The sequence below is a fragment of the Ctenopharyngodon idella genome, chromosome 12, assembly GCF_019924925.1.
Source record: "Ctenopharyngodon idella isolate HZGC_01 chromosome 12, HZGC01, whole genome shotgun sequence".
Classification (NCBI taxonomy): Eukaryota; Metazoa; Chordata; class Actinopteri; order Cypriniformes; family Xenocyprididae; genus Ctenopharyngodon; species Ctenopharyngodon idella.
Window position 1 is genome coordinate 28,622,747 of NC_067231.1, and position 71,149 is coordinate 28,693,895.

At 40.9% G+C, this 71,149-nt stretch overlaps 2 protein-coding genes across 2 annotated transcripts in view; both read right to left on the minus strand.

The window, feature by feature from the left end:
* Nucleotides 1-7,195: 7,195 nt before the first annotated feature.
* Nucleotides 7,196-41,400, minus strand: LOC127523248 (mucin-17-like). The gene is made up of 13 exons (XM_051913746.1): nt 41,268-41,400; nt 40,599-40,668; nt 40,435-40,461; nt 39,197-39,565; nt 39,056-39,100; nt 37,762-38,142; nt 37,593-37,679; nt 37,227-37,322; nt 19,776-37,019; nt 14,082-17,540; nt 8,923-13,091; nt 7,741-7,785; nt 7,196-7,615 (listed from the first exon to the last, which is right to left on the minus strand). The coding sequence occupies exons 2-11, from the start codon at nt 40,642-40,644 to the stop codon at nt 9,634-9,636; spliced, it is 25,212 nt and encodes an 8,403-aa protein (XP_051769706.1). The 5' UTR covers nt 40,645-40,668; nt 41,268-41,400; the 3' UTR covers nt 7,196-7,615; nt 7,741-7,785; nt 8,923-9,633.
* Nucleotides 41,401-60,621: 19,221 nt separating this feature from the next.
* LOC127523249 (alpha-tectorin-like) overlaps nt 60,622-71,149 on the minus strand; it is a 124,152-nt gene continuing 113,624 nt past the window's right edge. The window contains exon 16 of the mRNA XM_051913753.1: nt 60,622-61,149. Within this exon, the coding sequence (XP_051769713.1) occupies nt 60,731-61,149 (419 nt within the window). The 3' untranslated portion in view covers nt 60,622-60,730. The remainder of the gene's footprint in view (nt 61,150-71,149) is intronic.

Sequence of the window (71,149 nt, forward strand, 5' to 3'; positions counted from 1 at the left end):
TGGTTGATTGTTCAGTTATCACTATGCATGTCTAGAGAGAAGTGTTCGATTGGTTAAGTCTGTCTCTGTTAGTCAAGTCAGTGGCTGAATCCCAAATGGCACCCTAGACAAAGAACTTATACTGACAAGAAGTGAAACTCAACAGAGCGTTCCATTGCAACACCAGCGCCAAGGCAGCAGCCCTATGCTTCTGCCATTTTGGGGTGAAAGCAGTTCGGCAGTCCACTAGTTTCTATGGCAATATCAGCTCAGTCCAACCTGACTGATGACAACACAGAATAAAATACTATCGCTAGTGATCATTAAATCCTTTTAACAGTTTATTTTACAGACTTTGTGTTTAAGTCTTCCACTTTTTTCACAAAAATCTTTGCTCTCTAGAAACCCAGTCAGTTTGGGTTAAAATTCTTTGAAGTTCAAGTATTAGCATTATAAACACTGCTGGTTTTTCCTTTGTCTTGTTTAGATGATCATCCAGTGGTCCTGCTGTTCAGGAGACCAAGGGTACGTTTACACAACAAAGATATGCTTAAAACGGAGAAGTTTTTCCTTTGAGTTTTCTGCATACAGACGACACCATTGTCAAAACGATCCTCATTCACACGAATCCATGAAAACGACTAAAAATGCTGTATTCTGCTGCCAGCTATTAGATGGCGATGAAACACTACAGACTGAACATGTAATGCACATGTGCATGACGTCATCATTTTCACAGATTCACGTTTTTTGAGACCATTTTCAAAAACTTGCACTTTGAAACCCGTTTTTAAAATTTTGCGTTTATAGGCCACCAAAACACCGTTGTCGTGTAAATGAACGGCCAAAACGCATAAAAAGTTTTCCGTTTTTAGTTGAAAATGGTGTCGTGTAAACGAGGGCTCATGCTCACTCCTGAAACATCAAAGTACAGATACTGACGCCAACAAGAAATAAGATCTGATGAGAAAATATTATTTGTTTCATCTATTACTTTAACAAACATTACAGTTCATTTTATTGAATGAAAATGGCCAAATCATCAAGTGTCAGATGAAACTAAGATAAGATCGTGTCACACACATTCATGACCAATGAGTCACTCACTGATTCCTCTGAATCTTAGCTTGTTTTTTCTGACTTATTTAGTAATTGAGAGATTGTGAAACTGGAATGCACTCAATGATTGCAGATGTAAATACTGTAGAAAGTTGTCTGTGATGGGATGGGTTAGTGGACAGAACAGTAATTAAAGCATGAGATCATGTTTTGAAAAAAGGACTAGCTGTATTACAAGTATGATCAGTTTGGAGTGTTATATGAATTATAAGAGATGTAAAAATATTAGCACTTGTGAAAAAAAAAGTATAACAAAGCCAATAAGGGAAGCTAGAATTTCATTGTCATTTTTAGAAATTGCAGAGCAGTTCTATAGAATCGATATCTGTAGAATTTTATAGATGTACCAAACGATTTATTGATTAACCATTAAGATCAGCTAGACAAAAAAAAAAAAAAAAGACATGTATTAAACTGAACCAGAACAGATGCAAATGAAGGGTCAGTAATACAGATTATGAAGAGCAGTTAAATAAACATTTATATAGATGAAACAGTCATTATGTGTAGTGAAAAAGATACTTTGTGATTTTGTATACTGTACAAACATAATTTAAAATATGCTAAATGTCTGTAAACCGTGCATTTTTGATGACCAGAAATTACTACTAAAAATTTTGAAAAGTTTACACTGTTCGAATATGAATAGCAAGTACAAAATGTGTAGATACTAAGTCATGAAGTTATCCTTTTTCCAGGAAAAAAAATGTTTCAACATATTAGTTTTCATTTCATAATGAATGACATCTGTGTGGATTGCTTCTTTTTTTGAAGTGAAAATTTAAACCATCCAAGTTAGTGCACAAACATAGGAGCAAAGGAGCAGCGTAGTAAGTAGTGAACACACACACACACACACACACACACACTGCAAATTATGCTGTGGCATCCAGGAAGCGATTCCTGCAAACTACTGTGAAGTTTCATCAGAAACTAGATGAGTCAAGTTTGTTAGGACAAACTTGATGTTGCCTTGATAAAGCTGGATGAAAGTTTAAACGTTTGTTTCGTGTTGAGCTAACTGGAATCCAAAAAACGGCAACTAAACAATGATTTTGGGTCATCTGTTGGCTCACAACCAGACCAGGTGAACTTGGTTTAGGAAGTGCCTGTCGTGGTGCCCCATCATCCTTTGTAGAGGAAGACACCACTGGGGTTTGGGTCAGGCATAACATTATAATCACCTTCTTAATATTGTATTGGTCCCCCTTTTGCTGCCAAAACAGCCCTGACCCATTGAGGCATGAACTCCACTAGACCCCTGAAGGTGTGCTGTGGTATCTGCACCAAGATGTTAGCAGCAGATCCTTTAAGTCAAGTTGCGAGGTGGATCGGACTTGTTTGAGATCTGAGGAATAAGCTAGTTTCACAGTTTTTTTTTTTTTTTTTTTTGTCTCAATCTTCAAACAGATCATTAAAACAGATAATAAAAAAAATATTAATTTACTAACAACACCTATAGAAATAACTTATGTTAAATAACTTTTACAATACAATGCACATTTTTTTTAAAATAATATTTGTATTAACTTGAACACATTACAAAACAAAAACAATCAAACATAGCTCGACATAGTAAAGGGAGAAAAATTAATAATAACAGCATCAAGTATGACAACACAAAATAATATAGATATAAATAAATAAATGAAAAATACATTTGAACCAACAGAAAATGTGTAGGATAAACATTTTCTATAACAGAAAAAAAAAAAGAAAAAGAAAAAAGAAGTAAATATGCTATGTCATTTCATATGTCACAGTAAGATGTCTTAATATTATGGGGTCCAAATGTGATTAAAATCCAAAGATGAACTTAAAATATAATATAATAGTAGGGCTGGAGACAATATTAAACTAGTAGTTTACTGAGAGTATACTTCAAAGAGTAATTTCGTAAACTAAAAAATGTTAAAGTATTTAACTAGTAAACTATCATAAGTATACAACCTGAACTCATTGGTAATACGGAGGTATTAATACTTAACATCACAGGTTCAATTAAAGCGCACTGCAGTTCCGTTTTTCACCACAGATTTATATTGGAAAATTGTGGGGCGCTGTAGAGCTGGGGAGGACTCGGGCACCCGCTAGCTTCTCCGCTTAGTTTCATAATAGCCTATGCTAAATTTGAATATATCCTGCTCACTTTACGACTTAAAATAGTCTAGAAAATCCGAACGTATTTGTTACAGAATGGTGAACACATTTACAATTTATTATTGATTCAGTTTATATAGAGGTCTATGTTTTGGACGATTATTATTTTGGTGGGTCGCTGCCCCACCTGCCCTTACATGTTAACAAAATCTGGGTTTTATCTGCATCACTGCTAATTTTTTAGAAAAATATTGTTTTACTGACAGCTGAAGTCTGTTGTAGCCTGTGTTATGATGTATAGTTTTGAGGAGAAGAGGAGCAGAGACTTCGTAAAGTAGAGCACAGCATTAAGTGTTTCTATAACCTTTTTTTTTTTATACCTTATAACCGTGACTGGGGCAGGTTGTCACAAATGCTTCTTCTTCTTCACTCTTAAAACAGATGTGTTAAAAACAACACAGCGTGTGTTATATCTTAACACACCTGTGTGTCTAGGTAAGGACAACACATTTTGTGTTACTTTTAACTCAACCATGTGTTATTCCTGCTCATTTTCTACACACTGAGTTATATTTACACAATTTGTGTCAATTATGTAAACAAATTGACAAAACGTGTCACAAAAAATAACACAAAAAATGTGTTATTAATTAACACATTCTTTTTCTTCTTCTTTAAACCCTCCCTCACACACATATTTTTATTATCTTATAATGACAAAATAATAAAATAATTTGCAAGTTGTACACTGTAAAAAAAAAAGAAGTTATATATAAAACATTATTGGAGTAGCCTATACATTCAAAACGTAATTGTAATTAATTGTGAAATTTACTAACAAATTCTGAGTGAAAATTGTTTACACCGTTTTTTTTTTTTGTTTTTTTTTCCCAGGGTATACTGAGGTTTTTTTAAGATAATGACTTTTTTTTTGCATTTATACAAATTCACCTGGGTATACATGACAAGACTAAGTGAGAGAAACTAAGACAAAAGTGAACACAAGTGGGCAGCATTGTTTTTTTTTTTAATCTTTGTTTAGTGATGTAGAAACTGAACTGAAATTTGTTCTCGTACTGTAATGGTTCTCAACTGATGGGTCACAGATCTGTTCTGAATCTTTAATTTTCTAATGTTGACATGCATTCTCTAAAGCTGCTTTGAAACGATATGCATCATGAAAAGCGCTATACAAATAAATGTGAATTGAATGAATTGAATTGAATTTTCCAATGAAGGTTTGGGAATTTACTGAATACAGTAGCAGCTAATGTTATGAGACTGTACAAATATCCCAAACTTCATGGTATTCCACACAAATCAAGTCTGTTGGAAAATATAAAAGGTCATAGCACCCTCTAGTGTCGAACTGAAAAACTGCACATACATAAATATATAAAATACATACTTTATATCCTCTCTGGCTTCCTTGTGTCACTATTAGAAGAGCAAAATTTTACAGTAAAACTTTACAATAAGGTTTCAACAAGGTTAATAAATGCTGTAAAATGTAGTTAGTTCATGTAAACTAATGCATTAACTAAAGTTAACAAATGAGAACTTATTTTAAAGTGTTAAGCATTTTTTGCTGATTTTTTTGATAACTTCTCGAGAATTTGAAGTATTATTATCCCGTAGCAATTTCTTATCATAAACCCACAGAAGTCTTTTCACAAAAAAAAAAAAAAAAAAACAGCTGCTGCTCCAAACTTTACAATCCAACAACTCAACTAAGCTTTGGGTGTGACAGTTCTGGAACATCATGAGCAGTAGTGTAATTCTCTGATCTTTGATGCAGAACCCTGAGCGAGGTGAGATGGGATCAGTCCACTAGGTGTGGATGCTGTCAACGATGGCCGTGTCCCACTGTTCTGTGACAGAGACAGAGTGCCTGTTCTGGAGCCGTTCAGCCTCACAGGGTGTGTGACGATTCACAGACACTCTGGAGGACCATCTGAATTTCACATCCAGAAAGAAGCAGCCCCTCATTAAAAAACTCTTATTTCTGTGTCAGGTATACTTACAGGTAATCAATCACCTTGTCGCAGCTGATTTTTCCCTATTATTTTGTCTCAATTTGAACCTTTCAGGGTGAATTCTTTCTAATTAAAGACAATTTCTAACTGTTAATGAGTTGAAGAGAAAGGAAAATGTCTCTGCTTATGGTTAAGCTATATTTTGTTTCTCCCCCTCTGGTACTTTTCGCTTCATATTTCTGGATCAGATTGCACCTGAACACCACACCTGTATGTGCTTATTGAACATTTCAACACCATAGGCATAATGGGAGGATATCCACACACTAGAGAAGTTAAGCATTTAAAAAGTGCTTTTCTCATAAAATAAGGTGAACAAGTACATTTCTATAACATTTTAGTGTACCCTCTCATTGTTTGTTACTTCAGTATATAGTACAAGGTGCAAAGTCTCAACATAAGACATTTAGTTTCCTCACTTTAACTTTACTACCTGTTTAATTTGTAAGAGTTTTAATTCACCTTTTTTTCTATAGCACTTTATACAATATAGATTGTTTCAAAGCAGCTTCAGAAATGATGCAAACTTCATCAAATATGAGGCTCTACAGAAGGCAATAGTGTGATTAGTTAAGTTTAGACTTTAGTTTAATTTCTCTTTGTAACAGCATTATTAAGGAAACAAGGATAAAATTGTGCCATGCTTGACGATCTATGAGATCTGGCACAGAATAGTATCAGATCCAATAAAACCCTGCTTATCCCACACTCATGAATATGAGAACTCAGGGAATTAAAATGTGGAGGATGCATAACATCAGCTGCTATGGACTTTTATGGGTGATGAATTTCACCAAACACAATGTAACACAAACATAAACCTTTAACTCATATGTGGTGGCATGAAGATTAAAACATTTAAGATAATAAAATAATTAGATCTCAACTCAGTACTTTATGTTCATGTATTGATTTATATGTTAAACATCTGTGCTATTAAACTGCTGCAACTCAATTAACGAGTCTTTGAGTTAAACCCTGAAGCGGTTGTTTTCTGAAACTATAACTTATATAGGCTAATAAACCTGCTCTGTCACTCCTACTGTATGTCTTAGATGGACTATTCCAGCATGGCAAGTAAAGAGTTACTATTAATTGAAATGCTTGTCTTTTTTTATTATTATTTTGATAGTTGCTTTTAAAATTCTGTAGGCAAGAAAGCACAAACACATTTGAAACACTTAAAATCTCTTATTAGTTCCACAATATTTTATCAACTGAAATTGCTACAGCATAAATTATGCATTTATCAATGGGTTACCCACAGCATTATTCATGCAACCAATCATGTGAGAGCATAGGGGGGATTTTCGTTTTAATTTGTTGGAACTCAGTGAAATGATCTATTGATGAGTCTATGAATACTGGAGGAGGAAGATCAATGGAGCGGAAATGGCGCAGGGAATCCCAGGCTGCCCCAGTCTGGAATGATTGACAGCTCACAGCTAACCTGCCTCTTATTGACTTCACAGTACCTCAGTTTAATCAATTCTTGTATTATAAATGAAGGTATGTATCTGTTCACATCTGTACACAAACAAATTTGTGTTGCACGATTGGCAAAATTTAAAATTTGAAGTTCAAAGTTCACTGATGAACTGAAATGCAGATTGTTTTTGTGAATTATATAAGCAAGAATATAGGCACATTTTCAATACTACTTTAACTTTTAATGTTGAGCAGATGATATATGTGTGCTGCTATCATTCTGGATCAAAGAAGCTTTCATTTTATTATCACTGTATTTATTAATTTTTATTAATTTAACTCTTTTTCTACAACATATATAACAAACGAGTGGATTTGTTCTAGGGATAATTACTTTTACTTGGCATTAGATATTACTTTAATTAAATAATTTTCAGACCTCAGGTCAAATCTCAAAAAGTCCTATTTCTACAGCCCCCATTTTGCCACCCAATTAAAAAAAAAAAAAAAAAAAATGTGATCAATGCAAGGAATAACATTTCTGTGAAAATAATTTATTACCCATTAACAGTAGTAATTTTACAAAAATACAGCAAATTTGTACAATCAATTTTTAAATAAGTCTGAAACAATAATCAAACTCAGTATTATGTCACCATACCGGTGAGAAGACTAAGACGATAAACAAAAGACATTATTATAGGTACAGCAAATAAAAGTTCCTTTACACATAGACAATTTATAAGTTACATTTCTTTTTTTTCTTTTTTTTTTTTTCAAATATGAGAGTAGTATGGACAATAAATATGACAAAAAAATCTAAACATTTAAAACTAGAGGTAATTGTTTGTGGAAACAGAAGATGGTGTAGGCTCTCAGGAGTGAAATAAGCAACATTATCAAGAAACAACGCAAACCTGGGGCAATGGACTTTACTTGGATCTTTACTTTTTCTGTAAGTAGAAGAAAGAATATGGGTCAGTGAATGGTATACACAAAATTAATATGTCTATAAACTATACATAATCTGTTATAAGTGAAAAATAAATAAGCATACAGGTTATTAAAGAGTGTTTACCTGAGCTTCCTTTGGACCCATGGATATGGAAGTGCTGTTATTAACCTGCAGATTAAAAGTGGATAATCAGAATGAATAATGAAAGTGTGATCACTTATAATATGACACATACTTACTAATAAGTCTTCTCTTATTTGAATTACATAAATTCAAATTACCATTTTTTATGTATGTAACAATGTTTTGTTTTATTTATTAGGGCTGTCAAGCGATTACAATTTTTAATATAAATAATTACACTATGTGGCGATTAATTAATCAATTTAATCAAATTATCACACATCAAATTTTATTATTAATACATTTTATACATTATTGTGTTATATCAAATAGACATTTTTTGATTCAACAGAGAATTTATTACACAAACTTTTAAGCTTCAATGGCCATGAGGGTGAGAAACTAAAACTGCCAGTAGGTGGTGGTAAATGTCTAAATGAGTAAGCCTGCGTCTCAATGTGCATACTATCCATCCTAAATAGTATGTGACATTATGACATTAATAATATTCAATACTACTTAGGGCGGATAGGATGAATAGGATGCACATTGGGATGTAGGGTAAGTCATTGCCTGCGTCTCTATGTGCATACTATCCATTCTAAATAGTATGCGACATCAGTAATTTTAAAATACCATTTACAGCTGATAGGGTGCATAGTATGCACAGGGATTTAGACATTCATTCATTCGATTGATCCTGGCTTAGGCTAAGCCCTGGCTGTGAAACTGGGTCATTTGTGTCTAAGATATAACACAACATTAACTTCTTATTTATTGAAATTTTGTAGGCCTATAAAATCAGTATCACATTTACATTTGTGCTTTTCGGGATAAAAATAGCACTTGTTTGATATTGCTTAACCATATCATATGATATAAATATGAGACAAAAACTCATACAGGAGCATTTTTTGCCCTGATATCTTGAATTTTAGGGACATTCTAACTTCATCCTATAGACAACATCACGCAGTGAGTTGTTGCCCTGCTTCATCACCAATCACCAAGGTCTGGGGCGGGGCTGAGGGGTTAAATGCATTAATAATTTAAACACGTAATCCTTTACCCATAAATAATTAATTAAATTAATGAGTTAAATTGATAGCCTTATTTTTTTATTTATATTTTATGTAAAATATTTGCTCTTTACTCATTTGGAATTTTTAATTTCTGTCGTACTTTCAGTCGTTTGTGGAGCTTTCTGTTGTTAATCTTCATGTGTTGGTGTGGTCTCAGTTGTGGTACTATCTGGAGTTGTTGTATCAGCGGTCGTTCTTTCTACTGTTGTGGTCTCGGTTGTGGTATTTCCTGTTGTTGTGGTGCTTTCTGTTGTCAGACTTTCTGTTGTGGTGCCTGGTGCTGTGGCCTCACTTGTGGTACTTTCTGTTGTTGCACTTTCTGTTGTTGGGGTACCCATAGCTGTGGTCTCAGTTGTGGTACTTTCTGGAGTTGTTGTGACTGTGGTCATACTTTCTGTTGTTGTGGTGATTTCTTTTGTTGTGGTGTCTGGTGTTGTGGTACTTTCTGGAGTTGTTGTGCCCGTTGTTGTACTTTCTGTTGTTGTGGTGCCCGGTGTTGTGGTCTCGCTTGTGGTACTTTCTGTTTCTGTTGTGCTTTCTGTTGTGGTCTCAGTTGTAGTACTTTCTGGAGTTGTGGTACTTTCGGTTGTTGTGATGCCCACTGTTGTTGTCTCAAATGTGGTACTTTCCGGATTTGTTGTGCCTGTGGTCTCAGGTGTGGTGCTTTCTGCTGTTGAGATTTCGCTTGTGGTACTTTCTGGAGTTGTGACTGTGATCATACTTTTTGTTGCTGTGGTAATTTCGGTTGTTGTGGTGCTTTCTGTTGTTGTCGTCCCAGTTGTGGTACTTTCTGGAATTGTTGTGCCTGTGGTCATACTTTCGTTGATGTGGTGCTTTCTGTTGTTGTACTTTCAGGATTTGTGGTGCCTGGTGTTGTGGTCTCACTTGTGGTACTTTCTGTTGCTGTGGTGCTTAGTGTTGTTGTCATCTCAGTTGTGGTACTTTCTGGAGTTGTTGTGGCTGTGGTTGTACTTTCAGTTGTTGTAGTGCCTGGTGTTGTGGTCTCAGTAGTGGTACTTTCTGCTGTTGTGGTCCCAGCTGTGGTGCTTTCTGTTGTTGTGATCTCGCTTGTGGTACTTTCTGGATTTGTGGTGCTTTCTGCTGTTGTGGTCTCGGTTGTGGTACTTTCTGTTGTTGTGGTTCCCACAGATGTGGTGCTTTCTGTGGTTGTGGTCTCGGCTGTTGTACTTTCTGGAGTTGTTGTGGTTGTGGTTTCAGTTGTTGTAGTGCCTGGTGTTGTGGTCCCAGTTGTAGTGGTTTCTGCTGTTGTGGTCTCAGTTGTAGTGGTTTCTGCTGTTGTGGTCTCGCTTGTAGTACTTTCTGTTGCTGTGGTGCTTTCTGTTGTTGTAGAACCCACAGTTGTGGTCTCAGTTGTGCTTTCTGCTGTTGTGGTCTCGGTTGTGGTACTTTCTGGAGTTGTTGTGGCTGTGGTTGTACTTTCAGTTGTTGTAGTGCCTGGTGTTGTGGTCTCAGCTGTGGTACTTTCTGTTGCTGTGGTTCTTTCTGTTGTTGTAGAACCCACAGTTGTGGTCTCTGCTGTTGTGGTCTCGGTTGTGGTACTTTCTGGAGTTGTTGTGGCTGTGGTTGTACTTTCAGTTGTTGTAGTGCCTGGTGTTGTGGTCTCAGTTGTAGTGGTATCTGCTGTTGTGGTCTCGCTTGTAGTACTTTCTGTTGCTGTGGTGCTTTTTGTTGTTGTAGAACCCATAGTTGTGGTCTCAGTTGTGCTTTCTGCTGTTGTGGTCTCGGTTGTGGTACTTTCTGGAGTTGTTGTGGCTGTGGTTGTACTTTCAGTTGTTGTAGTGCCTGGTGTTGTGGTCTCAGTTGTGGTACTTTCTGTTGTTGTGGTCTCACTTGTGGTAATTTCTGTTGCTGTGGTGCTTTCTGTTGTTGTAGAACCCACAGTTGTGGTCTCAGTCGTGCTTTCTGCTGTTGTGGTCTCGGTTGTGGTACTTTCTGGAGTTGTTGTGGCTGTGGTTGTACTTTCAGTTGTTGTAGTGCCTGGTGTTGTGGTCTCAGTTGTGGTACTTTCTGCTGTTGTGGTCTCAGCTGTGGTGCTTTCTGTTGTTGTGCTCTCGCTTGTGGTACTTTCTGTTGCCGTGGTGCTTTCTGTTGTTGTAGAACCCACAGTTGTGGTCTCAGTCGTGCTTTCTGCTGTTGTGGTCTCGGTTGTGGTACTTTCTGGAGTTGTTGTGGCTGTGGTTGTACTTTCAGTTGTTGTAGTGCCTGGTGTTGTGGTCTCAGTTGTGGTACTTTCTGCTGTTGTGGTCTCAGCTGTGGTGCTTTCTGTTGTTGTGCTCTCGCTTGTGGTACTTTCTGTTGCCGTGGTGCTTTCTGTTGTTGTAGAACCCACAGTTGTGGTCTCAGTTGTGCTTTCTGCTGTTGTCATCTCAGTTGTGGTACTTTCTGGAGTTGTTGTGGCTGTGGTTGTACTTTCAGTTGTTGTAGTGCCTGGTGTTGTGGTCTCAGTTGTGGTACTTTCTGCTGTTGTGGTCCCAGCTGTGGTGCTTTCTGTTGTTGTGATCTCGCTTGTGGTACTTTCTGGATTTGTGGTGCTTTCTGCTGTTGTGGTCTCGGTTGTGGTACTTTCTGTTGTTGTGGTTCCCACAGATGTGGTGCTTTCTGTGGTTGTGGTCTCGGCTGTTGTACTTTCTGGAGTTGTTGTGGTTGTGGTTTCAGTTGTTGTAGTGCCTGGTGTTGTGGTCTCAGTTGTAGTGGTTTCTGCTGTTGTGGTCTCGCTTGTAGTACTTTCTGTTGCTGTGGTGCTTTCTGTTGTTGTAGAACCCACAGTTGTGGTCTCAGTTGTGCTTTCTGCTGTTGTGGTCTCGGTTGTGGTACTTTCTGGAGTTGTTGTGGCTGTGCTTGTACTTTCAGTTGTTGTAGTGCCTGGTGTTGTGGTCTCAGCTGTGGTACTTTCTGTTGCTGTGGTTCTTTCTGTTGTTGTAGAACCCACAGTTGTGGTCTCTGCTGTTGTGGTCTCGGTTGTGGTACTTTCTGGAGTTGTTGTGGCTGTGGTTGTACTTTCAGTTGTTGTAGTGCCTGGTGTTGTGGTCTCAGTTGTAGTGGTATCTGCTGTTGTGGTCTCGCTTGTAGTACTTTCTGTTGCTGTGGTGCTTTTTGTTGTTGTAGAACCCATAGTTGTGGTCTCAGTTGTGCTTTCTGCTGTTGTGGTCTCGGTTGTGGTACTTTCTGGAGTTGTTGTGGCTGTGGTTGTACTTTCAGTTGTTGTAGTGCCTGGTGTTGTGGTCTCAGTTGTGGTACTTTCTGTTGTTGTGGTCTCACTTGTGGTAATTTCTGTTGCTGTGGTGCTTTCTGTTGTTGTAGAACCCACAGTTGTGGTCTCAGTCGTGCTTTCTGCTGTTGTGGTCTCGGTTGTGGTACTTTCTGGAGTTGTTGTGGCTGTGGTTGTACTTTCAGTTGTTGTAGTGCCTGGTGTTGTGGTCTCAGTTGTGGTACTTTCTGCTGTTGTGGTCTCAGCTGTGGTGCTTTCTGTTGTTGTGCTCTCGCTTGTGGTACTTTCTGTTGCCGTGGTGCTTTCTGTTGTTGTAGAACCCACAGTTGTGGTCTCAGTTGTGCTTTCTGCTGTTGTGGTCTCAGTTGTGGTACTTTCTGGAGTTGTTGTGGCTGTGGTTGTACTTTCAGTTGTTGTAGTGCCTGGTGTTGTGGTCTCAGTTGTAGTACTTTCTGCTGTTGTGGTCCCAGCTGTGGTGCTTTCTGTTGTTCTGATCTCGCTTATGGTACTTTCTGGATTTGTGGTGCTTTCTGCTGTTGTGGTCTCGGTTGTGGTACTTTCTGTTGTTGTGGTTCCCACAGATGTGGTGCTTTCTGTGGTTGTGGTCTCGGCTGTTGTACTTTCTGGAGTTGTTGTGGTTGTGGTTTCAGTTGTTGTAGTGCCTGGTGTTGTGGTCTCAGTTGTAGTGGTTTCTGCTGTTGTGGTCTCGCTTGTAGTACTTTCTGTTGCTGTGGTGCTTTCTGTTGTTGTAGAACCCACAGTTGTGGTGTCAGTTGTGCTTTCTGCTGTTGTGGTCTCGGTTGTGGTACTTTCTGGAGTTGTTGTGGCTGTGGTTGTACTTTCAGTTGTTGTAGTGCCTGGTGTTGTGGTCTCAGTTGTGGTACTTTCTGCTGTTGTGGTCTCAGCTGTGGTACTTTCTGTTGCTGTGGTTCTTTCTGTTGTTGTAGAACCCACAGTTGTGGTCTCTGCTGTTGTGGTCTCGGTTGTGGTACTTTCTGGAGTTGTTGTGGCTGTGGTTGTACTTTCAGTTGTTGTAGTGCCTGGTGTTGTGGTCTCAGTTGTAGTGGTATCTGCTGTTGTGGTCTCGCTTGTAGTACTTTCTGTTGCTGTGGTGCTTTTTGTTGTTGTAGAACCCATAGTTGTGGTCTCAGTTGTGCTTTCTGCTGTTGTGGTCTCGGTTGTGGTACTTTCTGGAGTTGTTGTGGCTGTGGTTGTACTTTCAGTTGTTGTAGTGCCAGGTGTTGTGGTCTCAGTTGTGGTACTTTCTGTTGTTGTGGTCTCACTTGTGGTAATTTCTGTTGCTGTGGTGCTTTCTGTTGTTGTAGAACCCACAGTTGTGGTCTCAGTCGTGCTTTCTGCTGTTGTGGTCTCGGTTGTGGTACTTTCTGGAGTTGTTGTGGCTGTGGTTGTACTTTCAGTTGTTGTAGTGCCTGGTGTTGTGGTCTCAGTTGTGGTACTTTCTGCTGTTGTGGTCTCAGCTGTGGTGCTTTCTGTTGTTGTGCTCTCGCTTGTGGTACTTTCTGTTGCCGTGGTGCTTTCTGTTGTTGTAGAACCCACAGTTGTGGTGTCAGTTGTGCTTTCTGCTGTTGTGGTCTCGGTTGTGGTACTTTCTGGAGTTGTTGTGGCTGTGGTTGTACTTTCAGTTGTTGTAGTGCCTGGTGTTGTGGTCTCAGTTGTGGTACTTTCTGCTGTTGTGGTCTCAGCTGTGGTACTTTCTGTTGCTGTGGTTCTTTCTGTTGTTGTAGAACCCACAGTTGTGGTCTCAGTTGTGCTTTCTGCTGTTGTGGTCTCGGTTGTGGTACTTTCTGGAGTTGTTGTGGCTGTGGTTGTACTTTCAGTTGTTGTAGTGCCTGGTGTTGTGATCTCGCTTGTGGTACTTTCTGGATTTGTGGTGCTTTCTGCTGTTGTGGTCTCGGTTGTGGTACTTTCTGTTGTTGTGGTTCCAACAGATGTCGTGCTTTCTGTGGTTGTGGTCTCGGCTGTTGTACTTTCTGGAGTTGTTGTGGTTGTGGTTTCAGTTGTTGTAGTACCTGGTGTTGTGGTCTCAGTTGTAGTGGTTTCTGCTGTTGTGGTCTCGCTTGTAGTACTTTCTGTTGCTGTGGTGCTTTCTGTTGTTGTAGAACCCACAGTTGTGGTCTCAGTTGTGCTTTCTGCTGTTGTGGTCTCGGTTGTGGTACTTTCTGGAGTTGTTGTGGCTGTGGTTGTACTTTCAGTTGTTGTAGTGCCTGGTGTTGTGGTCTCAGCTGTGGTACTTTCTGTTGCTGTGGTTCTTTCTGTTGTTGTAGAACCCACAGTTGTGGTCTCTGCTGTTGTGGTCTCGGTTGTGGTACTTTCTGGAGTCGTTGTGGCTGTGGTTGTACTTTCAGTTGTTGTAGTGCCTGGTGTTGTGGTCTCAGTTGTAGTGGTATCTGCTGTTGTGGTCTCGCTTGTAGTACTTTCTGTTGCTGTGGTGCTTTTTGTTGTTGTAGAACCCATAGTTGTGGTCTCAGTTGTGCTTTCTGCTGTTGTGGTCTCGGTTGTGGTACTTTCTGGAGTTGTTGTGGCTGTGGTTGTACTTTCAGTTGTTGTAGTGCCTGGTGTTGTGGTCTCAGTTGTGGTACTTTCTGTTGTTGTGGTCTCACTTGTGGTAATTTCTGTTGCTGTGGTGCTTTCTGTTGTTGTAGAACCCACAGTTGTGGTCTCAGTCGTGCTTTCTGCTGTTGTGGTCTCGGTTGTGGTACTTTCTGGAGTTGTTGTGGCTGTGGTTGTACTTTCAGTTGTTGTAGTGCCTGGTGTTGTGGTCTCAGTTGTGGTACTTTCTGATGTTGTGGTCTCAGCTGTGGTGCTTTCTGTTGTTGTGCTCTCGCTTGTGGTACTTTCTGTTGCCGTGGTGCTTTCTGTTGTTGTAGAACCCACAGTTGTGGTCTCAGTCGTGCTTTCTGCTGTTGTGGTCTCGGTTGTGGTACTTTCTGGAGTTGTTGTGGCTGTGGTTGTACTTTCAGTTGTTGTAGTGCCTGGTGTTGTGGTCTCAGTTGTGGTGCTTTCTGCTGTTGTGGTCTCAGCTGTGGTGCTTTCTGTTGTTGTGCTCTCGCTTGTGGTACTTTCTGTTGCCGTGGTGCTTTCTGTTGTTGTAGAACCCACAGTTGTGGTCTCAGTTGTGCTTTCTGCTGTTGTCATCTCAGTTGTGGTACTTTCTGGAGTTGTTGTGGCTGTGGTTGTACTTTCAGTTGTTGTAGTGCCTGGTGTTGTGGTCTCAGTTGTGGTACTTTCTGCTGTTGTGGTCCCAGCTGTGGTGCTTTCTGTTGTTGTGATCTCGCTTGTGGTACTTTCTGGATTTGTGGTGCTTTCTGCTGTTGTGGTCTCGGTTGTGGTACTTTCTGTTGTTGTGGTTCCCACAGATGTGGTGCTTTCTGTGGTTGTGGTCTCGGCTGTTGTACTTTCTGGAGTTGTTGTGGTTGTGGTTTCAGTTGTTGTAGTGCCTGGTGTTGTGGTCTCAGTTGTAGTGGTTTCTGCTGTTGTGGTCTCAGTTGTAGTGGTTTCTGCTGTTGTGGTCTCGCTTGTAGTACTTTCTGTTGCTGTGGTGCTTTCTGTTGTTGTAGAACCCACAGTTGTGGTCTCAGTTGTGCTTTCTGCTGTTGTGATCTCGGTTGTGGTACTTTCTGGAGTTGTTGTGGCTGTGGTTGTACTTTCAGTTGTTGTAGTGCCTGGTGTTGTGGTCTCAGCTGTGGTACTTTCTGTTGCTGTGGTTCTTTCTGTTGTTGTAGAACCCACAGTTGTGGTCTCTGCTGTTGTGGTCTCGGTTGTGGTACTTTCTGGAGTTGTTGTGGCTGTGGTTGTACTTTCAGTTGTTGTAGTGCCTGGTGTTGTGGTCTCAGTTGTAGTGGTATCTGCTGTTGTGGTCTCGCTTGTAGTACTTTCTGTTGCTGTGGTGCTTTTTGTTGTTGTAGAACCCATAGTTGTGGTCTCAGTTGTGCTTTCTGCTGTTGTGGTCTCGGTTGTGGTACTTTCTGGAGTTGTTGTGGCTGTGGTTGTACTTTCAGTTGTTGTAGTGCCTGGTGTTGTGGTCTCAGTTGTGGTACTTTCTGTTGTTGTGGTCTCACTTGTGGTAATTTCTGTTGCTGTGGTGCTTTCTGTTGTTGTAGAACCCACAGTTGTGGTCTCAGTCGTGCTTTCTGCTGTTGTGGTCTCGGTTGTGGTACTTTCTGGAGTTGTTGTGGCTGTGGTTGTACTTTCAGTTGTTGTAGTGCCTGGTGTTGTGGTCTCAGTTGTGGTACTTTCTGCTGTTGTGGTCTCAGCTGTGGTGCTTTCTGTTGTTGTGCTCTCGCTTGTGGTACTTTCTGTTGCCGTGGTGCTTTCTGTTGTTGTAGAACCCACAGTTGTGGTCTCAGTTGTGCTTTCTGCTGTTGTGGTCTCAGTTGTGGTACTTTCTGGAGTTGTTGTGGCTGTGGTTGTACTTTCAGTTGTTGTAGTGCCTGGTGTTGTGGTCTCAGTTGTGGTACTTTCTGCTGTTGTGGTCCCAGCTGTGGTGCTTTCTGTTGTTCTGATCTCGCTTATGGTACTTTCTGGATTTGTGGTGCTTTCTGCTGTTGTGGTCTCGGTTGTGGTACTTTCTGTTGTTGTGGTTCCCACAGATGTGGTGCTTTCTGTGGTTGTGGTCTCGGCTGTTGTACTTTCTGGAGTTGTTGTGGTTGTGGTTTCAGTTGTTGTAGTGCCTGGTGTTGTGGTCTCAGTTGTAGTGGTTTCTGCTGTTGTGGTCTCAGTTGTAGTGGTTTCTGCTGTTGTGGTCTCGCTTGTAGTACTTTCTGTTGCTGTGGTGCTTTCTGTTGTTGTAGAACCCACAGTTGTGGTCTCAGTTGTGCTTTCTGCTGTTGTGGTCTCGGTTGTGGTACTTTCTGGAGTTGTTGTGGCTGTGCTTGTACTTTCAGTTGTTGTAGTGCCTGGTGTTGTGGTCTCAGTTGTGGTACTTTCTGCTGTTGTGGTCTCAGCTGTGGTACTTTCTGTTGCTGTGGTTCTTTCTGTTGTTGTAGAACCCACAGTTGTGGTCTCAGTTGTGCTTTCTGCTGTTGTGGTCTCGGTTGTGGTACTTTCTGGAGTTGTTGTGGCTGTGGTTGTACTTTCAGTTGTTGTAGTGCCTGGTGTTGTGGTCTCAGTTGTAGTGGTATCTGCTGTTGTGGTCTCGCTTGTAGTACTTTCTGTTGCTGTGGTGCTTTCTGTTGTTGTAGAACCCATAGTTGTGGTCTCAGCTGTGGTGCTTTCTGCTGTTGTGGTCTCGGTTGTGGTACTTTCTGGAGTTGTTGTGGCTGTGGTTGTACTTTCAGTTGTTGTAGTGCCTGGTGTTGTGGTCTCAGCTGTGGTGCTTTCTGTTGTTGTGATCTCGCTTGTGGTACTTTCGGGATTTGTGGTACTTTCTGTTGTTGTGGTTCCCACAGATGTGGTGCTTTCTGTAGTTGTTGTCTCGGCTGTTGTACTTTCTGGAGTTGTTGTGGTTGTGGTTTCAGTTGTTGTAGTGCCTGGTGGTGTGGTCTCAGTTGTAGTGGATTCTGCTGTTGTGGTCTCAGTTGTAGTGGTTTCTGCAGTTGTGGTCTCAGTTGTAGTGGTATCTGCTGTTGTGGTCTCGCTTGTAGTACTTTCTGTTGCTGTGGTGCTTTCTGTTGTTGTAGTACCCATAGTTGTGGTCTCAGTTATACTTTCTGCTGTTGCGGTCTTGGTTGTGGTACTTTCTGGAGTTGTGGTACTTTCTTCTGTCGTCGTCACGGTTGTGGTACTTTCTGGAGTTGCTGTGCCTGAGGTTGTACTTCCTGTTGTTGTGGTTCCCGGTGTGGTCTCAGTTGTGGTACTTGCTACTGTTGTGGTCTCAGCTGTGGTGCTTTCTGTTGTTGTGATCTCGCTTGTGGTACTTTCTGGATTTGTGGTACTTTCTGTTGTTGTGGTTCCCACAGATGTGGTGTTTTCTGTGGTTGTGGTCTCGGCTGTTGTACTTTCTGGAGTTGTTGTGGTCTCGGCTGTTGTACTTTCTGGAGTTGTTGTGGTTGTGGTTTCAGTTGTTGTAGTGCCTGGTGTTGTGGTCTCAGTTGTAGTGGTTTCTGCAGTTGTGGTCTCAGTTGTTCTTTCTGTTGTTGTAGAACCCATAGTTGTGGTCTCAGTTGTGCTTTCTGCTGTTGTGGTCTCGGTTGTGGTACTTTCTGGAGTTGTTGTGGCTGTGGTTGTACTTTCAGTTGTTGTAGTGCCTGGTGTTGTGGTCTCAGTTGTGGTACTTTCTGTTGTTGTGGTCTCACTTGTGGTAATTTCTGTTGCTGTGGTGCTTTCTGTTGTTGTAGAACCCACAGTTGTGGTCTCAGTCGTGCTTTCTGCTGTTGTGGTCTCGGTTGTGGTACTTTCTGGAGTTGTTGTGGCTGTGGTTGTACTTTCAGTTGTTGTAGAGCCTGGTGTTGTGGTCTCAGTTGTGGTACTTTCTGCTGTTGTGGTCTCAGCTGTGGTGCTTTCTGTTGTTGTGCTCTCGCTTGTGGTACTTTCTGTTGCCGTGGTGCTTTCTGTTGTTGTAGAACCCACAGTTGTGGTCTCAGTTGTGCTTTCTGCTGTTGTGGTCTCAGTTGTGGTACTTTCTGGAGTTGTTGTGGCTGTGGTTGTACTTTCAGTTGTTGTAGTGCCTGGTGTTGTGGTCTCAGTTGTGGTACTTTCTGCTGTTGTGGTCCCAGCTGTGGTGCTTTCTGTTGTTGTGAACTCGCTTGTGGTACTTTCTGGATTTGTGGTGCTTTCTGCTGTTGTGGTCTCGGTTGTGGTACTTTCTGTTGTTGTGGTTCCCACAGATGTGGTGCTTTCTGTGGTTGTGGTCTCGGCTGTTGTACTTTCTGGAGTTGTTGTGGTTGTGGTTTCAGTTGTTGTAGTGCCTGGTGTTGTGGTCTCAGTTGTAGTGGTTTCTGCTGTTGTGGTCTCAGTTGTAGTGGTTTCTGCTGTTGTGGTCTCGCTTGTAGTACTTTCTGTTGCTGTGGTGCTTTCTGTTGTTGTAGAACCCACAGTTGTGGTGTCAGTTGTGCTTTCTGCTGTTGTGGTCTCGGTTGTGGTACTTTCTGGAGTTGTTGTGGCTGTGCTTGTACTTTCAGTTGTTGTAGTGCCTGGTGTTGTGGTCTCAGTTGTGGTACTTTCTGCTGTTGTGGTCTCAGCTGTGGTACTTTCTGTTGCTGTGGTTCTTTCTGTTGTTGTAGAACCCACAGTTGTGGTCTCAGTTGTGCTTTCTGCTGTTGTGGTCTCGGTTGTGGTACTTTCTGGAGTTGTTGTGGCTGTGGTTGTACTTTCAGTTGTTGTAGTGCCTGGTGTTGTGGTCTCAGTTGTAGTGGTATCTGCTGTTGTGGTCTCGCTTGTAGTACTTTCTGTTGCTGTGGTGCTTTCTGTTGTTGTAGAACCCATAGTTGTGGTCTCAGCTGTGGTGCTTTCTGCTGTTGTGGTCTCGGTTGTGGTACTTTCTGGAGTTGTTGTGGCTGTGGTTGTACTTTCAGTTGTTGTAGTGCCTGGTGTTGTGGTCTCAGTTGTGGTACTTTCTGCTGTTGTGGTCCCAGCTGTGGTGCTTTCTGTTGTTGTGATCTCGCTTGTGGTACTTTCTGGATTTGTGGTGCTTTCTGCTGTTGTGGTCTCGGTTGTGGTACTTTCTGTTGTTGTGGTTCCAACAGATGTGGTGCTTTCTGTGGTTGTGGTCTCGGCTGTTGTACTTTCTGGAGTTGTTGTGGTTGTGGTTTCAGTTGTTGTAGTACCTGGTGTTGTGGTCTCAGTTGTAGTGGTTTCTGCTGTTGTGGTCTCAGTTGTAGTGGTTTCTGCTGTTGTGGTCTCGCTTGTAGTACTTTCTGTTGCTGTGGTGCTTTCTGTTGTTGTAGAACCCACAGTTGTGGTCTCAGTTGTGCTTTCTGCTGTTGTGGTCTCGGTTGTGGTACTTTCTGGAGTTGTTGTGGCTGTGGTTGTACTTTCAGTTGTTGTTGTGCCTGGTGTTGTGGTCTCAGCTGTGGTACTTTCTGTTGCTGTGGTTCTTTCTGTTGTTGTAGAACCCACAGTTGTGGTCTCTGCTGTTGTGGTCTCGGTTGTGGTACTTTCTGGAGTTGTTGTGGCTGTGGTTGTACTTTCAGTTGTTGTAGTGCCTGGTGTTGTGGTCTCAGTTGTAGTGGTATCTGCTGTTGTGGTCTCGCTTGTAGTACTTTCTGTTGCTGTGGTGCTTTTTGTTGTTGTAGAACCCATAGTTGTGGTCTCAGTTGTGCTTTCTGCTGTTGTGGTCTCGGTTGTGGTACTTTCTGGAGTTGTTGTGGCTGTGGTTGTACTTTCAGTTGTTGTAGTGCCTGGTGTTGTGGTCTCAGTTGTGGTACTTTCTGTTGTTGTGGTCTCACTTGTGGTAATTTCTGTTGCTGTGGTGCTTTCTGTTGTTGTAGAACCCACAGTTGTGGTCTCAGTCGTGCTTTCTGCTGTTGTGGTCTCGGTTGTGGTACTTTCTGGAGTTGTTGTGGCTGTGGTTGTACTTTCAGTTGTTGTAGTGCCTGGTGTTGTGGTCTCAGTTGTGGTACTTTCTGCTGTTGTGGTCTCAGCTGTGGTGCTTTCTGTTGTTGTGCTCTCGCTTGTGGTACTTTCTGTTGCCGTGGTGCTTTCTGTTGTTGTAGAACCCACAGTTGTGGTCTCAGTCGTGCTTTCTGCTGTTGTGGTCTCGGTTGTGGTACTTTCTGGAGTTGTTGTGGCTGTGGTTGTACTTTCAGTTGTTGTAGTGCCTGGTGTTGTGGTCTCAGTTGTGGTACTTTCTGCTGTTGTGGTCTCAGCTGTGGTGCTTTCTGTTGTTGTGCTCTCGCTTGTGGTACTTTCTGTTGCCGTGGTGCTTTCTGTTGTTGTAGAACCCACAGTTGTGGTCTCAGTTGTGCTTTCTGCTGTTGTCATCTCAGTTGTGGTACTTTCTGGAGTTGTTGTGGCTGTGGTTGTACTTTCAGTTGTTGTAGTGCCTGGTGTTGTGGTCTCAGTTGTGGTACTTTCTGCTGTTGTGGTCCCAGCTGTGGTGCTTTCTGTTGTTGTGATCTCGCTTGTGGTACTTTCTGGATTTGTGGTGCTTTCTGCTGTTGTGGTCTCGGTTGTGGTACTTTCTGTTGTTGTGGTTCCCACAGATGTGGTGCTTTCTGTGGTTGTGGTCTCGGCTGTTGTACTTTCTGGAGTTGTTGTGGTTGTGGTTTCAGTTGTTGTAGTGCCTGGTGTTGTGGTCTCAGTTGTAGTGGTTTCTGCTGTTGTGGTCTCAGTTGTAGTGGTTTCTGCTGTTGTGGTCTCGCTTGTAGTACTTTCTGTTGCTGTGGTGCTTTCTGTTGTTGTAGAACCCACAGTTGTGGTCTCAGTTGTGCTTTCTGCTGTTGTGGTCTCGGTTGTGGTACTTTCTGGAGTTGTTGTGGCTGTGGTTGTACTTTCAGTTGTTGTAGTGCCTGGTGTTGTGGTCTCAGCTGTGGTACTTTCTGTTGCTGTGGTTCTTTCTGTTGTTGTAGAACCCACAGTTGTGGTCTCTGCTGTTGTGGTCTCGGTTGTGGTACTTTCTGGAGTTGTTGTGGCTGTGGTTGTACTTTCAGTTGTTGTAGTGCCTGGTGTTGTGGTCTCAGTTGTAGTGGTATCTGCTGTTGTGGTCTCGCTTGTAGTACTTTCTGTTGCTGTGGTGCTTTTTGTTGTTGTAGAACCCATAGTTGTGGTCTCAGTTGTGCTTTCTGCTGTTGTGGTCTCGGTTGTGGTACTTTCTGGAGTTGTTGTGGCTGTGGTTGTACTTTCAGTTGTTGTAGTGCCTGGTGTTGTGGTCTCAGTTGTGGTACTTTCTGTTGTTGTGGTCTCACTTGTGGTAATTTCTGTTGCTGTGGTGCTTTCTGTTGTTGTAGAACCCACAGTTGTGGTCTCAGTCGTGCTTTCTGCTGTTGTGGTCTCGGTTGTGGTACTTTCTGGAGTTGTTGTGGCTGTGGTTGTACTTTCAGTTGTTGTAGTGCCTGGTGTTGTGGTCTCAGTTGTGGTACTTTCTGCTGTTGTGGTCTCAGCTGTGGTGCTTTCTGTTGTTGTGCTCTCGCTTGTGGTACTTTCTGTTGCCGTGGTGCTTTCTGTTGTTTTAGAACCCACAGTTGTGGTCTCAGTTGTGCTTTCTGCTGTTGTGGTCTCAGTTGTGGTACTTTCTGGAGTTGTTGTGGCTGTGGTTGTACTTTCAGTTGTTGTAGTGCCTGGTGTTGTGGTCTCAGTTGTGGTACTTTCTGCTGTTGTGGTCCCAGCTGTGGTGCTTTCTGTTGTTCTGATCTCGCTTATGGTACTTTCTGGATTTGTGGTGCTTTCTGCTGTTGTGGTCTCGGTTGTGGTACTTTCTGTTGTTGTGCTTCCCACAGATGTGGTGCTTTCTGTGGTTGTGGTCTCGGCTGTTGTACTTTCTGGAGTTGTTGTGGTTGTGGTTTCAGTTGTTGTAGTGCCTGGTGTTGTGGTCTCAGTTGTAGTGGTTTCTGCTGTTGTGATCTCAGTTGTAGTGGTTTCTGCTGTTGTGGTCTCGCTTGTAGTACTTTCTGTTGCTGTGGTGCTTTCTGTTGTTGTAGAACCCACAGTTGTGGTGTCAGTTGTGCTTTCTGCTGTTGTGGTCTCGGTTGTGGTACTTTCTGGAGTTGTTGTGGCTGTGGTTGTACTTTCAGTTGTTGTAGTGCCTGGTGTTGTGGTCCCAGTTGTAGTAGTTTCTGCTGTTGTGGTCTCGCTTGTAGTACTTTCTGTTGCTGTGGTGCTTTCTGTTGTTGTAGTACCCATAGTTGTGGTCTCAGTTATACTTTCTGCTGTTGCGGTCTGGGTTGTGGTACTTTCTGGAGTTATGGTACTTTCTTCTGTCGTCGTCACGGTTGTGGTACTTTCTGGAGTTGCTGTGCCTGAGGTTGTACTTCCTGTTGTTGTGGTTCCCGGTGTGGTCTCAGTTGTGGTACTTGCTGCTGATGTGGTCTCAGCTGTGGTGCTTTCTGTTGTTGTGATCTCGTTTGTGGTACTTTCTGGATTTGTGGTACTTTCTGTTGTTGTGGTTCCCACAGATGTGGTGCTTTCTGTGGTTGTGGTCTCGGCTGTTGTACTTTCTGGAGTTGTTGTGGTTGTGGTTTCAGTTGTTGTAGTGCCTGGTGTTGTGGTCTCAGTTGTAGTGGTTTCTGCAGTTGTGGTCTCAGTTGTAGTGGTATCTGCTGTTGTGGTCTCGCTTGTAGTACTTTCTGTTGCTGTGGTGCTTTCTGTTGTTGTAGAACCCATAGTTGTGGTCTCAGTTGTGCTTTCTGCTGTTGTGGTCTCGGTTGTGGTACTTTCTGGAGTTGTTGTGGCTGTGGTTGTACTTTCAGTTGTTGTAGTGCCTGGTGTTGTGGTCTCAGTTGTGGTACTTTCTGTTGTTGTGGTCTCACTTGTGGTAACTTCTGTTGCTGTGGTGCTTTCTGTTGTTGTAGAACCCACAGTTGTGGTCTCAGTCGTGCTTTCTGCTGTTGTGGTCTCGGTTGTGGTACTTTCTGGAGTTGTTGTGGCTGTGGTTGTACTTTCAGTTGTTGTAGTGCCTGGTGTTGTGGTCTCAGTTGTGGTACTTTCTGCTGTTGTGGTCTCAGCTGTGGTGCTTTCTGTTGTTGTGCTCTCGCTTGTGGTACTTTCTGTTGCCGTGGTGCTTTCTGTTGTTGTAGAACCCACAGTTGTGGTCTCAGTTGTGCTTTCTGCTGTTGTGGTCTCAGTTGTGGTACTTTCTGGAGTTGTTGTGGCTGTGGTTGTACTTTCAGTTGTTGTAGTGCCTGGTGTTGTGGTCTCAGTTGTGGTACTTTCTGCTGTTGTGGTCCCAGCTGTGGTGCTTTCTGTTGTTGTGAACTCGCTTGTGGTACTTTCTGGATTTGTGGTGCTTTCTGCTGTTGTGGTTTTGGTTGTGGTACTTTCTGTTGTTGTGGTTCCCACAGATGTGGTGTTTTCTGTGGTTGTGGTCTCGGCTGTTGTACTTTCTGGAGTTGTTGTGGTTGTGGTTTCAGTTGTTGTAGTGCCTGGTGTTGTGGTCTCAGTTGTAGTGGTTTCTGCTGTTGTGGTCTCAGTTGTAGTGGTTTCTGCTGTTGTGGTCTCGCTTGTAGTACTTTCTGTTGCTGTGGTGCTTTCTGTTGTTGTAGAACCCACAGTTGTGGTCTCAGTTGTTCTTTCTGCTGTTGTGGTCTCGGTTTTGGTACTTTCTGGAGTTGTTGTGGCTGTGGTTGTACTTTCAGTTGTTGTAGTGCCTGGTGTTGTGGTCTCAGTTGTGGTACTTTCTGCTGTTGTGGTCTCAGCTGTGGTACTTTCTGTTGCTGTGGTTCTTTCTGTTGTTGTAGAACCCACAGTTGTGGTCTCAGTTGTGCTTTCTGCTGTTGTGGTCTCAGTTGTGGTACTTTCTGGAGTTGTTGTGGCTGTGGTTGTACTTTCAGTTGTTGTAGTGCCTGGTGTTGTGGTCTCAGTTGTAGTGGTATCTGCTGTTGTGGTCTCGCTTGTAGTACTTTCTGTTGCTGTGGTGCTTTCTGTTGTTGTAGAACCCATAGTTGTGGTCTCAGCTGTGGTGCTTTCTGCTGTTGTGGTCTCAGTTGTGGTACTTTCTGGAGTTGTTGTGGCTGTGGTTGTACTTTCAGTTGTTGTAGTGCCTAGTGTTATGGTCTCAGCCGTGGTACTTTCTGCTGTTGTGGTCTCAGCTGTGGTGCTTTCTGTTGTTGTGCTCTCGCTTGTGGTACTTTCTGTTGCCATGGTGCTTTCTGTTGTTGTAGAACCCACAGTTGTGGTCTCAGTTGTGGTACTTTCTGGAGTTGTTGTGGTTGTGGTTGAACTTTCAGTTGTTGTAGTGCCTGGTGTTGTGGTCTCAGTTGTGGTACTTTCTGGATTTGTGGTACTTTCTGTTGTTGTGGTTCCCACAGATGTGGTGCTTTCTGTGGTTGTGGTCTCGGCTGTTGTACTTTCTGGAGTTGTTGTGGTTGTGGTTTCAGTTGTTGTAGTGCCTGGTGTTGTGGTCTCAGTTGTAGTGGTTTCTGCTGTTGTGGTCTCAGTTGTAGTGGTTTCTGCTGTTGTGCTCTCGCTTGTAGTACTTTCTATTGCTGTGGTGCTTTCTGTTGTTGTAGAACCCACAGTTGTGGTCTCAGTTGTGCTTTCTGCTGTTGTGGTCTCGGTTGTGGTACTTTCTGGAGTTGTTGTGGCTGTGGTTGTACTTTCAGTTGTTGTAGTGCCTGGTGTTGTGGTCTCAGTTGTGGTACTTTCTGCTGTTGTGGTCCCAGCTGTGGTGCTTTCTGTTGTTGTGATCTCGCTTGTGGTACTTTCTGGATTTGTGGTGCTTTCTGCTGTTGTGGTCTCGGTTGTGGTACTTTCTGTTGTTGTGGTTCCCACAGATCTGGTGCTTTCTGTGGTTGTGGTCTCGGCTGTTGTACTTTCTGGAGTTGTTGTGGTTGTGGTTTCAGTTGTTGTAGTGCCTGGTGTTGTGGTCTCAGTTGTAGTGGTTTCTGCTGTTGTGGTCTCGCTTGTAGTACTTTCTGTTGCTCTGGTGCTTTCTGTTGTTGTGCTCTCAGTTGTGGTGCTTTCTGTTGTTGTGGTCTTACTTGTGGTACTTTCTGTTGCTGTGGTGTTTTCTGTTGTTGTAGAACCCACAGTTGTGGTCTCAGTTGTGCTTTCTGCTGTTGTGGTCTCGGTTGTGGTACTATCTGGAGTTGTTGTGGTTGTGGTTGAACTTTCAGTTGTTGTAGTGCCTGGTGTTGTGGTCTCAGTTGTGGTACTTTCTGGATTTGTGGTACTTTCTGTTGTTGTGGTTCCCACAGATGTGGTGCTTTCTGTGGTTGTGGTCTCGGCTGTTGTACTTTCTGGAGTTGTTGTGGTTGTGATTTCAGTTGTTGTAGTGCCTGGTGTTGTGGTCTCAGTTGAAGTAGTTTCTGCTGTTGTGGTCTCGCTTGTAGTACTTTCTGTTGCTGTGGTGCTTTCTGTTGTTGTAGTACCAATAGTTGTGGTCTCAGTTATACTTTCTGCTGTTGCGGTCTGGGTTGTGGTACTTTCTGGAGTTGTGGTACTTTCTTCTGTCGTCGTCTCGGTTGTGGTACTTTCTGGATTTGCTGTGCCTGAGGTTGTACTTCCTGTTGTTGTGGTTCCCGGTGTGGTCTCAGTTGTGGTACTTTCTGCTGTTGTGGTCTCAGCTGTGGTGCTTTCTGTTGTTGTGATCTCGCTTGTGGTACTTTCTGGATTTGTGGTGCTTTCTGGATTTGTGGTGCTTTCTGCTGTTGTGGTCTCGGTTGTGGTTCTCACAGATGTGGTGCTTTCTGTGGTTGTGGTCTCGGCTGTTGTACTTTCTGGAGTTGTTGTGGTTGTGGTTTCAGTTGTTGTAGTGCCTGGTGTTGTGGTCTCAGTTGTAGTGTTTTCTGCAGTTGTGGCCTCAGTTGTAGTGGTTTCTGCTGTTGTGGTCTCGCTTGTAGTACTTTCTGTTGCGGTGGTGCTTTCTGTTGTTGTAGAACCCATAGTTGTGGTCTCAGTTGTGCTTTCTGCTGTTGTGCTCTCAGTTGTGGTACTTTCTGGAGTTGTTGTGGCTGTGGTTGTACTTTCAGTTGTTGTAGTGCCTGGTGTTGTGGTCTCAGTTGTGGTACTTTCTGCTGTTGTGGTCCCAGCTGTGGTGCTTTCTGTTGTTGTGATCTCGCTTGTGGTACTTTCTGGATTTGTGGTGCTTTCTGCTGTTGTGGTCTCGGTTGTGGTACTTTCTGTTGTTGTGGTTCCCACAGATGTGGTGCTTTCTGCGGTTGTGGTCTCGGCTGTTGTACTTTCTGGAGTTGTTGTGGTTTCAGTTGTTGTAGTGCCTGGTGTTGTTGTCTCAGTTGTAGTGGTTTCTGCTGTTGTGCTCTCAGTTGTGGTGCTTTCTGTTGTTGTGGTCTCACTTGTAGTACTTTCTGTTGCTGTGGTGCTTTCTGTTGTTGTAGAACCCACAGTTGTGGTCTCAGTTGTGCTTTCTGCTGTTTTGGTCTCGGTTGTGGTACTTTCTGGAGTTGTTGTGGCTGTGGTTGTACTTTCAGTTGTTGTAGTGCCTGGTGTTGTGGTCTCAGTTGTGGTACTTTCTGCTGTTGTGGTCTCAGCTGTGGTGCTTTCTGTTGTTGTGATCTCGCTTGTGGTACTTTCTGGATTTGTGGTACTTTCTGATGTTGTGGTTCCCACAGATGTGGTGCTTTCTGTGGTTGTGGTCTCGGCTGTTGTACTTTCTGGAGTTGTTGTGGTTGTGGTTTCAGTTGTTGTAGTGCCTGGTGTTGTGGTCTCAATTGTAGTAGTTTCTGCTGTTGTGGTCTCGCTTGTAGTACTTTCTGTTGCTGTGGTGCTTTCTGTTGTTGTAGTACCCATAGTTGTGGTCTCAATGATGCTTTCTGCTGTTGCGGTCTGGGTTGTGGTACTTTCTGGAGTTGCTGTGCCTGAAGTTGTACTTCCTGTTGTTGTGGTTCCCAGTGTGGTCTCAGTTGTGGTACTTTCTGCTGTTGTGGTCTCAGCTGTGGTGCTTTCTGTTGTTGTGATCTGGCTTGTGGTACTTTCTGGATTTGTTGTGCTTTCTGGATTTGTGGTGCTTTCTGCTGTTGTGGTCTCGGTTGTGGTTCCCACAGATGTGGTGCTTTCTGTGGTTGTGGTCTCGGCTGTTGTACTTTCTGGAGTTGTTGTGGTTGTGGTTTCAGTTGTTGTAGTGCCTGGTGTTGTGGTCTCAGTTGTAGTGGTTTCTGCTGTTGTGGTCTCAGTTGTAGTGGTTTCTGCTGTTGTGGTCTCGCTTGTAATACTTTCTGTTGCTGTGGTGCTTTCTGTTGTTGTAGAACCCATAGTTGTGGTCTCAGTTGTGCTTTCTGCTGTTGTGGTCTCGGTTGTGGTACTTTCTGGAGTTGTTGTGGCTGTGGTTGTACTTTCAGTTGTTGTAGTGCCTAGTGTTGTGGTCTCAGTTGTGGTACTTTCTGCTGTTGTGGTCTCAGCTGTGGTGCTTTCTGTTGTTGTGATCTCGCTTGTGGTACTTTCTGGATTTGTGGTGCTTTCTGCTGTTGTGGTCTCGGTTGTGGTACTTTCTGTTGTTGTGGTTCCCACAGATGTGGTGCTTTCTTTTGCTGTCGTCTCACTTGTGGTACTTTCTGTTGCTGTGGTGCTTTCTGTTGTTGTAGAACCCACAGTTGTGGTCTCAGTTGTACTTTCTGCTGTTGTGGTCTCAGTTGTGGTAATTTCTGGAGCTGTGGTACTTTCTGCTTTTGTGGTCTCGTTTGTGGTACTTTCTGTTGTTGTGGTTCCAACAGATGTGGTGCTTTCTGTTGTTGTGGTCTCGGCTGTTGTACTTTCTGGAGTTGTTGTGGTTGTGGTTTCAGTTGTTGTGGTGCCTGGTGTTGTGGTCTCAGTTGTAGTAGATTCTGCTGTTGTGGTCTCGCTTGTAGTACTTTCTGTTGCTGTGGTGCTTTCTGTTGTTGTGCTCTCAGTTGTGGTACTTTCTGTTGTTGTGGTCTTACTTGTGGTACTTTCTGTTGCTGTGGTGCTTTCTGTTGTTGTAGAACCCACAGTTGTGGTCTCAGTTGTGCTTTCTGCTGTTGTGGTCTCGGTTGTGGTACTTTCTGGAGTTGTTGTGGTTGTGGTTGAACTTTCAGTTGTTGTAGTGCCTGGTGTTGTGGTCTCAGTTGTGGTACTTTCTGGATTTGTGGTACTTTCTGTTGTTGTGGTTCCCACAGATGTGGTGCTTTCTGTGGTTGTGGTCTCGGCTGTTGTACTTTCTGGAGTTGTTGTGGTTGTGATTTCAGTTGTTGTAGTGCCTGGTGTTGTGGTCTCGCTTGTAGTACTTTCTGTTGCTGTGGTGCTTTCTGTTGTTGTAGTACCAATAGTTGTGGTCTCAGTTATACTTTCTGCTGTTGCGGTCTGGGTTGTGGTACTTTCTGGAGTTGTGGTACTTTCTTCTGTCGTCGTCTCGGTTGTGGTACTTTCTGGATTTGCTGTGCCTGAGGTTGTACTTCCTGTTGTTGTGGTTCCCGGTGTGGTCTCAGTTGTGGTACTTTCTGCTGTTGTGGTCTCAGCTGTGGTGCTTTCTGTTGTTGTGATCTCGCTTGTGGTACTTTCTGGATTTGTGGTGCTTTCTGGATTTGTGGTGCTTTCTGCTGTTGTGGTCTCGGTTGTGGTTCTCACAGATGTGGTGCTTTCTGTGGTTGTGGTCTCGGCTGTTGTACTTTCTGGAGTTGTTGTGGTTGTGGTTTCAGTTGTTGTAGTGCCTGGTGTTGTGGTCTCAGTTGTAGTGTTTTCTGCAGTTGTGGTCTCAGTTGTAGTGGTTTCTGCTGTTGTGGTCTCGCTTGTAGTACTTTCTGTTGCGGTGGTGCTTTCTGTTGTTGTAGAACCCATAGTTGTGGTCTCAGTTGTGCTTTCTGCTGTTGTGCTCTCAGTTGTGGTACTTTCTGGAGTTGTTGTGGCTGTGGTTGTACTTTCAGTTGTTGTAGTGCCTGGTGTTGTGGTCTCAGTTGTGGTACTTTCTGCTGTTGTGGTCCCAGCTGTGGTGCTTTCTGTTGTTGTGATCTCGCTTGTGGTACTTTCTGGATTTGTGGTGCTTTCTGCTGTTGTGGTCTCGGTTGTGGTACTTTCTGTTGTTGTGGTTCCCACAGATGTGGTGCTTTCTGCGGTTGTGGTCTCGGCTGTTGTACTTTCTGGAGTTGTTGTGGTTTCAGTTGTTGTAGTGCCTGGTGTTGTTGTCTCAGTTGTAGTGGTTTCTGCTGTTGTGCTCTCAGTTGTGGTGCTTTCTGTTGTTGTGGTCTCACTTGTAGTACTTTCTGTTGCTGTGGTGCTTTCTGTTGTTGTAGAACCCATAGTTGTGGTCTCAGTTGTGCTTTCTGCTGTTTTGGTCTCGGTTGTGGTACTTTCTGGAGTTGTTGTGGCTGTGGTTGTACTTTCAGTTGTTGTAGTGCCTGGTGTTGTGGTCTCAGTTGTGGTACTTTCTGCTGTTGTGGTCTCAGCTGTTGTACTTTCTGTTGCTGTGGTTCTTTCTGTTGTTGTAGAACCCACAGTTGTGGTCTCAGTTGTGCTTTCTGCTGTTGTGGTCCCGGTTGTGGTACTTTCTGGAGTTGTTTTGGCTGTGGTTGTACTTTCAGTTGTTGTAGTGCCTGGTGTTGTTGTCTCAGTTGTGGTACTTTCTGCTGTTGTGGTCTCAGCTGTGGTGCTTTCTGTTGTTGTGATCTCGCTTGTGGTACTTTCTGGATTTGTGGTGCTTTCTGGATTTGTGGTGCTTTCTGCTGTTGTGGTCTCGGTTGTGGTTCTCACAGATGTGGTGCTTTCTGTGGTTGTGGTCTCGGCTGTTGTACTTTCTGGAGTTGTTGTGGTTGTGGTTTCAGTTGTTGTAGTGCCTGGTGTTGTGGTCTCAATTGTAGTAGTTTCTGCTGTTGTGGTCTCGCTTGTAGTACTTTCTGTTGCTTTGGTGCTTTCTGTTGTTGTAGTACCCATAGTTGTGGTCTCAATGATGCTTTCTGCTGTTGCGGTCTGGGTTGTGGTACTTTCTGGAGTTGCTGTGCCTGAAGTTGTACTTCCTGTTGTTGTGGTTCCCAGTGTGGTCTCAGTTGTGGTACTTTCTGCTGTTGTGGTCTCAGCTGTGGTGCTTTCTGTTGTTGTGATCTGGCTTGTGGTACTTTCTGGATTTGTTGTGCTTTCTGGATTTGTGGTGCTTTCTGCTGTTGTGGTCTCGGTTGTGGTTCCCACAGATGTGGTGCTTTCTGTGGTTGTGGTCTCGGCTGTTGTACTTTCTGGAGTTGTTGTGGTTGTGGTTTCAGTTGTTGTAGTGCCTGGTGTTGTGGTCTCAGTTGTAGTGGTTTCTGCTGTTGTGGTCTCAGTTGTAGTGGTTTCTGCTGTTGTGGTCTCGCTTGTAATACTTTCTGTTGCTGTGGTGCTTTCTGTTGTTGTAGAACCCATAGTTGTGGTCTCAGTTGTGCTTTCTGCTGTTGTGGTCTCGGTTGTGGTACTTTCTGGAGTTGTTGTGGCTGTGGTTGTACTTTCAGTTGTTGTAGTGCCTAGTGTTGTGGTCTCAGTTGTGGTACTTTCTGCTGTTGTGGTCTCAGCTGTGGTGCTTTCTGTTGTTGTGATCTCGCTTGTGGTACTTTCTGGATTTGTGGTGCTTTCTGCTGTTGTGGTCTCGGTTGTGGTACTTTCTGTTGTTGTGGTTCCCACAGATGTGGTGCTTTCTTTTGCTGTCGTCTCACTTGTGGTACTTTCTATTGCTGTGGTGCTTTCTGTTGTTGTAGAACCCACAGTTGTGGTCTCAGTTGTACTTTCTGCTGTTGTGGTCTCAGTTGTGGTAATTTCTGGAGCTGTGGTACTTTCTGCTTTTGTGGTCTCGTTTGTGGTACTTTCTGTTGTTGTGGTTCCAACAGATGTGGTGCTTTCTGTTGTTGTGGTCTCGGCTGTTGTACTTTCTGGAGTTGTTGTGGTTGTGGTTTCAGTTGTTGTGGTGCCTGGTGTTGTGGTCTCAGTTGTAGTAGATTCTGCTGTTGTGGTCTCGCTTGTAGTACTTTCTGTTGCTGTGGTGCTTTCTGTTGTTGTGCTCTCAGTTGTGGTACTTTCTGTTGTTGTGGTCTTACTTGTGGTACTTTCTGTTGCTGTGGTGCTTTCTGTTGTTGTAGAACCCACAGTTGTGGTCTCAGTTGTGCTTTCTGCTGTTGTGGTCTCGGTTGTGGTACTTTCTGGAGTTGTTGTGGTTGTGGTTGAACTTTCAGTTGTTGTAGTGCCTGGTGTTGTGGTCTCAGTTGTGGTACTTTCTGGATTTGTGGTACTTTCTGTTGTTGTGGTTCCCACAGATGTGGTGCTTTCTGTGGTTGTGGTCTCGGCTGTTGTACTTTCTGGAGTTGTTGTGGTTGTGATTTCAGTTGTTGTAGTGCCTGGTGTTGTGGTCTCGCTTGTAGTACTTTCTGTTGCTGTGGTGCTTTCTGTTGTTGTAGTACCAATAGTTGTGGTCTCAGTTATACTTTCTGCTGTTGCGGTCTGGGTTGTGGTACTTTCTGGAGTTGTGGTACTTTCTTCTGTCGTCGTCTCGGTTGTGGTACTTTCTGGATTTGCTGTGCCTGAGGTTGTACTTCCTGTTGTTGTGGTTCCCGGTGTGGTCTCAGTTGTGGTACTTTCTGCTGTTGTGGTCTCAGCTGTGGTGCTTTCTGTTGTTGTGATCTCGCTTGTGGTACTTTCTGGATTTGTGGTGCTTTCTGGATTTGTGGTGCTTTCTGCTGTTGTGGTCTCGGTTGTGGTTCTCACAGATGTGGTGCTTTCTGTGGTTGTGGTCTCGGCTGTTGTACTTTCTGGAGTTGTTGTGGTTGTGGTTTCAGTTGTTGTAGTGCCTGGTGTTGTGGTCTCAGTTGTAGTAGATTCTGCTGTTGTGGTCTCGCTTGTAGTACTTTCTGTTGCTGTGGTGCTTTCTGTTGTTGTAGTACCCATAGTTGTGGTCTCAGTTATACTTTCTGCTGTTGCGGTCTGGGTTGTGGTACTTTCTAGAGTTGTGGTACTTTCTTCTGTCGTCATCTCGGTTGTGGTACTTTCTGGAGTTGCTGTGCTTGAGGTTGTACTTCCTGTTGTTGTGGTTCCCAGTGTTGTCTCAGTTGTGGTACTTTCTGTTGTTGGGGTCTCAGCTGTGGTGCTTTCTGTTGTTGTGATCTGGATTGTGGTACTTTCTGGATTTGTGGTGCTTTCTGGATTTGTGGTGCTTTCTGCTGTTGTGGTCTCGGTTGTGGTTCCCACAGATGTGGAGCTTTCTGTGGTTGTGGTCTCGGCTGTTGTACTTTCTGGAGTTGTTGTGGTTTCAGTTGTTGTAGTGCCTGGTGTTGTGGTCTCAGTTGTAGTAGTTTCTGCTGTTGTGGTCTCAGTTGTAGTGGTTTCTGCTGTTGTGGTCTCGCTTGTAGTACTTTCTGTTGCTGTGGTGCTTTCTGTTGTTGTAGAACCCATAGTTGTGGTCTCAGTTGTGCTTTCTGCTGTTGTGGTCTCGGTTGTGGTACTTTCTGGAGTTGTTGTGGCTGTGGTTGTACTTTCAGTTGTTGTAGTGCCTGGTATTGTGGTCTCAGTTGTGGTACTTTCTGCTGTTGTGGTCCCAGCTGTGGTGCTTTCTATTGTTGTGATCTCGCTTGTGGTACTTTCTGGATTTGTGGTGCTTTCTGCTGTTGTGGTCTCGGTTGTGGTACTTTCTGTTGTTGTGGTTCCCACATATGTGGTGCTTTCTGTGGTTGTGGTCTCGGCTGTTGTACTTTCTGGAGTTGTTGTGGTTGTGGTTTCAGTTGTTGTAGTGCCTGGTGTTGTTGTCTCAGTTGTAGTGGTTTCTGCTGTTGTGGTCTCAGTTGTAGTGGTTTCGGCTGTTGTGGTCTCGCTTGTAGTACTTTCTGTTGCTGTGGTGCTTTCTGTTGTTGTGCTCTCAGTTGTGGTGCTTTCTGTTGTTGTGGTCTCACTTGTGGTACTTTCTGTTGCTGTGGTGTTTTCTGTTGTTGTAGAACCCACATTTGTCGTCTCAGTTGTGCTTTCTGCTGTTGTGGTCTCGGTTGTGGTACTTTCTGGAGTTGTTGTGGCTGTGGTTGTACTTTCAGTTGTTGTAGTGCCTGGTGTTGTGGTCTCAGTTGTGGTACTTTCTGCTGTTGTGGTCTCGGTTGTGGTACTTTCTGTTGTTGTGGTTCCCACATATGTGGTGCTTTCTGTGGTTGTGGTCTCGGCTGTTGTACTTTCTGGAGTTGTTGTGGTTGTGGTTTCAGTTGTTGTAGTGCCTGGTGTTGTTGTCTCAGTTGTAGTGGTTTCTGCTGTTGTGGTCTCAGTTGTAGTGGTTTCGGCTGTTGTGGTCTCGCTTGTAGTACTTTCTGTTGCTGTGGTGCTTTCTGTTGTTGTGCTCTCAGTTGTGGTGCTTTCTGTTGTTGTGGTCTCACTTGTGGTACTTTCTGTTGCTGTGGTGTTTTCTGTTGTTGTAGAACCCACATTTGTCGTCTCAGTTGTGCTTTCTGCTGTTGTGGTCTCGGTTGTGGTACTTTCTGGAGTTGTTGTGGCTGTGGTTGTACTTTCAGTTGTTGTAGTGCCTGGTGTTGTGGTCTCAGTTGTGGTACTTTCTGCTGTTGTGGTCTCGGTTGTGGTACTTTCTGTTGTTGTGGTTCCCACATATGTGGTGCTTTCTGTGGTTGTGGTCTCGGCTGTTGTACTTTCTGGAGTTGTTGTGGTTGTGGTTTCAGTTGTTGTAGTGCCTGGTGTTGTTGTCTCAGTTGTAGTGGTTTCTGCTGTTGTGGTCTCAGTTGTAGTGGTTTCGGCTGTTGTGGTCTCGCTTGTAGTACTTTCTGTCGCTGTGGTGCTTTCTGTTGTTGTGGTCTCACTTGTGGTACTTTCTGTTGCTGTGGTGCTTTCTTTTGTTGTAGAACCCACAGTTGTTGTCTCAGTTGTGCTTTCTGCTGTTTTGGTCTCGGTTGTGGTACTTTCTGGAGTTGTTGTGGCTGTGGTTGTACTTTCAGTTGTTGTAGTGCCTGGTGTTGTGGTCTCAGTTGTGGTACTTTCTGCTGTTGTGGTCTCAGCTGTGGTGCTTTCTGTTGTTGTGATCTCGTTTGTGGTACTTTCTGGATTTGTGGTACTTTCTGATGTTGTGGTTCCCACAGATGTGGTGCTTTCTCTGGTTGTGGTCTCGGCTGTTGTACTTTCTGGAGTTGTTGTGGTTGTGGTTTCAGTTGTTGTAGTGCCTGGTGTTGTGGTCTCAGTTGTAGTAGTTTCTGCTGTTGTGGCCTCGCTTGTACTACTTTCTGTTGCTGTGGTGCTTTCTGTTGTTGAAGAACCCACAGTTGTGGTCGCAGTTGTGCTTTCTGCTGTTGTGGTCTTGGTTGTGGTACTTTCTTGAGTTGTAGTACTTTCTTCTGTTGTCGTCTCGGTTGTGGTACTTTCTGGAGTTGTTGTGGCTGTGGTTTTACTTTCAGTTGTTGTAGTGCCTGGTGTTGTCGTCTCAGTTTTGGTACTTTCTTCTGTTGTGGACTTAGCTGTGGTGCTTTCTGTTGTTGTGATCTCGCTTGTGGTACTTTCTGTTGCTGTTGTGCTTTCTATTGTTGTAGAACCCACAGTTGTGGTCTCAGCTGTGATGCTTTCTGTTGTTGTGATCTCGCTTGTGGTACTTTCTGGATTTTTGGTGCTTTCTGCTGTTGTGGTCTCGGTTGTGGTACTTTCTGGTGTTGTGGTTCCCACAGATGTGGTGCTTTCTGTTGTTGTGGTCTCGGCTGTTGTACTTTCTGGAGTTGTTGTGGTTGTGGTTTCAGTTGTTGTAGTGCCTGGTGTTGTGGTCTTAGTTGTAGTGGTTTCTGCTGTTGTGGTCTCGCTTGTAGTACTTTCTGTTGCTGTGGTGCTTTCTGTTGTTGTAGTACCCATAGTTGTGGTCTCAGTTATACTTTCTGCTGTTGCGGTCTGGGTTGTGGTACTTTCTGGAGTTGTTGTGCCTGAGGTTGTACTTCCTGTTGTTGTGGTTCCCGGTGTGGTCTCAGTTGTGGTACTTTCTGCTGTTGTGGTCTCAGCTGTGTTGCTTTCTGTTGTTGTGATCTGGCTTGTGGTACTTTCTGGATTTGTGGTGCTTTCTGCTGTTGTGGTTCCCACAGATGTGGTGCTTTCTGTGGTTGTGGTCTCGGCTGTTGTACTTTCTGGAGTTGTTGTGGTTGTACTTTCAGTCGTTGTAGTTCCTGGAGTTGTAGTCTCAGTTGTACTTTCTGCTGTTGTGGTCTCGGTTGTGGTACTTTCTGGAGTTGTTGTGGCTGTGGTTGTACTTTCAGTTGTTGTAGTGGCTGGTGTTGTGGTCTCGCTTGTAGTACTTTCTGTTGCTGTGGTGCTTTCTGTTGTTGAAGAACCCACAGTTGTAGTCGCAGTTGTGCTTTCTGCTGTCGTGGTCTCAGTTTTGGTACTTTCTAGAGTTATGGTACTTTCTGGAGGTGTGGTCTCAGTTGTGGTGCTTTCTGTTGTTGTGATTTTGCTTGTGGTACTTTCTGGAGTTGTGGTGCTTTCTGTTGTGGTACTTTCTGTTGTTGTGGTCTCGGTTGTGGTACTTTCTGTTGCTGTGGTTCCCACAGATGTGGTGCTTTCTGCGGTTGTGGTTTCAGCTGTTGTACTTTCTGGAGTTGTTGTGGCTGTGGTTGTAGTTTCAGTTGTTGTAGTGTCTGGTGTTGTGGTCTCAGTTGTAGTGCTTTCTGCTGTTGTGGTCTCGCTAGTGGTACTTTCTCTTGCTGTGGTGCTTTCTGTTGTTGAATAACCAACAGTTGTGGTCGCAATTGTGCTTTCTGCTGTTGTGGTCTCGGTTGTGGTACTTTCTGGAGTTGTGGTCTTAGTTGTGGTACTTTCTGTTGTTGTGATTTCGCTTGTGGTTTTTTCTGGAGTTGTGGTGCTTTCTTTTGTGGTGCTTTCTGTGGTCTCAATTCTTGTGGTTTCTGCTGTTGTGTTCTCACTTGTGGTACCTTCTGTTTTTGTGATGCTTTCTGTTTTTGGGGTGCTTTCTGTTGTGGTCCCAGTTGTGGTGATTTCTGCTGTTGTGGTACCCACTGTTGTGGCCTTGATTGTGGTACTTTCTGAAGTTGTTGTGCTTGTGGTCGTACTTTCTGTTGTTGTTACACTTTCTGTTGCGCTCTCACTTGTAGTGCTTTCTGCTGCTGTGGTGCTTTCTGTCATGATATCAACAGTTGTGGTCTCAGTTGTAGTGTTGGTCTCGGTTGTGGTACTTTCTGGAGTTGTTGTGTCCACGGTTGTACTTCCTATTGTTGTGGTTTCATTTGATGTACTATTTGGAGTTGCTGTGCCTGTGGTTGTACTTTCTGTTGTTGTGGTGCCTTTTTTTGTGGTCTCAGTTTTGGTACTTTCTGCTGTGGTGGTCTCGGATGTGGTCATTTCTGGAGTTGTTGTTCCAGTGTTTATATGTTCTGTCATTGTGGTGATTTCTGTTTTTGTGATTTCTGTTGTTGTGGTGCCTGCTGTTGTGATCTCGGTTGTGGTACTTTCTGGAGATGTGATTCCAGTGTTTATACTTTCTGTTTTTGTGGTTTCCATTGTCGTTGTTGCATCCACTTTGTCTGTAAGGAGCAGTGAATGTATATACATATTTTAACTTAAAAAATATTTTTATATAATTTCATTTATATATAATTTGATCTATTATTTCAAAATAGGTAATTCCATGTTTCACAAACTGTTTAACTTATATACATGTAACTCATAACATAGATCTGATCTGCTCATTCAAAACAAAAACATAATTTTCACATAGCACATTAAATTACCAGTGTCCATTGTTGTAGTATCTATAAATGTAGTTTTTATGGCTGAACTTGTCTCCATCATGATGGTAGAATAGAAAGTGGTATTGTGCCCGATATCTGAAAAAAAAAAAAAAAAAAAATCATTACAAATTTGATAAATACTCTCTCTCTCTCTCTCACACACACACACACACACACACACTAGTTCAGAAGCACTCTGAACTATTTGCTTACTAACAGCAAATCTGAATCATAAACAGAAGAGACTTCTGACTGCACATTTCACACTGTTTTATTTTTAACTTCTTTATTTGCAGTCACAATTTCTTAAGATGGATCTAGTCATGTGAAAAATCCTACAGATTGCAAATCAGCACATTACATTACCGGTTGTAATGTCCATGGTTGTAGTTTCCGTGGTTAACATTGTCTCTGGAGTGACAGTGGTATAGGTAGTGTTTGTGTTCCTTACATCTGAAAAACAGTGATGCATTGTAAATCAACAAAGCTACACTTATGACTTATGTAAACAAAGGGAAAGTGTAAAAGTGTTTACCTGCACAGTACGCCAAAGAGCAGAAATCTGGTTTCACAAACTCATAAACATAATAATTGCCAGGGCAGGCTTTGACTTTAATAGGATTTGATGGGAAATAGCAGCAATTATTGTCCCAGTGACCACAGACATCTCGAGTGACCACTCCATCCTCAACTGTTGGATGTACTCCGTTCAGCCACAGTGGGGCGTGAGTGCCACAACTATGCTGATCAACACATGTGTCTGGCATCTGAACGCTCTGACCCTGAATGAAGAGACGGTACCAGCCGTCCCAGCTGACCTCACAGTCACACATTATTTCAGAGGAATATTGATTGTTGGTGGCTCTCCATGGATCATCCAGCATTTTGTAGTTGTTGCAGGGGTCAACAGGGGGCACTATTATGGAAAGAAATGTTTCTGAGTAAGTCAATTTCTAATTGTTATAGGCCAATACTTTTTTACTATTGGATTAGCTATAAAAGCTTAAAACAGTTTTTGAGTCTCTCATTTAACATCATTTAGCATTGTCAAAAGCAGATGAGCTTTTAAAAAACCTTAAAGTCCCTATGAAAACAAAATTGAAGTTTTTTTGGCTTTTAGTATGAAAATGTTCATCAATGATTTTGATGACATCACGTTGCACTTCAGCTTCATCAGATTTTATGTCCAATCAAATGCTCTCTAGAATCTAAAGCGTCCTGCCCCCTACATTATAAATAGATGCTGAAGCTACGGCTAAAATCGGTCAATTATTCACACATATACTATTTTCTACTTGGTAGATGGCACATAGTGCACTATATAGGGGACGGGGAATGATTCAGACAGTGTAATTATGCTTTCCATTGGGGTGAATTAAGTCTGGTTTCACGTTAGTGTCATGCAAACCGCCGCAGAGCGCACACAGTCTGCTCCAGTCCAGAGACACGAGAGCACAGAGTGGATCATATACGCGAGTCAGCGCATTCCAGAAAACGTATTTGAATTTTGCACAGAATGCTATATTTTAAAGCGATATAGAGGAGATTAGGAGGAGAAATGGATAGAGATTATGCGGAAACTGTGGCTTTAGCCAGCTCAAAGGCTCTGGCTGAGCTGTAATATAAACTAAATGCTGCTGGCTATTTTAAAAAGGGGAGGAGCTGTTCGATATTCCCCTTCCTGTCTTCCTGATTCATTGGAAATGACGTCAACACATAATGCTGTGCATTTCAAGGCATTTCAGTGGGCAAACCTATTGTACTTGAGTGCACTAGGTTTACTAATCCGAACAAAAATTCTTCAAAAGACTTTTAAAACATTACATTACCAGTCGAAATGGCTGAGGTTGAGAAGGTGCTGATGTTCCTTACATCTGAAAAAAAAAATTACAAATAAGATCAAAATTATATCAACAAAGATGAAATTATGACTTAATGCTATAAACAAAAGAAAAATGTAATATATTTACCTGCACAGTATGCCAAATAGCAGAAAGATGGTTTCACAAACTCATAGACATAATAATCTGTACAGGCTTTGACTTTAATGGGATTGGACTGAAAAGCACAGCAGTCATTGTCATAGTGACCGCAGACATTTCGAGTGACCACTCCATCCTCAACTGTTGGATGTCCTCCGTTCAGCCACAGTGGAGCATGAGTGCCACAGCTGTCCTGATCAACACATGTGTCTGGCATCTGAACACTCTGACCATCAAACATTAGACGGTACCAGCCGTTCCAGCTGACTTCACAGTCACACATTATTTCAGAGGAATATTGATTGTTGGTGGCTCTTCGAGGGTCATCCAGCACATTGTAGCTGTTGCAGGGGTCATCTGTTTTGTAAACATTAAAATAGTGTTTGTAAATGTTTGTAAATTCATATTTCAATGTTACCATTACATATTTAAAATTAGATTACGGCTTGTTTCACTTGTGTTTAAAGTTAGTGAAACCTAAAGACTAAGCATCTCTTTTCTTTTAGCTGTGACAAATGGGATATAAACAGCCTAATATTTCCTACCATAAGCACTGGCAAGTATTGTAATGTTTTGGTAGCTTAATGTTTTAAAGTATTAAAATGTGGAATGTGTATCTCATGATGTCACCTGTGATGGAATGATTGACAGTTTGAGTGACGGTTTGATGCACACACCTACACTATGTGGTTTTTAAGATGCAATTCTATGACGCACTATTACATCCCATTAGATGCGTACACTATTGCAACATGCTCAAAAATATTTTCTTTCTTATGATAACAACTACACAATTTTGGTGCATCTTTTTAGGGCAAATTGCAACACAGCACACATTTTTCACAACGCATATATTTATCTGAGAATGATTGCACTTTTCAATAAACTAAGTATTGGGGTACTTTTGATTTATAGTTCTTTATCTCAATCTATTTTAGATTTCTCCACACTAAGGTCCTTGCTTTCAAAACTAATACAGTGATCCAAACATACTCTTACATTTTCGATGCTTAATGAAGTACTGCATACTTTTCAGCAAACAGTTAATGAAAGCTGTTATTAAAGCGTCTCTATACTATTAAAATAACATGTTTATCATAAAGTTCTACAATAAAGATCCCCCCCCCCCCCACACACACACACACATGCTTTGTTTGTCTAAAAAAGCAAGAGATTGAAAGGGGGAACAGTATTGTAAGTGTTCTAAGATGAATGGAAATAATTACCTGATAGTAGTCCACTTATTATTTTACCTTTAAAACAAAAGAATATAAGGGCAGTGGTTTAATTTTGAAGGATGATACAGTCAGTTCACTTATTTGAATATACTGTAGCATCATTCTGATGATTTGTGGCCACATGTATGTATTCAGACTTCAAAAGGACTCACCAAAAAGCAGCAGTATTAAAACACACAATGAGAATAGAAACCTCATCGTGATAAACGGCACCTCTTACACCTGCACACACAAACATAAACATGTGAAATGTTTTTCTATATTTATTGTATTAAATTTAGGGTTGCACTTTATTTTACAGTACGTGCACTTTCACTGTACTTACAGTGTACTACGATAGTACTGAATATTATAAGGTAACTACATGGTTTAAGATTAGGTTTAGGTTCAGGACTAGTACCTAGTTATTACTCAGTTATTGTAATTACTACAATAAGTATATAGTATGTACATGCGAAACAGGACTATATAATAAAGTGCTTGTCAACACTTGGAAAAACAACTTAATAAAAAGCCTTCATGTGTTTACTACATTAGTTAACATGAAGTAATAAAGAACGATACTTATACAGTATTTCTTAATCTTTGTTGATGTTAACATCAACATTTACAAGCAAATTTTTAAATATTACAATGCTGTAAAATATATATTGTTCATTGTTACTTCATGTTAGTTAATGCATTGAATGATTTTAACATATTTAGCCATATTGTAAAACGTTACTAAAATTTATATTACAAAATAATTTAGATTTATCAAAAGCAGATTACTGAAAGAGTAATTAGAGCTCAAAGGGATAAAATGAACTAAGTAACATTACCTGATACAAAATGTTTCTTCACAAACTCCAAAAACACAGTGATGCTTTAATCCAGTTAATGAATACAATGAAGAATGAACTAAAGTCCTCACAGCCTTATCACAGCCTTATCTGTGACTGTATTACGTGTGGGTGAACCTTTTCAAGATGAGTTGACAACTCTAACAACACCCTACCTCCAACAATAACATTTTCTTCTACGCTACATGACGCCAGTGTTTCATTGTACACCTGCCATTCAGAAACACATTTTTTAGTCTTGAATAGATGAACGTAGATAACAACTACAAAACAATCAAATGAATCTGAATTATGAGGATACGCCTGTTTTACACTTTGCTTTTACACATTTACTCAAACTAAGGTAAATGTTCTCAAAACAGTTAACAGAGCCATCTCAAGAGATTGTAATTTTCCTAAACATATTGTAAATATTTCATGATTTAATACAAATTACATACATTAAAAAATAATAATAATAAAAAAAACTAACTTTACACAAATTCCTCCTATCCAAGTTTCAATTGTTAACCAACCCGTTACAGTTAAGCCATATTTCCACAAAGTACATTTTACTAAACTGTTCACAAAACAGTTATGATTTCGCTTTATATAAATAAGTTACCAGAAGAAGAAATGCAGTTGGCAGAGCAAGAGGGGAATAGATAGGACAGTGGAAGAGGTAGAAAGAGATGATGGGAGAAAAATAGGAGAAGACGTATATAAAAAGAAGAGGAAGAAAAGAGAATAACATTGGAGGGCATTGAAAGAGAAAGATGTGTTGTAAGAAGAGGAGAGAAGAGATTGAGAGAATACAGAAGGGTCCTCTAATACACCATAATACACAAGACCTAATTTTATTCAATAAACGACTCATCCTCTTTTGTTTTATTAAATGTGCTATTTAAAAGAATGCTATACTTACATTACTACATTATGCAGTGAACCTGAACCTTTTGCTGTATATTTTTATTATCATTGTTTTTGTATAAAATCAGTTGAGAAACACTAACTTTTTTGATGTTATAAAGCTAGAATGACAAATTGCACACGTCTGTAAATTTAAATCACGCTGTTCAGTGTTAGGGCAATAGTGGTTTGTGAGTTCACTGAGTTGGATGTTATTTACCCTATACAATTAATCAAATTCACAGATTCAATCTCCCTGTGATTTTTGTTCCAGAGACCCAGACTTGGAATGAATTAAACACAGAATCAACCACTAGAATCCAAACCAACACTTTTCCCACTGTGATACTGTTGTGTTTCGTTATTACTTCTTTTGTGTGAGTTTCTTATTAATTTATTAATATATATATATATGTTATCAGTCTTATTTCTTTAATTTCATATTGTTTTCTAATTTTTATAATAGCAAAATAATATGGAATTATGAATCAGTGCCGTTTCTCTTTTGTGGCCTCGCCTGTGATATAGATAGCAGCAACATCATGACGTGCATCCGTATTATGATTTTTCTGTGTGTGGCAAAATGCTTTTTACTACCAAACTATTATAAGCATATTGGCTGCTTTGACTGGGAGAACCAGCCATCAGTCAGGGCGGATCAAAGCCTACGCAGCCCGTATGCAGCCACACCTGTGTGAACAATCTGCGTGAAAACAACTGTCAAATATTTTTGGTGATCTGAGCAATAACTGAACCTCACCCTATAACCTTACCTTCTATAAAAGAGAACTTCAACCAGTGCTGCAACATTCTTCGGATCCTTTAGAAATTAGATACGTTGCCACACACATTTGACGCAAATAAGTATCACTATGGAAATTAAAACAATTGCACAGATGGTATTACAAATATTAATATCACAATTGTCTCATTAATTAATGTAATTTGACACAAAAACAAATGGGAAAATAGACGGGTTATGAGGCCACCTTATTTTATTTCATATTTGAACAAACATGATTCTGATGGCATGTTTTAACGGTCTCTTAGGTAAAAAAAAAAATATATATATATATATAATGTAAATCGTAATTAATCCATAATTAAATTGTAGCTAATATTTTTTTATGCTTGTAGGTGAGCACATAACATTCATTAAAAAAAAAAAAAAAAATGAGACCTGTTAGACCAGTGTGGTCACTTCACTATAAAACTATATTCATATAAATCACAATACAGAGATTACGCAATATGTGTATAGAAAATCAGTGGTGCCACCATGTGGTTACGATGATCATGCTCTGATGACGCAACAGATCCCCGAGCATCGTGTGCAGACATGATGCAACATTCTGAACAGGTTTGATCTTGCTCTTCCTTGCCAAAGTAAGAGTTTCACATTTTTTATTGTCAAAATGTATTATAAATATAGTGAATTATAAATAAATAATAATATTATATTAGTTAATGATGTGAATCTATTTAGACTGCTTTTTGTTCATAACTGCAGTTAACTTGTTTAACTTGTTGCTTGAGTGCGGTAATTTATAACATACTATACTATACACTAAATCAGCATGCTTGACTATATGCAATGCAAGTTTGCATATTTAATATTTAATTATACAGTGCCTTTAAGTGCAGTCTTTTTCGCGTTTCCTATTCTATTAAATTCAATTCAATTCACATTTATTTGTATAGCACTTTTCACAATACATATCGTTTCAAAGCAGCTTTACAGAACATGCATGTCAACATTACAATTTAGAGTAATCTGTTATCATGGTGAATGTGTCCAAATTATGTAATTTCAGAAATGTAATCACGCAGTTAGCTAACAATGTATTAATTTAAGCAATGTATTTAAGGCAGAAACAATGAGCACATGGAAGTAATGAACAGAATACATGTTGTGTCTTATAGTATATATAGTAACCCCCTAAACTGGGGTTTTCAATTTCACTTTCAAAAGTGAAAGTGAAATTCTCGAGCGAAACAGTAAAAATTAGATTTTACTAGCAAATCTTTAGTCATCCACTAGAGGGGGCAATTTGACTATTCTCCCAGCTAATCGTTGGATATGGTTACAGCAGGTTTGGCGCAACCTGAATTTGAGCAGAAACAACTAAAAACAGTGGCTTGTAAAATCAAGAATACCAGAGATGATCAAAACTAAGGTTAAACTGAACGAAAACAAGCTCAGCCGTCACTCTAACATCGGCAAGCTGTTTATATTTTTTAATGTTTCAGTTTTTAACTAACCGTCTTCACCGGACGTCATCGGCGTGATGCAGCATAAAATCCCCTTACAGTAAACCTGATGCCTCGTTCTACCAGTATTTCTGACATAGCCTACTCCAAAGCGCCTGCATTTCTTTTGACACAAAGATCAAATTGATTTGCAATGGTCACTTTGTTGAGTCCAGTGTAGACATCCTCAAGATACGTGAAACAGTCGCGTCATACCGTATCCTAACCAGACGCGACGCGACGCCGCGACACGCGATAAAAGCTATCTTTTCCATGTTAATCTGAGTTTTTGGCCTAACCTGCCGCGACGGCGACACACGAATATTCTATTTTAGAAACGGCAATGATATCAGGTGATGTTTATGTGCTTTATTTAATGTTAAACCGTCTAATGTGAGTTTGAATATCATTCTGTGTTCCCAGCTTTTTAGCTGTAATGAAAACAACACTGGCTAATTCACCTCAGATCTTGAAAATAAATAAATGGGCACAAGAACGTTCAAACTGTCAACTCAATGCGAACAAACAAGTGTATTCTATGACAAAGATTGTTTCAGTCAATCCATATGTACTTTAAATAATGTTTAAATGGTGTAATATTTATGAATTTTGTGTAGTATTTATGAATTTTACTATGTAGGCTACTTGTCCATTTCATTGTGTCTGTTGTGCTCTTGCCTAGAGGCCCGCTCACACTCTCTTCTGATTGGCTGTGGTTTTTGATTGATTTTATCGTTGTTACTGACATGCAGAAAAAAATTGTAGGCTAAATTTATTAATTTGTTCCCTCGATTTATAAATCATGCGCACAATTTACTATTTCGTTCCCTTGATTTACAAATCATGCGCACGATTTAGTAAATCGAGGGAACAAATTTGTGAAAAGCGCTATACAAATAAATGTGAATTGAATTGAATCTGGTACATGTGGATTACACGCGGACCAGATGTGGGCCGGATCTGGCCCGACACTATGTTACTGTCAGGGTGTAATGATGGGTCAACAGAATGTGGATCCATTTGCAGCTAGTTTATTAAAAGGACTTACAGAGTAGACAGGGCAAAGGCAGAGGCATAAACAGTAACAGGCAACTGGGTTAACATTGGTTTGTAAACCAAAATCTTTTCTGGGTATGATGTAACATATTTTATAATGATGAACAAACTGATAGTAACATGTGAGTTGTAAGGTTACCTTTGTTTGACTGGTCCACCGACCACACTGAAGGCCCATCGCCCGGGAACATTGGCATTACTGGAGCTCTTGAGGTTTGAGTAGTACATGTTTACTATGTCATAACCAGCCTGTACAAACCATAAAGATTATATACTATAAAAAACAGAGAAAGACAGTGAGATAGAACAGATTTGAGATGCACTGATTTAGCTTCTTTTACCTGCACCAGATATCCAGTTACAGCAACCCCTGTGTCATGAATGTGGCTCCTTCGGCCCTTCCTCCGGACCACCGGAGGGAGCCATCACCGGAATACTGATCAGTTCTCTTTCGGACTACGTTTCCCATGGGCCCTCATTCCTGGGACTGATTGCACACACACCTGCACCGCATCACACTCACACTATATAAGACACACTCACACACACACACATTGCGAAGTCTTGATTTGCCGTGGTGATCATTTCTGAGTGTTTTTCTGTGGACTGTTTACCTGTTACCGATTGGACTGTTTATTCCCTGCGACCCTTTGCTGCCTACCCTGATCTTTGCCTGTTTCCTGGACTGTGATTGTTTGCTGCCTGCCCTGATCCTTGCCTGTACCCTCATTCTGTTCATCTGCCGCCTGCCTCGACCATTGCCTGTTACTGTTTATGCCTCTGCCTTTGCCCTGTCTACTCTGTAAGTCCTTTTAATAAACTAGCTGCAAATGGATCCACATTCTGTCGACCCATCATTACACCCTGACAGTAACATAGTGTCGGGCCAGATCCGGCCCACATCTGGTCCGCGTGTAATCCACATGTACCAGATTCAATTCAATTCACATTTATTTGTATAGCGCTTTTCACAATACATATCGTTTCAAAGCAGCTTTACAGAGAATGCATGTCAGCATTACAATTTGGAGAATGCAGTTAGCTAATGTAATAATTTAGGCAATTAATATACAATCACTGTTAGCAATTTAATTGAAGGTAGAAGCAAAGAGCTCCTGGAAAAATGAATTACATATTAACAATAATTAGGATATATAGAAATTTGCGAATGTGCGTGTTGATCCAGATGTTGCATCTTCTGAAGTCCTCGCAGGAGTTGGCGCGTCTCTTCCAAAGTTTTAGTCATCTGAGGGCCAGATGTGGGCCAGATCTGGGCCACACTATGTTGCTGTCTGGGACATCACCACAGTTCATCAGAATAAAAGAAAAATTACCATCTGAAATTAAAACCATTTGAACCTGATCAGAAGTAGTAATAATATTTGAATAACATTCACACAACCCAAATGTCTGCACAGAATACTAAGAATCTCCCTGTTTCCAAGAGACTGCCATTCACTTCAAATATAAACTTAAAGTCAACATGAAGTGGCATTCAGACTTATTAATAATTAAAGATTAAAATACAAAAGCATTACCAACAACAACTGCTGTGTTGTAAATCTTGATCTTACCAAATAATTTAAGCAATTTATTTATTTTAGTAGACGACAGTGCACAGGTATCTCACTCTCTCCCATTGAGATGTTGTCTCCCTCTCATGGTTAGCAAAGGAACAATCACAAGCACCAAAATAAGATCTTACTGAATTTAAGTCTATCAAATTTAGGACAGTATTTCCGTGGTGTCTTAAAAAAAAAAACTTGCAAAGTAAAACAAACGAAGTAAGACATTTCACTCGTTAATACCCTAAATGTAGATTATTTTTGTTATTATAGCGACAGTGACTAGTAAGCAGCAACCACCAACAATACAATAGAAAATATTTAAAGGTCAGTGTGTCAGAACAGCTGATTCATAGTTTGTTTTCTACAGTGTAACTGTGTTAAAATACTTCACCTACACCTGTTGTTTATCCATTAATTAATACATTTTGTTGGGGATAAACAGTTAAGGACCCGAGACCAGATATGATGAATGAAAGACCAGGAGTCAGAAGTGCAATCAATTGAAGAAAATTTACTGAAGAATAGTTTGCAGTTACATCAGCAGAAGCCAGCTTCAAGTCTCACAAGGAGTTTGTAGGCCGCTCTGCGTACATTTCCACAGCAGAAGACTAGCGCACATACAAAGATACAGAGGATTCACAGCTTCTTCAAGGTTGAAGTTGGCCCAGGCTCAACAGGAAATGTTCCCAAAACATACTGATAAGTTGTACTTTTCTCTCAGTGAGAGGTACAGACAATATTCATCATTATTTTCTAATGTTTGAAAACGAAAAGGAAAATAAATGCTTTACGTTGAAGAAGTCATTCAAACAATTTAATATTTAGAAGGATAAATGTTGATTAATAACTTGATTATACATCACTTATAAGTTATATATTGAAGCGGCAGTGGATTCCAGAATCCAACCCTTCGATTTATTTTGGAAAATTCTTGATTTTATAGTCAGAAAACTGTAAGGAGGAGGAGGTAGGATCATATATTGATGACATTTATGTATTTTGCAGATGCTTTTATTTAAAGCAACTTAATTGCATTCATATATATTTTTCGGTTCATGGATTTGAAACTTTACATTGCTCTACTGTTTGAGCTAAAGTAAGGCTGTATGAAAAATCATCTCTGGCTGATCAGTAAAGAAATGCTGATTATTAGCTTATGTGGTGTCAAGCATCTTTCTTTCTTTAAAGAAATGTATTTTACCTTAGTTTTGCATTCTCCAGGTAACTGTTTTCAACAAAAGGCAAAGCAAGTTACAGATTAGTATTTGTATTCTTATATGCTGTAGTTTTAATGAAGGTGAATGAATGAGACTTTCAGTTAAGAACTAGTTTAACTTCTGCAGGTGATATTTGATAACACAGTCAGACAAACACCATGATGGGGCAAAAAAGCAGCAGACATTAATGAAATAGTTCCCCTGTCTGGTTTTATAGTGTAATTTCATAAATTTGATTAAAAGTAAAGGGAGAATGTAAAAGGAGAAAATTTGAATAACTGTATTGGTCGCACTTTTCAGTAAAACTTGGCTTTCAAGTATTAAAATGATGAAAAAACACCATTAAATGTATAATGTTATCCATACAACTCATGCATTATATTTAAAATCTTCTAAAGAAATATGATAGCCTTGTGTGAGGAAAAAAAGACAGAAATTTGTGTTGTTATTCATTGATAATCTTCCTCTCTAGAGATCGGATCATTGAACTGAACTTGTGAACCGGATCAGTCTGATTCGTTAATAAATCATCCAGACCAGTTTTGTAAACTGCATCATCGATTCATTGAAAAGATTCAACTTAAAAAAAAGCGATTTTCTCACACATACTGGTCACACTGAAGAAATCTCATAAACATGCAAAGAAACCTAGTGAGAAAGCTTTAAGGAAGTTATTGTAAAATTTGAAAAACTTGAAAACTTCGTCTACATGGGGAAAAAGTCGTATGTATCTCTTATGCTGTTTTGTGCCCATTTTAATCCTTTAAATGAAACAACATTAATGTAAAACTGCGGCCTTTACAGTCTCCACATGATCAATGTAATTTTTGTCAGATGCTTAGTGAATAGGACTGTTTTATTTCTTTTCCTGAAGGAGACTGGATTTACGGCTTTATCTTTTGCAGTTTTCTTAACTCCAGCTCTATGTGTCTTGGCAGACCGTACTTGACCAGCTCCTGTTTTATCTGAAACAAATGATGGACAGACAGATCAAACTTTCTGTGAATCATCTATTAGCAATGTATTTTGTATAAATATTTATAGTAAGTGTGACGTACTTGCTGTAAAACAATCTCAATGTTTCCACTCTGTCTTAGATCTAAAAATGAGGAAAATCTCACTCGAAGTCCAATGACATTGTCTAAAGGGAAACACACAGACAAACAACTAAAATACTCATTTGTAATCATACAAAAACATTACATGAGGTTATATGAAATGTATCAAAACACTGGCTTGTAAAAAAAAAATCTATTTCTAGAAAGACAAACTTCTTACTTTTATAGTTATGTCCACTGTCCACCCTGAAGGCCCATCGACCGGGAACATTGACATTACTGGAGTTCTTGAGGTTTGAGATGAGGCTCCCGTTGTTTGATCCAGGAATCATAAAGTAGTCAAAGGAGTTTACTGTGTCATAACCAGCCTGAAAGTATGTAAAAACATTATTCATATAAATAGTATACAATACAAATGCTGTTATACACTAGTGAATGAAAACTGCTGTGTTGTAAATCTTGATTTTACCAAATAATTTAAGCAATTTATGACATTTAAGAAATGTATTAAAAAGACCATTTAAAAAAAAAAAAAAAAAAAAAAAAAAGTCAGAGCTGTGGAAATGTGTTTTAATAGTTTTATAAGTAAAGCTCTCCTGCTAATGAGTCTGTGCTTACGTTAGCTCTAAACTTTACTTTGCAGTACTAATTGAACGGTCAGCTCTAATCCATGCATTCATGCCCTGCATTCATGCAGATGTAATAATAATGTTTAATGGTTATATCCTGACCAAACAAAATCTGATTCTGAAAATTAATAGGTTATATATGATTTATATAAGCTTCTGGGTATTTTATGGGGCCTCCTGATTGCCTGATGCCCTAAGCAGCCGCTTATCTCGCTTATTGGTTAAGTCTGCCCCTGGTTCTCAACACAGAAAACAAGTTTCTTTTACCTCCACTGGAAGTCCTGTTATGGCAATGTCACCATAATTCATCAGAATAAATGAAAGATTGCTGCCTGAAATTAAAACCACTTGAAACGATGTTTCCTGAAAAGATGGAAAAAGGATAATCACTTTAAACCTAATATTCACTGTTCATCTTTATATATATATATATATATAATTACATTTTTGTGATATTGAATATTATTTTATATGAACATTACTGACTGACCTCATTGTTATTATTTTTACTGTTTTAAATTTATTATCATTTTAATCACTGTCTACTAATGTGTTCAATAAAGTATTCTGAAATTGAATTTAACTGAATTACTGGTAAAGTGAAAACAGTCATATTTCAGAAGTATATCAAACGTACTGTGTTAGTGAAGGGATAGTAAGCGACTTTATCCCATGTTGCAACAAAGACCCAAGAAGCGTTGAAGGTCAGATTTGGGAAATGATTGTTTATATCCAGAGTGGCGCGTGTGAGAACACTTCCATTAGTGTACTGATGATATGAAACAACACCTCTCGCACGGTTGTCAATGTTGGTCCAGAGACCAGCAATTATATCTTGGCCTCCATAAGCAGGAAAAGAGTAGGGAACAAATTGTGATGAAGACTGGTTGAATGTGAGGTGTCCATTATTATTCACCTGAAACATGAGAAATATTGTCATAATAACAGCCACAGATTTTACTGATACAAACGAGTTTATAAAACATTCACCACTCACATTTAGACTTAGAATCAAGATGGAATCAAATTCTTACATAAATCTGCTGGTATGTGCGGCCAAAGAACAGAAATGGACTCAACAGTGGAATAACTGAGGAGCTTCCATCATCAACAGCAGCGTTTCTTGTGTCTCCTGATGAGCCGAATGGGTAGAATATTTCCGGTGCTACCAAGAGGGAAAAAAGAAAAACAATTATGACATTTTTGTTTACATTTCACACTGATTTATGGGGCTCATGTTTTAATCCTGCTTTGATTAGTACAGAGATGGTGATGCCCTCTGGTGGCCGACTCATGTGGATGGGACAGTAGTAATGTGAATCATTTGAAAATGGTTGGAAATCTCATTATGAAATTTAAATATTTTTTGAAAGATTAGATTTTTGTGAATTTTTTGGATGAAAGATCAAAATGATAAACAATGCATTTTTATTTTCACAGCCTTCTTTGCTCATATATACCAAGGGTGTCAATAATTCTGCTCACGACTGCAGAATAAGCAGGATAATTAATAATTATCATTATATAATATAATATTATATAATTCATCATTTATATTTTTACACAGCTCCTTCCAGTACTCAATTCTGATTCATTAATTCAACGACAACAACCACTACAACTGATAACAGACCGCTCAAGTGAGTACTGCGAGACATCTTGAGATAAAAAAAAAAAAATGTCAAATTAACATTTTGCATTCTATTATTATGTGGCAAGTAGCTGCATAATAAACTAACTTCACAGTGTGATCTTGTGTCACCCTAAGGAGGTTTCTTTTGCATAACAATCTGCTGACTGTATAGTATTCCTTAGCCTTTCCATGGCCCTTTTAACTCTGGGCCCCCTAGTTTGGGAACCACTGGGCTACATGATTTTAATGAGCTTTGCGTCATGTGGTTCTTTGCCTCCACAACGTGCATTAAAATTGTGTAATGCACACCTATGAATTATTGCTTAATATAATACAAATAGTATTACATATTTATGTCCTGTATTAAAAGATCTTTTATTTATTATTATTATTATTATTATTCCTTCAGGTTCATTTAAAATGTTTAGTACAAGGTCATTTTCCACCATCCTTGATCTTCTGACTTTCCCTTTAGGACTTCAGTGTGATTTGCTGACAGCATGGGAAATGATTGAATACACATGTGGAACTGTTTTCAAAACTTGGGATGACAACAGGTGGAATCCTTGATAGTAATACACATCCTGATTAAAGTCCTACCTGATCCTCTGATCCATTTACATTAGTTGTGCTCTTGAGGTTGGGATGTAGACAAAATATTCCATCACAAAAATTAATTTCTATACATTCCTCTAGAGTAAATTCTAACTGAAGAATATCATACTCTAAGCTCAACTGAGTGATCAGGAACACTTCGATGGTAAGTCACATGGCTTCCTGTGTCACTGTGCTCTAATTAGCCTTTTTCACACTTCCGGGATTCGTGTTTCTGGCGCTCGACATCGCAGGGTAAATTTACTTCTGGTAACGCCTAAGTGTTGCTGTAAGAGACTACATTAAATATATTTTTTGTGTTCCCATTTGTTCAAATAGCAAAAGGAAAACTCCACAATAGTGTTTTCACAACTTTTAAAAGAGGAAAAAAAATAAATAAATAGAGATTGATAACAGCAGTCAGAAGAGAGAAAGATGTCAATTTGACCATCACTCCCACAGCCGCTGTATTACAAACACGTGTCGGGCGGTGAATGAAAGGAGGACTCAAGTTGCGGTGAACAAAAGAACAAGTTTATTCAGGGTGAAACCTGAGACACCAAAAATAATAGTCAAAGTAACTGGTGACAGTTTGAGGAAACTGTTTGGTGGCTCTCGCTGTGTCTTGCGCACACGACAGCTGACACACAGGCAGGAGAGACCACCGAGAAAGCAGGAGACAGGACGACCCAGCGGAAGACGAGCACGAGCCCAACAAGAGAATCTAACTTGCTAGAAACTCCTCGTCTACGGGTCCTGAACACAAAATCAAACAGGTAAAACACAAACCAAAATGCAGTACCGACATGTAACGTCCACGCGACATGAAGTGATCAACTGACAACAAGGGATAGACACAGCTGGGCACATAAAGGGTAGAGGGAACGAGCGACAGGTGTGGGAGATCAGCTCGTGATTAAGCACCGTAGCGCTGATACTCCAATCACGAGCTGCAAAAAAAATGACAGGACAAGACAAACAACAGGAAGAGCCGGTGTCACACCCTGAACCTGTGACAGAACCCCCCCCCTCAGGGACGCCTCCTGGCGTCCCCAGAGGACTCACCATGACGCCGATGGAATTGGTCAATAAGAGTGCGGTCCAGCACGTCCCGAGCTGGAATCCAGCATCTCTCCTCCGGACCATAACCCTCCCAGTCTACCAGATATTGATGGCCTCTGCCCCTCCGTCTCACATCAAGAAGTCGCCTTACCGTGTAGGCAGGCAACCCCTCGATGAGTCTGGGAGGCGGCGGAGCAGAGGTCTGGGGCTGAAGTGGGGAGCGAATAACGGGCTTGATCTTGGAAACATGGAACACCGGGTGAATTCTCTTAAATTGGGGCGGTAATTTAAGTCGAACCGTCACCGGGTTAAGCACCTTGGTTATGATGTACGGTCCAATGAATTTGGGTCCCAGTTTACGTGCGGGAAGCTTGAGGGGAATGTCCTGGGCTGACAGCCAAACCCTTTGACCACACACGTAAAGTGGGGGCTTAGAACGGTGACGATCCGCTGACGCCTTGTTCCTCTCGCCAGTCCGTGAAAGGGCTTCTCTGGCGAGCCTCCACGTACGAAGGCACCTCTGAATGAACGAATGCGCGGATGGAACAATGGCATCGGATTCTTGGGAGGGAAATAATGGGGGCTGGTAGCCTAAACAACACTGGAAGGGTGATAATCCCGTAGACGAGACAGGGAGTGAGTTATGTGCGTACTCGACCATGGTTAACCTGGAACTCCAAGTAGACGGCTCTGCCGACGCCACACAGCGCAGGACTCTCTCTAAGTCCTGGTTGGCTCGCTCAGCCTGACCGTTCGTCTGCGGGTGATAACCGGAAGATAGGCTCGCCGTCGCCCCCAGCTGTCGACAGAATTCTGTCCAAAACCTTGACACAAACTGGGGACCCCTGTCAGAAACCACGTCCACCGGGAGGCCATGAATGCGAAAAACGTGGTCTAAGACAATGACCGCTGTCTCCCTCGCTGAGGGTAGTTTGGGGAGGGGAACAAAATGAACCGCCTTCGAGAACCTGTCCACCACGGTAAGAACCACGGTATTGCCACTAGACGGGGGTAGGCCCGTGACAAAGTCCATGGCTATGTGTGACCAGGGTCTTGAAGGGATTGACAGCGGTCGGAGTAGCCCTGCCGAGGGTCGATTAGAGCCCTTACCCACCGCACACGCCGGACAGGCAGATACGAACTTCCGAGTATCCTGCGCCAGCGAGGGCCACCAGAACCGCTGCCTGATTAACGCACACGTTCGAGCCGCTCCCGGGTGGCAAGCTAGACCGGATGAGTGACCCCACTGAAGAACGCCAGTTCGGACCGACTCCGGCACGAACAGTAGACCCACTGGGCACCCCGCGGGAATCGTGACGTCGTGTAACGCCTCACGTACCCTGGACTCCACTCCCCAGGTAACCGCTGCGACCACCTGACTGGGGGCCACAATGGTCACCGGGGAAGTGGGACTAGCCTCAGCCTCAAAAATCCGTGAGAGCGCATCGGGCTTACCGTTCTTACTACCGGGGCGATAGGAGATGTTAAACACAAACCGGCCGAAGAATAATGCCCAGCGAGCCTGCCGAGAATTTAGCCTCCTCGCGGACCGAATATATTCTAAGTTCTTGTGGTCGGTCCAAACTAAGAATGGAACCCCCGCGCCCTCTAACCAGTGACGCCACTCCTCCAATGCCAACTTAACAGCCAGTAACTCTCTATTCCCGATGTCGTAATTCCGTTCCGAAGGAGTGAGACGATGAGAAAAGAATGCGCATGGGTGTACTCTGTCGTCCGAAGGTGACCTCTGAGACAAAATCGCTCCCACTCCTACCTCTGATGCATCCACCTCCACAATGAATTGACGAGACGGGTCGGGATTAGTGAGAATCGGGGCCGAAACAAAGCGGCGCTTTAGTTGCTCAAACGCCTTCTGAGCCTGCGTTGACCAACAGAAACGAATTCGTGTGGAGGTGAGATTCGTCAGTGGCAGGGCGACCTGGCTAAAGTTCCGAATGAATCGTCGGTAAAAATTGGCGAACCCCAGAAATCGCTGGACCGCCTTACGATTCTCTGGGGTGGGCCAATCAGCAACCGCCTTTACCTTCCCCGGATCCATTCGGATGCCTTCAGGCGACAGAACGAAACCCAGGAACGGAACCGACCGCGCGTGAAACTCACACTTCTCCACTTTAGCGAATAAACGATTCTCGAGTAGCCGCTGTAACACTCGCCTGACGTGCTGAACATGGTCGCGCTCGTTCTGGGAGAAGATCAGGATGTCGTCGAGATAAACAAATACAAACCGGTCGACCATGTCTCTGAGCACGTCATTTACGAGTGCCTGGAAGACCGCTGGGGAGTTTGAGAGTCCAAAGGGCATGACCAAATATTCGAAGTGACCTGTAGGGGTATTAAAGCGGTCTTCCACTCATCCCCCCTCCTAATCCGAACCAGGTGGTAAGCATTGCGTAAGTCCAACTTCGTAAAGATGGTTGCTCCCTGCAAGAGTTCGAATGCTGAAGACATCAACGGCAAAGGGTGGCTATTCTTTACCGTGATGTCATTCAGCCCCCGGTAATCTATACAGGGACGCAATGATCCATCCTTCTTCCCCACGAAGAAGAACCCCGCCCCGGCCGGAGAGGAAGAAGGACGTATTATACCGGCTAATAGAGAATCGCTGATGTATCTCTCCATGGCCTCCCTCTCAGGACCGGAGAGCGAATAAAGGCGCCCCTTGGGTGGAGAAGTGCCAGGTAATAATTCTATCGCACAGTCGTACGGGCGGTGCGGAGGAAGAGATGAAGCTCGGGACCTACTGAACACCGCCCTCAAATCATGGTAAGCCTCTGGTACACCCGCCAGGCTCACCGGTTCCTCCTGTAACACAGAAACAGACATTAATGGGAAAGAAGCAGACACCAAACACTGAGACAAACAGAATGGGCTCCACGCCAATACGGAATTAAGAGCCCAGTCGATGTGAGGGTTGTGCTTAACCAGCCAAGTGTGCCCCAAAACCACTGGAGCAGAAGGAGAATGAATCAATAGGAATCGAATCTCCTCAGCATGATTCCCGGAAATGGTGAGGCTAATAAGCCTTGTGGAATGAGTAATCCTTGTGAGGGGGGTACCACAAAGTGTTCTGGCTGAAATTGGCTCAGCCAAGAGAGAGTGTGAGATGCCCAAGTGCTCAGCCAGTCCTATATCCATAAAATCACCCTCCGCCCCAGAATCAATTAAAGCTGACACTCGGTGGGCCGCCCCTCCGAACTGCAATAAAGCCGGGAGTGTGGATCGACCACCAGACGGCAGTAGCGTGTTAGTAACGCTCACCGTGCGTCGTCCTCTGAAGGATGAGCGTCGCCCCTTTAAGGGACAACCCGCAGCCATGTGCCCCGCCTCCCCGCAGTAGAGGCACAAGTTATTGGCGAGGCGATGATGCCGCTCTGCGACAGTCAGATGAGCTCTCCCGATCTGCATGGGTTCCTCCTCAGATAGGCCGGACTGTTGTGATGTAACCACTCCCGTGCTCTGTGCGTTGCTGACGGATCTGTGAGGAAACCCCGCCCTTCGATGCTGGGAACGAATGGAAATCCGGTTGTCAACCCGGATAGCGAGGTCCACCAGTCCGTCAAGCACGGGGGGTAACTCCAGCGAGTAAATCTCATCCTTAATGTACTCAGCTAAGCCATGGAGAAAATGGTCCCACTGTGCCTTCGAATTCCACCCACAGGATGCTGCGAGTGTACGGAACTCGATCGAATATTCCGATACGGACCGAGCCCCCTGTTGTAACAGCGACAATGCCCGTGCCGCCTCGGTGCCCAGTGACGAACGGTCAAATACCTTGCGAAGCTCCGCTGAGAAATCCTCGTATGACCTGCAGCAATCATGCTCATTGTCCCACATAGCTGTTCCCCACTCTCTTGCAAGCCCGGCCAGGTGCATGATGACGAAGGCTACCTTCGACTTCTCCGTCAAGAAGCAGGAAGGCTGTAGTGAAAAAGTCAATGAGCACTGTGACAGAAATGAGCGACATGAGTTGGGCTCACCGGAATATGGAGCAGGTGGGTTAAGGCGGGGTTCAGATCGGCGGGGGTTTGCCACCTCAGTGTCAGGTAGCCCTGGTGTAGTGGGAACCACGGGAGGATGGGGCTGAAGCCGTTCGAGCCGCCGGGTAACCTCGGCTAGCTGGCGTGACATCTCCGTCATGGCATGATGAGAAGCTGACAACTCCTCCTGCTGCCGTCCTAACAGAATGCCCTGTTGAGCAATAGCTTGTCGTAACTCTAGTTCGTTCGCTGAGTCCATCGTGGTCAGTTGATTCTGTCGGGCGGTGAATGAAAGGAGGACTCAAGTTGCGGTGAACAAAAGAACAAGTTTATTCAGGGTGAAACCTGAGACACCAAAAATAATAGTCAAAGTAACTGGTGACAGTTTGAGGAAACTGTTTGGTGGCTCTCGCTGTGTCTTGCGCACACGACAGCTGACACACAGGCAGGAGAGACCACCGAGAAAGCAGGAGACAGGACGACCCAGCGGAAGACGAGCACGAGCCCAACAAGAGAATCTAACTTGCTAGAAACTCCTCGTCTACGGGTCCTGAACACAAAATCAAACAGGTAAAACACAAACCAAAATGCAGTACCGACATGTAACGTCCACGCGACATGAAGTGATCAACTGACAACAAGGGATAGACACAGCTGGGCACATAAAGGGTAGAGGGAACGAGCGACAGGTGTGGGAGATCAGCTCGTGATTAAGCACCGTAGCGCTGATACTCCAATCACGAGCTGCAAAAAAAATGACAGGACAAGACAAACAACAGGAAGAGCCGGTGTCACACCCTGAACCTGTGACAACACGCTCACAGCAGTGTTAACTAGTTTTTTGTAATTTGATACAAAGCTAATATAATACAAAGTATAATGTTATAAATGTACGTAAAAAATTTAAAAAATAAAAATATAAATAACTTTGCAGGATTTACAATGCTGATGACCGTTAAAGCGCGTCATCACAGTCTTTGAAAAAGGCTAATTATGAGTCGACAACTGACATTAGCCAAGTTTCCATCCAGTTTTTGCGGTTTTGTTTATCGACAAAGCAAATATGCGCAAAAAAATATATGCGAAATTTGCTGTCTCCAGGATGTTTTCATCCAGTTGGCATTTTACCGATAAAATGACATGCGTAATGACATTATCCCTAAAAAAATGCATTGTTGCATAAGTTTTGTTATATCGCTAAGAAAAATTGCAAGTGCTAATCCTTTTTTCGCAAAAAAAAAAAACTGGCTATTATTGATGTTCCTGTTCGAGAAGCCGTTTCACTCAGATATACGTCACAATAGGAAAGAAAATACTATCACAATGGCCATTTCATGCCAACTTTAAATTATAAAACACTTATAAGGTACATAAAAATGTTGCACAGGCATATGATTAGTCTTCCATCCCTTGCAGCATCATTACCTGCAAGGTTTGAAATTAACTTTTTCACTCACCGGCCAGTTTGGCTACTAAATTTTTAAGTTACTGGCCCTTCAGAACTTCTACTAGCCAAAAACAACAACAACAAAAAAACATATTATGTTAAAATAATAAAACATAATGGACATGGTTCAGTATATATAGATAGAAAATAAAATCTGGATTTCATACATTCATTTCTTATTCAAACAAAATCCTTCTTCATCCTTTTCACCAACAAAAAATGTATTTAGGTGGACAGATCAATACAATAAAATGTACATGTTTTTTAAAGATAAAGAAAAAAACATGTTTGCAGTTACATAGTAACAAGGTCATAATCAGGTATATTTAATAAAGACAAGAGTAACACAAAAAATCTAGCTTGTATTGTGTTACTTTTGACTCACCTGTGTTACTTTCGTACCAACTGAAGGGTTCAAAAGTAACAATGTGCAACTTATGTAGTAAAATTATACTGAAATCGTTCAACATTTGTACAAAATACCACTTGGTATCGATTGACCACAGCAAAAATATATCTCTGTCTAAAACATTAACTTTTAAAATTAAGTTTTTCTGAAAAATGGTACTTTCACCCCTGCTCTCCCCTACAAAGAACACCAAACATCACACGGAGAAAAAAAACAAAAAACAAAAAACAAACCTACGGTTTCAGGATAAACCAGGGTCTGCTAAAGTTGTAGGATATTGGAAAATAATAATGTATTTTCTGTTAACCAAATGTATCGCCACATTATTATGCTTCATTTTAATCTTCGCTATTGCTTCAATGCAAATGAACAAGTGCGCTGTTATTTGTTGCCTAGTGACGTGCATGTTCAAGTAAGCCAGAAATGCGCAGATTCTGCCTAAATTCCTCATGAACTCACTTGACACTCTCGACATGTCCACTTTTCTTTTCTGTCCTGATGTGTATATATTGTAAGGGTGGTTCACCTACAGTGGTTCAGGCTGCAGGGTTGCCGAATGACTAAAGAAACGTTATATATATGTGTGTGTGTGTGTGTGTGTGTACATGCTGTTAAGTAATTTCCTGTCTCTGTTAGTTGGGATATGTGAACAGTTTGGGTATGAACTGAGTTTGAGAAACGCTGGTGGTTTGGTTTTCACTTTTAACAAAACTTCAGTACTTCACTTTGTCTAAAAATGCATTCTATGTTTAATAGAGTTCACATTGCATACATATTTGTGAGCTGTATTGCTTCTTCCTAATGTGATTTTTACTAATATTTTCTGCAAAAAATATTTTAGATATGAATTTATTTAATGTGATTAACAAGAACGTTTCAAGAGATCATGTTTAATAAAAATACATGTCCAAAAATGTTGATGAGAGTTTATAAAGGAAGCAAGACAATACTTTACCAGTGGTTGTGATTGGTGGAGTAATGGATTCAGTGGATGGGATTGTCTCTGTTGTTGTAGACGCTGATGAGATGGACTGATTTGAGGTTTCTGGTATTAGGAACATTTTATATCAACTTCAATAACTTTTAAACAAAATCCAGAAAAGTAATGACTGAAGTGAATATGAGTAAATGCTCACCTGCACAGTAAGCTCCACAAAATATTGGCTTGACAAACTCATAAACATAGTAATTTCCTGGACAGGCTTTGACTCTTATAGGGTGGGATTTGTAAGTACAGCAGCCATTCCCTAAAGAGATACAGACCTGACGGGTGACCGCTCCATCTTCCAGCTGTGGGTGAGGGCCGTTGAGCCACAGTGGGTAATAAGTGCCACACATGAACTGATTAACACAAGATTCTGGCATCTGAGCATTTTGACGACTGTAGAACAGCCTGTACCAGCCATTCCACTCCACATTAGAATCACATCCATAGTAGTAGTTATTATTGTAAGAGTTGTTAGTGGATCTCCAAGGCTCATCCAGACTGGTATAGTTGTAGCAGGGGTCGACACTTGGGGTGAAGAAAGGCACTGTTAAGGAAAAAGTAAAAAGAGAGCATTATTGCAGATTAAATATATTTAAGATAATAATACAGTATGAATACAAACCAATACAATCAATGTTAAGCATGTCAAATATAAAGATGAATGAATGTACCTGCACAATATACAGGAGCTGGGATTGAAAGGGTTGGCCTGGTAAATTTGTAGACATAATAATTTCCAGGACAAGCTTTGACTTGGATTGGATCGGATCTGTAGCGACTGCACTGATCATAGTAAGAACCGTAAATTTCACGAGTAACGACTCCATCTTCTAGCCGAGGATGAGAGCCACCAAGCCACAGAGCACTAAAACCTCCACATGACATGTAAGACACACACCATTCAGGCATCTGAGCACTCAAGCCATTAATGAAGAGTCGATACCAGCCATCCCATTCTACAAGAGTGTCATCATGATCAGATATGATTCTGTACATAGACCAGTAATTGAGTGTGCTTCTCCAGTAGTTGTCGAGTATGTTGTAGTTATTGCACGGGTCATAATCTGTTAGTGGAAGATGATGACACCAAAAAAACCCCCAAAAAAAAAAAACGTATATTTCAATGAGACTTAACAAGTGCAAATATGAACCAGTCAAATACTGTAATAATCACAAACTTCTTAAACCATTCATACACAATGTTAATAGTTACAATGTTTATGCACAAAAAATCCCATTTAAACTGTAATGCAAATCTTTAATTGAAATAAATAAATAAATAATTTTTAATAACACTCATATATTCTTTCCTATATTTTATTTACAACTTACTCAAGGTGGTGCTGGATCCAGTGAATATATCTGGACTTACAGTGGAAACCACCTGTGAAATAGTGCTGACATCTAAAAGGAGGAAATTCGTGTCATGACAGAAATCATTTTAAAAGGTTTGAAATGCTTTCATAAATGAGAAAAGCACAGTACCTGTACAGTATCCTGAACACCAAGATGATGCTTGATTCACAAGTTCATAGACATAGTAATTGCCTGGACACGCTTTCACTCTGATGGGTTTTGACTTGTATTCACAGCAGCCTCTCAAATGATAACTACCACAGACCTCCCTGATCACCACTCCATCCTCTATCTGAGGGTGAGGATCACTGAGCGACAGACTGATTACTGTGTTACAGCTGTATGAACTAACACAGGTCTCTGACATCCGGATGTCCATTCCATAGTAGAAAAGCCGGTACCAGCCATTCCAGGAGAAAATATAATCACAAATATATTCTCCACTTTCATTGTTGGCTCTCCAGGGACGATCCAGAGACTCATAGTTGTAACACGGATCACTGCTGATGCTTTGGAAAGCAACTGACATGGAGTTTGCAAAAATAATATATATTTTAAATCCTTAAGAGTATGACTCTTATATCCTCAAACTTATTATGATTGTTAATTACATTATATTGAGCAATTATATTCTAACCAGAGGTGTGCTGTCAGGCAAAAAACACTGTAGCTGACAACAGCCTGCAGAACGGGGCAGAGCAACACATAGAGAGGGGCTACATATGCCAAAAGCTGAGCAAATAATCTTGACTCCAAATAGGCACAAGAGGACTGTAGAGTAATATTACAATGTTTTAATATACAGTATGCATATTAAATATTTAACAAATGGCCTAAAGTGCAATTTGAGGAATTGTGTAACAAATAACAAGATCTAGGTGAGTACTATTGATCTGTAATGGGGAGCCAACATAACCTATGCAGAAAGGATAATGGACTGCACACCACTGATTCTAAGTTAAAACATGCTGATTTTCACAAATCAAATGACGTTTAATTATCTAATAGACAGAACATTTACTCTTTATAATGACATTAAAAAAAATCATCACAAAAATCCAAGAGAAAAGTGTAAAAATTTGTACCTGCACAGTACGTAGGTCCAGCAGATGATATGTTGGGTTTGACAAATTCATAGACATAATAATCTCCTGGACAGGCTTTGACTTGGATGGATGTGTAATTGTGGGCTCCACACTGATTGGAATACCCCTCCCACCACCACCCCTGAAAATAAGTTCCCAGGACTTCACGGGTCACCACTCCATCCTCAAGTTTTGGATGAGAACCGTTGAGATACAGTGCAGTTTTACCACCACATCCCACATAACTTACACACCACTCAGACATCTGGGCACTTTCTCCATTCAAATACAGCCGATACCAGCCACTCCATTCAACAAGGGTGTCATCATATCCATAGTTCTGATTCTGGTTTTGCCGTATGTCTCTCCAATATTCATCAAGAGTGTGATAATCATAGCATGGATCAGAGATGGAAGTTGTAGGTTCTGAGAGAATAAAGACAAAAGACAGTTCACTTAGTCACAGAGGTGGCAAAAACAAGAGTACTGGTAAACATCTAACATCTGTGTCTGTATGAAAAAGAAGATATTGGGATGGTAAAATGAGAATGGATTAGATAAACTGACTAAACTACAACAAGAGTATCCTTTATATCCTTTATAATCCTTTATTATAAAAGAGCTGCCATCTACAACTCAACTGAATTATTTCTAGGAACTGTATTTATATTTATTTTCACAAATTAGAAATGACAATGTTATACTTTGATTTGGAACTTTGATGATAAATGTGAGATTTAAATATTTAAGTAAAATTTTTTCATGCCGACTTTAAATTATAAAACACTTCTGATTACTCTTTCATCCCTTGCAGCAATATTACCTGATACTGGTGTTTAGCATTTGGTGTTTTCTGCAAGAATAAACATATACTGTACAAACCTAAATTCCTCATGAACTCATGCATATATTGTAAGGGGGGTTTGCCTACAGTGTTTCAGGCTGCAGGGTTGCCGAATGACTAATGACACTTGTTTGTGTGTGTGTGTGTGTGTGTGTGTGTGTGTGTGTGTGTGAATAATTTATGTAAATAGGCAATAGTCTGTGAAGCATGTATTGATCCATGATCAGGTTCTTCTCGGGTTTGTTCAGTTCACACAGATCTGGTTCTAATTCAAATGCACATAATTACCTGCCAGTTTTGTTGATGGGGATGATGTTAATGGAGATGTTAGTGTAGATGTTGTCAGTGGAGATGTTGTTGATGCAGAAGTTGTTAATGGAGATGCTGTTGATGCAGATGTTGTTAATGGAGATGTTGTTGGTGCAGATGTTGTTATTGGAGATGTTGTTGATGCAGATGTTGTTAATGGAGATGTTGTTGATGCAGATGTTGTTAATGGAGATGCTGTTGATGCAGATGTTGTTAATGGAGATGTTGTTGGTGCAGATGTTGTTATTGGAGATGTTGTTGGTGCAGATGTTGTTGTAGATGTTGTTAATGTAGATGTTGTTGGTGCAGATGTTGTTATTGGAGATGTTGTTGGTGCAGATGTTGTTGATGCAGATGTTGTTAATGTAGATGTTGTTGGTGCAGATGTTGTTAATGGAGATGCTGTTGATGCAGATGTTGTTAATGCAGATGTTGTCGGTGCAGATGTTGTTGTCGGTGCAGATGTTGTTAATGGAGATGTCGGTGCAGATGTTGTTAATGGAGATGTCGGTGCAGATGTTGTTGTCGGTGCAGATGTTGTTGTCGGTGCAGATGTTGTTAATGGAGATGTTGTTGGTGCAGATGTTGTTGTAGATGTTGTTAATGGAGATGCTGTTGATGCAGATGTTGTTAATGCAGATGTTGTCGGTGCAGATGTTGTTGTCGGTGCAGATGTTGTTAATGGAGATGTCGGTGCAGATGTTGTTGTCGGTGCAGATGTTGTTGTTGGTGCAGATGTTGTTGTAGATGTTGTTAATGGAGATGTTGTTGATGCAGATGTTGTTAATGGAGATGTTGTTGGTGCAGATGTTGTTGATGCAATGGCTGTTAAAGAAAAAGCATTACATTATAAATCATTTTGTGTAAAGTTCAATTAACTCTGTCTACACAAGTTCATAATTTTTTAGCAAGTAAAAGGTTTTTTAGTCTAATTGTAAAAATGTCCCCCTTCAGCTTGTGGTTTATTTGTCTTTTTGCTGTGGAATCTTTACAGATTTGTATAATGTGAATGAATGAAGAACCTTTATATTGTTAGTAATATTTCAAAATGAACATTTACTGGACTGAAGCAGGTTTACTTGATTATCTATACATCATTATTGAGAAAAATCAAGTTAAAATAAAAAATAAAAATATTTTAAATATAATACAACATACTTTTGAAGAATATTTAATTGCACATCTCTCAGTCATCGTTATGTGTTGCTCCCCACAATAAAAACTACACAACTTTTATTATAAAACTAAGCATTTACATATCATCTTGCTAACATATTATTGGGATATGACAACTTAAGCCATAAAAGCCTGATGTATCAAATATGACACGCAAAAAAAAAAAACATGCAAACTTTATTTTGTCTAAAGATTCAACTAAACTATTTCATTTAAAAAAAAAAAAAAAAAATACATTTTACCAATTCCAAACCACATCAGTCTTAATAACTACTATTAATTTTCTATTTAATCATTTATAAGTGAAATATAATTGTTCATGAAGGCTGGAAGTGAAAAACACCTTATTATTAGGCAGGTTTTCTTTTACAGATAAAAAGTACCACTCTTGTACCACTGTTTGAATTTATCTTCCAGAATCTGGCAGTAAGTTTTGGGAGTTCATTTTTTTTTTTTTTTTTTTTTTTTTTTAGCCCATCTCCTACCCTGAAGTCTGTTTTTCAGAGATGGACTAAACATTAAAACGACCATGTTATAAGTGGGATAATCCATGGCTAGCAGTGCATTGAACAATTTTAATGCATTTTGCGTCGAGCAGTTCTTTGCCTCCATGTTGTGCAATAAAATCATTTAATGCACAGCTGGCCGTAGATTATCCCATTACTTGTTTAATTAAAATGCACCAGAACACAGGAAATGGCTTCTACTCCAGTAAAATTGTTCTGGGGGATGACCCACCCACTTTATTTTTTTTTTATTTTGCTTCCGATCCCCATAATTTATAGTGGTTATGTAATGAAATAGCTATCTCCAGAACGCTGTTTACTTAAGCTCCCTGTTTTATTTGTGTTTTAAGTTCAAATACTCCCTCCCCAGTCAAAAACAAAACAAACGTTGACATGAATCTGCAAAATTACCTTGTTTCTAGATTTCCAAAATTCTTTTTATTTAGTTTAATAGTTTATTACACTTTCATGTAGTGTTTGCTAATTAGTTAATTTAGCATGTTTTTCATGTATATGGCAAGTGTTTTTGAGCGAAATCAAGAAAAGATTGTATATATGAAAGGCTCTAAAATACACTGTGATTCTTTACATTATATATATATATATATATATATATATATATATATATATATATATATATATACACACAGTGCTATATATTAGTTAGCATTAGTGCTATATATTTTATATAAAAAATGTTTACATGTTGTCTGCAAGACAAGTTTATGTACCCTTGATTTTTAATGCTGTGTGTCATTACCTGGATGATATACGACTGTTTTTTGTTTGTTTGTTTGTTTGTTTGTTTTGCGATGATTGTTCATTGTTTTTTCTGAGCAGTTAAACTGCCCAATGTTCTTCAGAAAAATCCTCCATGGTCCTGCAGATTCTTGAACCTTTTCCAGCAGTGACTGTATGATTTTGAGATCCATCTTTTCACACTGAGAACAATCCAGGGACTCATACGCAAGTATTACAAAAGGTTCGAACATTCACTGATGCTCCAGAAGAAAACATGATGCATTAAGAGCCGGGGGTGTCGAATTTTTGAATTTGAAGATCAAGGCAAATTGTACTTCATCTGGAGGATTTTTTTTTTAAGAACGTTGGGCAGTTTAAGTGATCAGGACAAACAAGGGATTCATGGGAGGTGGGCCAAGATGGCGTCCGATACAGACGTAGTATTTTTTTTTTTTGTTAGAGTTTGTACTTGTTTTTCACACCCATTGAACAACTTTACAGACTTTTTAACTAATGTACAGTATATGATATTGAATAACGGAGAAACAAATGTGTAAATTAGCAGTCTTCAACTTTTAGAAATAAGTATTTACAAAGATTATACCAATGACCGAAAGCTGCGCAATTGAGAGATAGCTGGAAACTTTTCCCCATGAGTTGTATGCTCTAATGGCAGAAAGGAAACTAGGGAAATATACAGACAAAGGAAAATCTGGTTCAAGGAAAGATCGTTCTGTTGATCACACTGAAAATCAAAAGATGGAAGTCATGGAGACGCATCCCTACGCTCGCTGCAGTAGTCCAGATCCCACTCCGATCCTGGGATCGGAGCCATGCACGCCAGATCCAAAAAAAAAAAAAATAATAAGAGCCAACACTTTCTGAGGTACAGAATAACATCGTGAAAAATATTGGCAGAGAAAATAATCAAAATACTGAAAGTGATCAAACAAAACAGAGAATGCATAAACTGTTTAAAGGAAGCTACAGATTTTCTCTTCAAAGAGATGTATGATGTTAAGAAAGATGTTGTAACTCTTAAAGTGCCCCTATTATGCCCTTTTTAAGGTTCCTAATATTGTTTTGGGAGTCTCCAACAGGTTTACATGCATGCAAGATCAAAAAAACACTTTCGTTTTCTCATAATATACATTTAATTTCACCACAGTTCGTAAACGATTCGTTAGAAGCAGTTTAAAGAATCAGTCTCTCTAAACCCCTGCTTTCCATGAGCCTACACTGCTCTGGTTGGTCAGATGGCCCAATCCTTTGTGATTGGTCTACTGCGCGCAGCCATAACTGAATGACAGCTATCAATTCGCAAGACATTGTATACAATGTATGGACCGTATGGACAGAAAAGATGGCATCGATTTTACCGTATCAATTCGAGCCCGACGATGAAATGTCTGAAGTAGTCGATCAACCAGAAACTGATTCGCAATCACGACTGGAGCAGGATCGGTTCTCTATGGTACTGTAAGTGTCACCTTAGTTTGCTTTATTTATAAGACGTGATAGCAGCGTCACTGTTGTATACTTTATGTTGGTGCACCAGTGGGCACTGTATCAGAATGCCAAGCAAAGCTGAAAACCTCTAACATTAGATAAACATTTATGCCAGATGTGTACAGACTTTTTCGACATAACTATTAACAAAGTAAAAAAAAAAAAAAAAAAAATGGCTATATCATTGTTTGACATTTCAATGGGTGTTTGCTGTTTACAGAGAGAATACTTCAACTAGTTAGCACGGACTAGCACTTTGATATCAGACTGCGAGGGATTTCTTAACATTAAAAACCAGTTGGGTGGCCAGATAATAATGATATAGGGGGCGCCATTTGACCAGCCTCGGCATAGATAATTTATTGCAGCCTATTCGATTCTTATTTATTGTAGTCTCGGCCCATCCACAGCAGACAACGGGCTGCGGTGTACTTACCCAAGACGTCAAATTTCAACGCCGCAGGCTCCTGTTCAAGGTTCGACAGAAGTCTATCGGACTGCCCTGCACGTTGAAAAATGACGCCAAGGTGGTACCCAGTGCCTTAAAATGTGACGCCAAGGGGTCCTGACCAAGCGTCCATATGTGACGAGTTGGGAGTGAGAACGTGTTGATTTTGCCAACGAACTAAAATCGAAACCGTGATATGGCTTTGTGCCTTTATAAAACAGCAAAAGACAGCGATGAAGTATATATACAGTCTGTTTGTGCTGCGTGTTTTAAAGAGAAGTGCGCACATTCGCGCAAGCGATCAGCTGGTGATCAAAATAAAAGCGCAAGCGTTTATCTCTTGCAAGTGAAGAAATTAGTACAAAAGTATTGTAATTTCCCTATACTGTATTGTAAAGTAACTACTTATAAAATTTTAATTTATTTTACAGTGCATTTGTTATAATATATGGATATTACTGTCAAATGAATAATTATAAAGGCCTAAATCATATTATAATATTACTGTATGCCTAATAATTGTTTGGCATCCTAAAACACCAGTGTCAATGTAATGTAGACTGAGACTCTATAACACGACTATAAAGATGTTTGAGCCTTCTTTAATGTCCAGGTACAAGTCAATGCTGTTTCTTTGTTCAATTTGCACACTGTACATGGGCTTAAGCTCTCAGTTTTGAGCTCTCAAAGTGCACCAGATTGATGCATTTAACCTTAAAATGTACAAAATTTTCTTTTGGGGGGGGGGCATGCCCCTGGACCCCCATAGAGGAGGTACACCCAACAAAGTTTTGCAAATTTTCGTGGGAAACAATGTACATTTTATGAACTTTACTCCAGCATACTACTATAAAGTCCCTTTCATGACAGTAAAGCTGTTAACGGAAAATTAAATTGTCATTGGACAAAATAGATTTGGGCTAAGCCCCGAATGTTTACAATGTCTGGCTCCGCCCCTGATCACAAGTAGCTTTTCCACAAGCTGAGCTAAATATTAATATAAAGAAGCTGCACGCAGTGTCATACACACAAACACAAAGCACCATCATGGTAACACACTACACTAAAATAATGCAAGAAATATTCACAACATAGTACATAAAACCCTAATGTACACAACTGATAAGAAAAAAAAAAAAAAAAAAAAAAAAAACTATAATAGAACATAATTATTAAAATTAAAAACCCCCAAGTGTGAATTGCCTCGCAGAGAATTCTGGGAATGCCAGTTTACAGTTTTTAACTGTAAATTATAAGAAGATTTGTTCTTTTTATTTCCAAAAATGGTACATCTAACAGTATTTACTGAAATGTAAGGTTAGATCTAAAACAGTTTTCCCTGTATATAGTACAGGAACGTACTGTTAACCACTTAAGTTCTTACTGTCACATTTTAACAGTCTTTTACTGAAAAAAATAAATAATTTTTTACAGTATGTGAATATCAATTTGTGCTAAAATATAAGAATGTATTATATCAACAGAAAAACTCTTTCACCATATTAATTATTTCTACTACTTTTATTTCTACATTTTTTAATGGAAAACAAGGGATGATTTGAAGATTAGTTGAAGTGAAAGAATGAATGTACCTGTTGTTTGTCCATTGATTATTTCACCTGTTAAATACACGATTAAAGCATAATTATTTATTATTGTGAAAATATTTAGTCATTTACAGACAGATTATAAAACACTCACCATTCATCAGCAGCAGTAGAGACACACACAGTGAGATCAGAAACTTCATTGTGACGAATGCCACCTGCACACACATAACATACACACACATGAAATGTTTCATTTATTTTGTTATATTTTATTCTTTATTTGTTGCACACATTTGTAAAACAACTATAACATTCACAGATACTTAAACAAAAGGCACATTTTACAAAATATAAGATACAGCCAAACTTTACAAAATATTTTAGATCCATCAAAAGCTGGTGGCCCAATGGCATAAAACAGAAATATCTTTACCTGAGGTCAGATGCTGCTGCAGAGCAAACTCAGTGAGATTCTCTCTTCAGCAGCTCAATACAGTGATGCTGAACTGCAGCTCTCACTATCTTATCAGAGCCTTTAATAACTGTGGGAGGATCATTACTGAACCCAGAAGTAATTTCTCAACAATAGCTTAAGGCAGTTTTTCATTTTTTTATGTGACATTGAGATATTTTTCATCTGATAGTTTCCTTGTGTACACCTGTGTTCAGAAAAACATTCTTTCACTCTTGAATAAATAACAATCTAGATGGAATGATGACAGGTCAGTTTGATTTGTTTAGCACTTTTTCCAAAAGCAAAATTGGTACAAGGTAAGGTAGAAAAATAGTACCTTAAAACACTCAGTGAGTGACCCAAAGTGCACTGCAAAGATTCATGTCAATTTAATGATGGTAAAATATTTTTTTTTTTTTTTTTTTTTTTTTTACAATCGCTACGACACATTTCTCAATATTTAGGACACTTTTTCAAAACTCTTCACACAGTGATCACAACAGCAGTCTATATGTGAGCTAAACTGTGGATCATTTATCATTGCTTTGGCACAAAATGTATTAAATCATGACATCTTTTAATTTACATTAATTCTTTGCACTTAGACACAAACACCACCAAAACTTTATGTACTATAAAGGCCAATTTGCACATTTACATACTCTTTTCAAAACTGTTAAACTTAAGTTCAAAACCTAGCCCAACACCAAAATGAACAAGACAGAAATTTGCAACATTTCTTCTGTAAAACAGTACTGAAATATATTATGAATCTAAAAATTCTAAAAATCTAACACTATCAAAGCAATTACATGTAACTGTTAATCTTTCAATTTCATTAACATTTATATAGGGGGAAACAAATTAATAATTTCCTAAAGGGGTGGCCTAAATGTGTCATAGCAATTGTAAAGAACTGTAAATAATTAATGTTTACATTAAAAGCTTTAGAGTTCATCCCTAAAGCCCAAAGTATAGTTCACTTTTTACATGTATGCGAGGGTCAGTGTACAGTGCACGTGATGCAAATTTAGTCATCAGAAGAGTATGCGCATATTGTACACGCACCCCAAACGCTCATGTAAT

Coding starts and splice junctions, on each gene's coding strand:
- LOC127523248 (XM_051913746.1), bottom strand. CDS start 40,644: ATGAGGTTTCTATTCTCATTGTGTGTTTTAATACTGCTGCTTTTTG. Junction 40,462..40,598: donor TTTAATACTGCTGCTTTTTG/GTGAGTCCTTTT, acceptor TTTGTTTTAAAG/GTAAAATAATAAGTGGACTA. Junction 17,541..19,775: donor AACTGAGACCACAACACCAG/GTACTACAACAA, acceptor CCACACCACCAG/GCACTACAACAACTGAAACC.